Raw genomic sequence first — 60,489 nt, 5'->3', positions numbered from 1 at the left:
CCACCATGATCAAGGGGCTTCATCCCTGGGATGCAAGGCTGGTCTAACATTCGCAAATCAATAAACATAATCCAGCATATAAACAGAACTAAAAGACAAGAACCACATGATTATCTCAATAGATGCAGAAAGGCTTTTGACAAAATTCAACAGCCCTTCATGCTAAAAAAACGCCAATAAATTGCATTGATGGAACGACTTCAAAATAATGAGCTTATTTATGACAAACCCACAGCCAATATCATACTGAATGGGCAAAATCCAAAACTTTGAAAAACTGGCATAAGACAGGGATGCCCTCTCACCACTCCCACAAACATAGTGTTAAAGCCTGGCTAGGCAATTAGGCAAGAGAAAGAAATCAGGGTATTCAAGGGTTAAAGAAGTTGGAATTGTCCCTATTTGCAGATGACACATTGTATATTTAGAAAACCCCACACTGCTCTCCAAAATCTCCTTTAAGCTGATAAGCACCAGCAAAGTCTCAGGATAGCTAAAATTAATGTGCAAAAATCATGGCCTCATACACCAATAAATACAAACACAGAGCCAAATCATGAATGAATCCCATTCACAATTAAGCTTCAAAGAGAATCAAATACCTAGGAACTAACTTGATGTAAAGGACCTCTTCAAGGAGAACTACAAACCACTGCTCAGTGAAATAAAAGAGGATACAAACAAATGGAAGAACATACCATGCTCATGGATAGGAAGAATCAATATCGAAAAATGGCCATAGCTCTCGCCGCTCCAAGGTAATTTATAGATTCAATGCCATCCCCATCAAGCTACCAACAGCTTCTTCGCCAGGAACGGGCACCGCCAAGTCCATGTCCCAAAAAGAGCCCTGCATCCAAGACAATCCTAAGTCAAAAGAACAAAGCTGGAGGCATCACGTCTGACTTCAAACTTACAATTACAAGGCCACAGTAACTCAAACAGCATGTGGTACTGGTACTCAAACAGAGATATAGATTCAATGGAACAGAACAGAGTCCTCAGAAATAATACCACACATCTACAGCCATCTGATCTTTGACAAAACCTGAGGAAAACAAGAAATGGGGAAAAGGATTCCCATTTAATAAATGGGGCTAAACATAGCCATCAGCAGAAAGCTGAAACTGGATCCTTTCCCTTACCCTTATACGAAAATTAATTCAAGATGGGATTAGATGATCAAATGCCAGACCTAATACTCATAAAATCCTAGAGGAAAACCTAGTAGTACCATTCAGGACATAGGCATGGGCAAAGACTTCGCGTCTAAAACACTAAAAGCCAAATGGCAGCAAAAGCTAAAATTCGACAAATGGGACCAATTGAACTAAAGAGCTTCTGCACAGCAAAAGAAACTACCATCAGAGTGAACAGGCAACCTACAGGAATGGGAGAAAATTTTGCAATCTACTCATCTGGACAAAGGGCTAATATCCAGAACTCCACAAAGAACTCCAACAAATTTACAAGAAAAACAAACAACCCCATCAAAAGTGGGCAAAAGGATATGAACACGACATTTCTCAAAAGAGGACATTCATACAGCCAACAGACATATGAAAAAAAAATGCTCATCATCACTGGCCACTCACAGGAGAAAATGCAGTAAATCAAAACTTCACAATGAGATACCATCTCACACCAGTTAGAATGGCGATCATTAAAGTTTGCACAGCGGCGGTGCTGGAGAGGATGTGAGAAATAGGAACACTTTTACATTGTTGGTGGACAAACAGTTCAACCATTATGGAAAACAGTATGGCGATTCCTGGATGATCTAGAACTAGATGTTCATATATGACCCAGCCATCCCATTACTGGGGATATACCCAAAGGATTGAGTAAATTATGCTGCTATAAAGACACATGCACACGTATGTTTATTGCAAGTTAATCATTCCACACAGCTAAAGACTTGGAATCAACCCAAATGTCCATCAGTGACAGATTGGATTAAGAAAATGTGGCACATATACACCATGGAATACTATGCAGCCATAAAAAGGATGAGTTTTATACCCTTTGTAGGGACATGGATGCAGCTGGAAACCATCATTCTAGCAAACTATCACAAGAACAGAAAACCAAACAATCGCATTCTCACCATAGGTAAACTGAACAACGAGATCACTTGACTCAGGAAGGGGAACATCACACACCAGCCTATCATGGAGGAGGGGAGGGACGCAATGGGAGTTATACCTGATGTAAATGACGAGCTGATGGGTGCAGCAGACTAACATGGCACAAGTATACATATAACAAACCTGCATGTTATGCACACAATTCTACAACTTAAAGTATAATAATAATAACAAATTTAAAAAAAAAAAAAAAAAAGAGAACAGCCTGGGCCACATGGCAAAACTCCATCTCTACCAAAAAAATTAGCCAGGCATGGTGGCACCCGCCTGTAGTCTAGCTACTTAGGAGTCTGGGGTGGAAGAATCACTTGAGCCTAGGAGGTCAAAGCTGTGTCGAGCTGATGTCATGCCACTGCACTCCAGCCTGGGTGACACAGTGATACCCTATCTAAATAAATAAATTTTTTTAAATGTAACTTTCTGGTTAATTACCTGATTTGCTTTACTTGAAGTCCCTCAGGTAGTAGTTGGGGAGCCCCTCTTGCACTCCAGTGCTGACTTCATATCGCACCCCGTTTCCCCTTCGCCGGGTTGGCTGAGGGGAATGAATGATGTTCAAGTTTATTGTATGCCTTTCTGTGGAATGTATGCTCCCTGGGGCAGGGTCCACATCTGTCTTGTTTATGATTGTAACGCAGCGCCCAGAACAATGCTGAGTACAACGTGTGTGCCTGATGTATACTTGTGTAATGAGCAAACGAACAAATGCCCTCTGCAGGTTGCGCCCGTGCTTCAGGAGTGTGACATCACATGGCACTTTGAGAAGTAGTGCGGAGGACCTACCCGAAGCACAAGGACACACGCCTCCGCAGGGAAAGAGATGGGGAGATGGTGAGCCGGTGAGTTTAGAGAATAGCAGCCCCAGGGCTAAGGCTCAGCTTGTCTGCCTAGGCACTGGATGGTGGCAAGGAGCAGTAGTGGAGGGAAGGAGCCAGGCCTGGCGGGGGGTGCTGTGAGGCTGGCAGGAGCTCAGGGAGAGGCGGGTTGCCGGGCTGGACCTGGGCAGAAACCCTGCAAAAGCACGGGACTCGGCAGGCTCGACATTGAAAGGCCAGGACAGGAGGAGAAGCCGGTCAGGCTAAGGGGCGAGCTCTGTGGCTGCCACTCGGCCGTGTCTGACCTACAGGAACGCTGTTCTTCTCATGCGTGCGTGCGGTTGCCGCCGAGGAGGAGCCGAGGACTGGCTGAGCCTGGCCCGCTTCTCTGCACAGCTCAGAGCCTAGAGGCGGTGAGCCGCGCGTGTTCTCCAACCAGGATGCCCACGTACCCTCTCTGAGCTTTCAACGGCTCACTTCTGCCTTCTGCTGGAATTAACCGGCTCCTCATTTCGCTCTGAGACCCTACTCCTCCAGGTCAGCTCCCCCAGCTCAGTCTCCTCCTGGTTCAACTTCACCTGCCAAGATGGAGCTTCGGGGTCACCTCCTCCGAGGAGCCTTCCTTGACCCTTTTCTCACATCTGATCTCTGGGCTGGGTGCCCTCCTGTGCTCACCCCCCAATCCCCAGCTCGGGAACTGGGTTTCACCATCAAATGCCTGGAACAGAACTAAATGAACTTACCCTCACCCAAACACTCTGTACCTTTCTGTAGCTTTGCATTTTTTATACTTATGTATGTCTTCATTTTCTTGTTTTAAACATTGATATACTGTGAAGTGTTTGTCACTTTATTTTTTTACATATTTATTATAAAAATATTTAATGTGTATTTTATTTTCAATTTCAGTATCTTTATGATAAATATTTTTATTTAAAATTATTTTATTATGAAACGTTTTATTACAAAATAATGTTTTTAGTTACAAAAGTGCTAAATGTTAACGCCTCAGTCCCACTTGTCCAGAGATAATCAGTTAAGTTTCTTTTGTGTCTTTTCTGAAGTTTTGACAATATTTCTATTACAAAATTTATTTTTATTACATAATTTTTGAAGTTTTCACAGCATCCCCACACACGCATGTAGGGCATACATGTATGTACATAACTGCACATGCATCTTCTGGACACGTGACATTCCCCATGTGCCTAGGAGCTTCCTGGGACCACTGGCCAGTGTGCAAACCAATCACCTCCAACCTGCATCTCCAACCTCCCAGGCGAGTGTAAGCTAGTCACATGGTGCCCCCCCTCCTTTTGCATGGTCAGATGGACAAAACACCCAAGTTCCTGCTCAAACTCTCCTTGCTGGGAATCTGAAATTGGACTGAGACTTCAGTTCAGCCTGGGACAGTTTCCCGAAACTCAGGAGTAGAGAACCCTGGCACTGCTGAGAGATGCAGCCAGAGAGGAGAGGCAGAGAGAACTCCAGTGCCCATGTACTCCCATGCTCCAGTCCTTCTTCAGATCCAGCTGCAGGACCAGGCCTCATCCGAGGCATGCACCATTTCTTGTTGGGCTTTAGACAAAGTCTACTTTAGGACAGCCTAGGGGGTATTCGGGGGCAGCAACAGGGCATGCTATTCCGTGCCTAAGGCCCGACTCTTGCTCCTGTCTGGTCTCTGAAGCCAGTGACTGTGTGACTGCTGCCCCCTGGCCTCTTGCTCAGTAGGTGACCCGCCTTGCCCTCCCTTCCACAGTCATCACTGAGTCACACTTGGGGTTCCCAGAGCATTTAGTGCTTCTAGCCTTGTCTACTTCTCTTGCCCTTTGACCTTGCTGCAACCTCCACCACAGCTGGCCCCAGGACCAATCGTGGCCTGAGATGAAGAGGCCTGAGACACTCACTGTAGCCCAGTGGGGCTCAACCTGAGCCAGTCAACTCCTATCCACCCCCTGCCGGGACTCCTCACTTGGGGATACAGCCCACTTTGCTCTGCGGTTTCCTCCCGAGCCCAGGCCCATGGCCCTGCTCCCGGCCTGCCTTCATTCATACTGCTCACAGCACCTGGCTCCACTGTCTGTAAAAGCCCCTTTGCCCCATGTTGGGTACACTGCCTGATGTCCACCAGCCCCCCAGCCTGATGCTTAGGAGACAGACAACGCTGAAGAGGACACCTCAACTATTACAAGTTCCAGCCCTGGGTGAGCCTGGCTCCTTTCCTAGAGGTTCCTAGGCTAGCCCCAGCCTAACGCTGTTCAAAAGGGCCCCTCAGAGACTGTGTCTGGGCAGCCCTCAGAGTCTCCCTGACTGTATCTTAAACCTTCTTCTCCAACCACACGGGCCCAGCCTAGGGCCTCTGCACCTCCCACCCCTCCCATTTTGCTTTCTGTCTGGGACTCCCAGTCTCACTAGCCATAGTCCCCAGGTCTGCATCAGGCTGTCCCAAGCCTTCCAGAAGAACGGAGGCTGAGAGGACGCTTCTGTAGGGTCCCTATAGCCATGGAGGAGGAGACCAAATCCAAGGGCCCTGGGTGCAGAGGCACAGCTGGGGAGCCCCAAGCCCCAGACCAGAAGCTGGAGCAATCCCCAGCACAGCAGCCTCTCCCACTGTCCCAGAGATGGTGGCCCCCATCAGCATTCCCTGGCAAGCTTTTCCCGTGCTCTGGTTTTCGGTGGGTGGCCACAGATGCCAAAGTAGCTCCCATTACCTTGGAGCACAGAGCTTTTTTTTTTTTTTTTTTTTTTTTTTTTTTTTTTTTTTTTTGACACAGGGTCTCATTCTGTCATCCAGGCTGCAGTGCAGTGGCGCCATCATTGCTCACCGCAGCCTCAACCTCCCAGGCTCAACCCATCCTCTTGCCTCAGCCTCCTGAATAGCTGGGACTAAGAGCACATACCACTATGCCCACCTAATTTATTTTTTCTAAAGCTGGGGTCTCACTATGTTGCCCAGATTGGAAAAGGTTGTCTTGAGAATGTGTTTGATGAACCCCACCTACCCATGGGGCCTGTGCTGCCCTTACCCGGTAGAACTGGGGGGCCCAGAACATTCCTGATCTGATTCTCCAAGATAAGGCAGCCCTCCTTGCATCAAATCATGTACTCTGGACTCTCTAGAATCAAAAATAAAAGTCTCAGCAATACTTATGCCTGCCTTATGGGTCTCTCCATTTCATTATAAAAATGGCGTCTCCCCACCCCTGCAGCAGCCCAGCGGTCCTGCTGTGTGGGCAGCCTCGTCGGAGGGCTCAGCATCTCCCCACAGCTGATCGCCTCCTGGGTATGGGGTTAAGTGTTCAGGTCTTGGCTTCATCACCTCCCAACTATGTCACATGGAGAAATTACTTAGCCTTTCTAAGACCCAGTTTCCTGGTCTGTAAAATGAGGGTAATGTCTGGTCTGGAAGGGTTTTGTGGAGATAACTAAGACAATGATGAAGTCTAAGGCCCTGACCACAAAGCTCAGCCCAAAGCCCCACGAAGGACAGCTGCCTGCTATTCACAGAGACCTTCCAGTGCCCCAGGGCATCAGCTGCATTCCTGTCCCTATCACTTCCTATGGATGGCTCTGTTGCCTCCTGTACTGGGTAAAGGTTGATGCGCTCTCTGCTCCCCTGTTTCATCTTTACACACCTTGTCTTCACCCTCCCTCCACTCCAAAGAAGGTATCTGGGGTTCTCAGTCCATTTCCTTATCCACAGAACATAGATGACCCTACTCATAGGGCTGCTGGAAAGAGCAAATGAAGAAATGTTCCTCCTCCACTCCTGAACTGGCAGGAGCAGTGGCCGCCCCATGACTCCCGCACTGCAGGGCAGTCCCAGTGCGCTCCACGTTGGCCCAGCCTAATAAGGTCTCAGCCTGCAGTTTTGCATGCTTCTGAGGAGTATGGTTTATACACACGGGCAAGCAGAGGACAGAGTGAACCCGGGTGGACTCAGGCAGGAAGAGACACTGTAGGAGAAGAGATGGATGTCTGGAAGACAGAGGGACCTTGTTTGGACGTTTTGATGCATGAGTCTAAGAGCTTGAGGGGAGGAGCAACCTGAGCACCTGTGAGCAAGGACAGGGAGCAATGGGGTCCATTGATTGGAACACAGATGTCCCCTGGGCACGGGTGACATGGCTCAGTACAATAATCAGCCATGCAGGACAGAGGAAACCCTACTGAAACACACATTTCATTAAAAATTAAGTCAGGCCAGGCACGGTGACTCACACCTGTAATCCCAACACTTTGAGAGGCCAAAGCAGGAGGATCACTTGAGGCCAGGAGTTGCCCAGCCTGGGCAACCTAGTGAGACCCTGTCTCTATAAAACAAAATAATAAAACAAAAAATAAAAATAAAAAATTGTCAGAGTTCATTTGGGAGGCCGCAAATCACATGGGCATGGTCATGTGCACCTGTAGTCCCAGCTATTTGGGAGGCTGATCTAAGGGGATTGATTGAGCCCAGGTGGTTGAGGCTGCAGTGCACCATGATTGGGCCGCTGTACTCCAGCCTGGGTGACAGAGTAAGACTCAAGTCATAATTCAAACTTGAAATCCCAAAAGCATGAGTAGGAAGGAGATTCTGCAAATAACTCTGGTTGTTAAGTGAAGAACTAGTGTGCTCAGCCATCCCTTCTTAGCAGTGATAAATGTCCCTTTTACTGAAATGGATTTATGGAGGGCTTTCTAGAAGTGTATATACCAATGACAGGCAGTGGGGAGCCTTTTCCACTCCTGGTAAGATGTGCCCACTGAGAGCCATGTTTGAGGAACATATGCTACTTGAAAGTTTACTTGAAGACTAGAAGCAGGAGGCAGGAATGTTTCAGCCTACAGAATAAAGGCAAGACAGTGGCAGCATGACTGGACAGGGAGACCAGAGGAGGAGCAGGAGGCTAGGGGGACAGAGAGAGGGCAGAGGGAGGGGGCAGGCAGAGTTATCAAAGCACTAATAATCCACAGTAAACCCAACCTAGCCAGAGCCATTTTTTGGAGGAGTGGGTACGTGTGGAGCCACACCAGGCAGCAATGAGTGAGGAGGAACAGGTGTTCCAGATCCAAGTTAGGGTGGCCACAGGCAGCCCTTGGGACCTCCTGACTTCCCTCACAGCCTTGCAGCCCTAGGTGTTTTCCAGTTGACATTCTCAGACATCGGGGTGCAGAGAGAAAGAAGACACACTCCCTGTCTAAAAGTTCTCAGTCCATTTCCTCATCTGCAGAACGTAGATGACCCTGCTCATAGGGCTGCTAGAAAGAGCAAATGAAGAAATGCTCCTCCTCCACGCCCGGCCTACATGTCTATTTTCTTACATCCCCTTCTTTCCTACCTGAAGGATAACATTTTATGGATACTTGTTTGTGTTTTGCCTTTTTCACTTAAAGTATGTCTTAGAAATACCCTTACCTCAGTTGTGGAGCTCTTCCTCCTTTTTAACACCTAAAGAAATATGCTTCTAATAAACCATGAGCAAAAGAAGAAATAAAAATGGGAATGATAAAATATTTGAACTGAACAATAATGAAACTACTACATATTAAACGTGTAGAGTATGGGCCAGCGCAGTGGCTCATGCCTATAATCCCAGCACTTTGGGAGGCCGAGGCGGGCAGATCACCTGAGGTCAGGAGTTCCAGACCAGCTTGGCCAACATGGTAAAACCCCGTATCTACAAAAGATACAAAAATTAACCGGGCATGGTGGCACATGCCTATAGTCCCAGCTACTCGAGAGGCTGAGGCAGGAGAATCACTTGAACCCAGGAAGTGGAGGTTGCAGTGAGCCGAGATGGTGCCATTGCACTCCAGTCTGAGTGACAAGAGCAAAAATGTCTCAAAAAGAGATAAGAAAATAGACATGTATGTGCTCATTTGTGCCAGTGAAAAATAGAAAAGGATAAATGAGGAGCTAAAGAAATTGGTCACCTAAGAGAAGGGTGGAAAAGGGGTACCCAGGGGGATGAGAACAAAGTGATTGGATGGGGAGGGGTACACTCTGCATCTCTAGCCTTTTGTGTGACTCTTAGAATTAAAGTAGAGTTCACACACTCAAAAAACAAGCAAAACCCAAAATGGAATGCAGACAGTAGCACCTGAGTTTAACAGCACTGCAAATGAAGAGCACAGCTGCACTGAAGGGAGCAGGGAGGAAAAGAGCTCACCTAAGTCATTGTGAAAACAAAAGAACCGCACAGAAATGCTGCGATGAGCCAGGTGCAGTGGCTCACGCCTATAATCTCAGCACTTTGGAAGGCCAACACAGATGGATCGCCTGAGGCCAGGAGTTCGAGACAAGCCTGACCAACATGGTGAAACCCTGTCTCCTCTAAAAATCAAAAATTAGCTGGGCATGTTAGCATGGGTCTGTAATCCCAGCTATTCAGAAGGTGGAGGCAGGAGAATCACTTGAACCAGGGAGGCGGAGGTTGTAGTGAGCCGAGATCGTGCCACTGCACTCCAGCCTGGGCGACAGAGCGAGACTATGTCTCAAAAAAAAAAAAAAGAAAAGAAAAGAAAAAAAAAAGGAAATGCTGTAACGTAGTCAGTAAATGTGTTTCCTCCAAGGGCGTGGCAAGCAATTCTGAAACTACTTTAGGCTTGGACTAGAACTGAAAAAATTAGTAAGAATATCATAATAATGACAGCTGGGTTTCTCACTGTTGGAAAAAGAAGTACAAGTGAGGAAAGGCTAAAATGAGTCCCATTGTGTTGGTTTGGAATCAAAGGTATCAGTATAAACTCAGGACTTTAATATGCATACAAACAGATAGACACAGAAATACACATGCATGTCCACACATGGGTCAGCAGACATGCGTGTATTTCCTAGCCTGTCTGCTGAGGAGACAGCCTCAACAAGGGACACCCCAGGAGCATGGACAGCTCTGCTCGGATCTTGGCTTCTAAGCACCATTCTCCAGTAAAAAGGCACCAGGATCATTGGAAAAATGTCTCATTCCCGAGTTGAGGCAGGGAGGCTACAAGACGAGTTTGGAGCATCTTCTCATGCCAGAAAGTGAGAAAGTGCTCAAAAAAACAGCAATTGTCAAAAGAACATGGGAGCCAATCTCAAGGCGCTCCCAATGGCCAAAGCTGGAACAAATTGCTAAATAATCTAATAAACGATGGGGCAAAGGGCAGCCCTTCCTTACAGAATAATTCCAGTTAATACATGTAGAAGAACGAGGACAAAGAAAACTACCATCCGGCAAACACTACAGTAATAAGTGGTACAGACAAGATCCACCAACGAATGTTAAAATTGGCGGGCACGAGTTTGAAAAGAACAAGTTATTAGTATAATCTCAAATTCACCCCACAGGATATGTATTAACTACAAAGAGAGAGATACGCAGAGTCACTTTTCAGTGTTAAGACCTCCAGGCGAAGGACACCAGGTTGAACAAGTTGGGTTTATTTCTTGCTGCAGTAACAAGGGAGAACACAGGCTTTGGAGAACCATAAGGCGGCGACTCAGGGAGCGGGTCTTATAAAGGCCTCATGAGATTGGGCCTTGACTCTGGGGGAGGGTTTAAGAAAACAGGGCTTTTTTCTGGATGGGAGGCTATCAGGCAGCAGGAGTAATTAATTCTGTGATGAAGTATCTTCAGCCAAAGCTATGGTTGGTAAAGAAGCAGCAATTGCTCACATAACCCAGGAGAGGGCGCTGTTGGACCATTTTGTAGTTAGTTGATGTTCTGAGTCACACTAGATTATGGAATTGGCTTCTCTGAGGTCGATGTTTTCAGTAATTGTTCATGTTCAGCAGGAGCACCCTAAGGCATGGTCCCTGGATTTCAGGGCTGCTTGTCTCTTTCTGAGCAGTGGAGACACTTGCCAAAAATTGATCAAGATCAATATCACCAATAAGAAGACATATTGCCAAAAGAAAACTGGCAGAGCTACATTAAAAATCGGGTGAAATTTCCTCTTACATCTTACTGGGTTTGGGGTCTAGCCCTCTAACCAGAAACGAAGCTTATCTTCAGGCTAATTCCCTGGAACTGGAAATGCCTCCAGAGCAAAAGCAGCTTGGAACGTCTAGGCTCACCCGCTGGGTTCTTGTCTTCTTCCGGATCTTGCTCGCTTAGTGATGCTTTCAGTAAGACTTTTGGGGGCTATTATTGTTCAGCTTCTTGAGTCATCCTCCTAGGGAAGGTTGATCTGGATTGCCTAGCTGCCAAAGGTCTTTCTTCTGATTCCTCAGGAGAAGCCAGGGAGAGACTAAATATCAAATGGGACAATGGCCAGGGCATACATACGAGTAGAACATAGTCTGCAGCAACCAGTCGGGATGCCAGCCTGCTATTCCTGTGCAGCCAAATGCATAGGAAGTCAGACCACTCTCTCTAGCAACGATCCTGGGAGGCCAAACAATAACCCTTCTAACAATTGGCCCCAAATGGCCCGGACTTGATTAATAACTGGCAGCTTCCCTAATTTTTGTCCCTGCTTCCAACTTAGGACCTGCCAGAAAAAAATATATATATATATGCTCTCCTAACCAAACACATAGGCAGCCCCCTTTCTAGTGAGCTGCCCCTGCTTCCCCAGGCCGGCTGCCTCCATCAGGGCTCACCTGAGCCTCCCTTTTCCACTGTGAAGCTTTCGCTCCCTTTCCCTCTGCCTGCCTGCGAGTCTTGGCCAAATGCAGTGATGGCGTCCAGCCCCCTTGCTAGAGCAGCTCTAGATAAAAAGGTTCTGCCTGTTCTCATGTGGGTGGTCTTTCTGTATTTCCACATCAGAAAGCTAGCTTTTAATAGAAAGTCTTCTAATGTTAGCAAAGAAAATAAAATTGTAAAATGTCAGGGGGGTAAGTAGGCTGAAAGACCGCCATGTCTGCTGAGTATAGTGGGAGCCATTGAAATCTTTCTAGTAGGTCAAAGCACCCCAGCTCTGCCTCCGCTAGAGAAAGGACGTCCAAGGGGGCTTCTCCCAGACACCTCATCTCAGAACCAGGCCTCCGTAGGGCCTCAGACGGCTGTGGGTCTCTGACCCTGTACGACATCAGTAGTGTGGTACAGCAGTCTGGGCCACTTTTCTAAGAAGACAGAGTAGGGTGGTGCTCTGACCCCCAGCCTGGCCCTGGGGCTCCAAAGGCTGAGGGTAGTCCTAGGGCCAGTCCTCAATCCCAGTGTGATACTGGCAAGTCCCTGACCAAGCTGGGCTTCAAGGTCCCCAGCTATAAAGGAAGGGGCCCCTCGGCTGGAACGGTGAAAAGCCATTCCATTCGGAGCTCATTACCTCCTCATTCTCTACCCAAGGCATTGACCTGAGCCTCAGAATCCCCCCAGGGGGCAATGTTTCGGCAGAGTAGGGACATCAGTTTATGGAGAATCAAGAGTTTATGGAGATGTAGAGGCCAGGCCTGCTGCCCTCCCTTCTACAACCCCGTCCCTACTGGACTTTCCCTTCTCAGCCCAGAAGACCCAGGCCCCAGTCCCACATACCTTCCTCCCAGTCCCAGTGCCTACCATTGTCCAGGCCCTCCCTCTCCTCTCCTCCCACCTCCCTGTCAGCTGGCAGAGGACTTTTCTAAAACGCATCTGATCCTGCCTTGCCACCCTGACCCCTGGCCTGGCCCCCATGGCTCTCCACTGTCCAGCCCTGCCAGCCTCCGTAGCCCTCTCCCACCTCAGTGTCGGGGAAATTGACTCCCCCTAAAGACCCTGTTTCTCTGCACCTGCCAGGCTGCATGTCTCAGCCTAGGACCATCCATGCTCCTTGTGTCCTTGTGCAGCGCTAGACTCTTCTGAAAGCTCGGGGGCGACTCGCTGTCAGAAGCCTCGCAGCTGAGGAGGAGCCTCTGTGGGTGCACACCTGGGGTCTGCATTTCATGCACCTGTGACCCTGGCCACACACAAGCATTAGCAAATGGACCACAAGTGAAGAAGCTGGACAGAGATGACACCATGAGGCCTTAGCCACCAGGGCTGCGCCCAGCAGCCTCTGCAGCCCTGCTCTACCTGCTGTGGCCCAGGGCAGAAACAGAGCCTGCGGGACATCCAACCCACCTGCCAATGACCGCCGGCCCATGAGGCCCACGGTTCTGCTGGGTACAGGAAAAGAGGCAGAGGGCCCACGGCAGCCTCACAGCCTTGCAGCCCTGGAGTAGGAGGTGGCAGTAGAGCTTTGAAAGATGGGAAGACAGAACTTTCTAGGTAGGAGCTAGAGGCAGGAGGTGCAGCCACTGTATGCAGAGACACGACTTGGTGAGACAGGAGATGTGGGAAGGGTGTCAGAGCAGACAGACCATGATGAGGGATGAGGGCAGAGGGCTGAGGGCAGGACCTGTACCCAGGGTCGCGACCCCAGTGACAAGGGTTGACCTACACCCAGGGTCATGACCCCTATGATGAGAGTGAGACCTTCACCAAGGGGTCATGACCCCAATGACAAGGACAGGACATTCATCCAGGAGTCCTGACTCTGATGACAAGGGCTGAGGACCTGCACCAGGGTTGTGATCCTGATGACAAGCGTGAGACCTTCACCCAGAGGCCGTGACCCTGATTGCAAGGGCTGAAGGCAGGTCATGTACCCAGGGCCTGTGGCAGTCACCACAAGACCAGGACACACCTGTGGAATAGCATGGCCTCCTCCATCCCTGTCTCTACTCAGAGTTTTGGAGAAAACCCTGACCCAGCTGGCCCCATAGGACCAGGAGTAGGGACAGTGTGCTCCAGATGACCACAACCCGGGGCCTCAGTTCCCCATCTATCCTGGGCACACAGGAGCTGCTGGGGAGTGAAAGAACCTGTGCATCTTGGAAGACAATGGGCTGGAGCCAGGTAAGCCAGGGGCCAACAACCTTCCCCTGGGCGCAAGAACAACCCTACGTGTGGTGAGCCTGGAGGAACAGCATTCCTGGAACCACCCCCCCCCCCCCCCCGGCTTCTCCATTTGGCCCTCAGGGCTCTAAGGGCAGCTGTGCACCTACCCCGAACTGCTTGTCCAGCCAACACCTCTCACTCCTCCCCACTGCCCCCCCACCAGCCACACAGAACATGTGTTCCTTCCCGGGCCCCTGGGCCCCAACTCCCTCTGGTAGTTGAAATAGGTCTCATTATTACCCCATTTTACAGATAAGGAAGGAGTAAGCTGCTCAAGGTCATGCATTAGATTAGACCCACCCAGCCAAGATTAGACTCACACAGGCATGCACTCAAACACTTCCTCTAGGCCACTTCATTCAAGGTCATGAATCGCATGAATGCCACACCCCTGCAGTTGGACTTCACCCCCCAGGTAATGGGAAACCACCAAAGAGTTTCAGATGGGGTTGTGATTGGATCACTCCCAGGCAGAAAGGCCATGCTGGGACAGAGCATGACAACTAACTGGAAAGTGGGGAGGCCTGATATAGTCTTCCCTCCCTCCATCCCTGCCTCCTTCCCTCCTTCCTTCCCTCCCTCTCCCGCTTCCTCCCTCCCTCCTCCCTTCTCTGCTTCCCTCCCTCCCTCCCTCTCCCTCTTCCTCCCTCCCTTCCTCCTTTCTTCCCTCCCTTCCTTCCCATTAAAGGCTAATGCCCCAGATGCTGGGAATGTGCTGCTAAGCAAGAAGATGAGAGGGGTCCTGTGCTCTGGAGGACAGTAAACAGGACATCTCATGAACAAACCAGATCGTCTGTAGGCAGATGTTATGCCCAGACCGTTTATTCCCCGAAGAAGACCACCAGAGTCCAGAGTCAAAGCTAAGCAGCAAGGATCTTTATTACAGGTTCGAACCTGGAACTCTCCCTCGCTCGCGAAACGAGACAGGCAGGAGAGCTCCCCCACTGAGCTCCGAGCAGTGTTATATAGTCTAAGAAAAGTGGGCATAGAGTTATTATACAAATCAGATATATGATTGGCTAGTGTTTGAACAAGGCGATTTGGCTAACTATGATTGGTTCCCGCCATTTCTGATATTTCGGTTCAACCTTTGAGGCGGGAGAGCAGGTTTATGGCAGCAAGAGTTTATCTTACTTAAACACGTCTTGTGACCTTGCCTCAGAACTTACAAAATCTCTGGTACGTGCAGAAAAACAGGTACTCACAGAACTTACGAAATCTCTGGTATGTGCAAAGATTAGAGAGCAGAACAAAGGGTGTAGTGGGGCGGGGCGGGTACACATCTATCTTTGTGTCCTTTCACAGACAAGTGTGTTAAGGCGGTTGTTGCAGTGGCCGACGCCACGACAGCCCATCCCATCCCAGGGCAGCAGCCCAGAAGAACCAACAGGAACAAACTCAAGAGGGTTTCGGAGGGGCATCCACCAATGGCCCAACCTCTTGGTGACTGATTGGATGGAGAGGCACAAAAGGGAGGCCGTCCAGGTCTCTGGCTTGTGGAGAACCATTCCCAGGAAAAGGAGATTTGGGAGGAGGCCAAGCTCTGCATTGGCAACAGTGGGCAGATGTGGGTCCAAGGCCTCTGAAGGCTGAACAAATGGGCGTGCGCGGGACCAGGCCGGGCCCTGGGTGTGCCTGGGAGCTGCTGCTGGGGGTGCAGGGGTGGGGGCCAGGGCAGCGGGTTCAGGGGATGTGGGTGGATGCTTCCCATAGGAAGAGGGGTGGAGAGAGCAGAGAAAGGGGACAGGGCAGTGCCATAGACATTCCCTGAGGAGTGAGGACTATAGAGGGAGGCCGGGGGAGCTGGGATGCGGGAGCAGTTTGAAGGAGGACTGCAGAGGCCGGACGCCACTGAGAAGGAAAGACCCAGCCAACCTGAGCTCACGGAACTAGCAGTTACTTTACATGTGGAATAATTTTATCTGTAGGAAAACAGGCCTGGGATTTCCAACTTCATATGGAAGTAGTAGGGCATTGGCCGGGTGTGATGGCTCACGCCTGTAATCCCAGCACTTTGGGAGGCCAAGGCGAGTGGATCACCTGAGGTCAGGAGTTCAAGACCAGCCTGGCCAACATGGCGAAACCCCATCTGTACTAAAAAATACAAAAATTAGCTGGGTGTGGTGGCAGGAGCCTGTAATCCCAGCTACTCGGGAGTCTAAGGCAGGGAGAATTGCTTGAACCCAGGAGGCAGAGGTTTCAATGATCTGAGATTGCACCACTGCACTCCAAACTGGGTAACAGTGAGACTCTGTCCCAAAAAAAAGAAAGTAGTGGGGGTTGAAACTACATGTTTCAGATTTAAACTCCAACAACAACACAAACAATAGTAACATGAGTCTGACAATTGTTGACAAGGTTAATCTAGACCATCGGTCTATAAGTACTTATTGAACTATTCTTTTTACTTTGCTGTATGTTTAAAATTATCATAATAAAAAGTGAAAATGAAAGCCTCCACCATTAGCCATCGACCTATCTACCCAGTGGGCAGGATGAGGATGTCTTCTCATGAGGTGTCGGGGGCCAGCTCCGCATACCCAGGTGTGCCAGCAGGGACTGGGAATCGGGCCAGATGCTTGGAGGACACTTAGGCGGGGCCTCCCATGTGAGCGAAACATGGACCCTTTGGCCCAGCATCCCCGCCTCTACACTGGTACCCTGCAGAGCTCCCTGCCCGCATGCCCAAAGCCAGGGTCTTCTGTGGTAGCAAAGAATCAGAAACAACCTAAATGTCCATCAGTAGGAGACTAGCATATATGTGGACACATCCAAACCGAGGGGACTCAGCCGCCATTCAGAAGACGTGTGTCATTAAAATCCAGCCAAACTCAGCTCACGGAACTAGCTCAGTTTGGCTGAGCTAAATGGAAATGGGAAAAAAAAAAAAAAAAGGAGGGGGGAGACAGTGTGCACATAAGTCGCATTTCTAAGGAGAACGGACCTGCACATCCACACTTGAACAGGCTTGATCATCTCTGAAGAAAGCAGGAAATCAACCTCCAGAAATGAGAACGGGGATCAGGGCCGAGCAGGAACGCCACTGCCCCTTGCCCTGCACTGTGTGTGTTGTCATCCTTGCATGCCTGTGGCCTTTCTTCCAGAAATAATAGTAATGAAGAGAATAAAGGAGCGCAGAAAGGGGGATGGAGCTGGGCCTGGCGTGACTGGGGTTGCTGGTGGTGTTGGAAGCAGCCTCGAACTGGCCACCTGGCCCAGGCAGGAGAAAGGTCATCCCCTGAACCCAGAGGGCTGAGGAACCCCAAGTCTTCTGATGCCAGAGGGTGGGCACAGCCTTGCTGACAGCCTCGCCCTCCTCTCTGAAGTTGAAGCAGGCCATTTGCTGCTGGGAGTGGGAGGTGGGGACTCCAGGGCCCTGAGAGCAGGCAAAGGTCTTGGAAGGGCCCCCGGGGAAAGTGGGGAGGTGTTGGTGGGTGTGTAATGGGAGTCGTGCCCCGGAGCCCAGGCAGACTCTGAACACAACAACCTGGGGGCTCCACAGAGTGAACTCATCAGAAGGCAGCCACTGGCCAGGCAGGGGGTGGCTGGGGAGAAAAGGGGAGGGCGAGACCCTGGAACCCCAAAAGTTATGAGGGCAGAGGTGTGAATCAGGAAGGGCCAAGCCCGCTGGGAGGGGGTCAGGCTGTGGCAGGGCGTAGCCTCTGTGGGACTGGAGACATCAGAGTTAGAGCAGAGCTGGGGAGGAGAGGCCAGGGACAGAGGGGCTCTGGGGTCCCTGGGAGCAGCCAAGAGAGCAGGAAAACCAGGGGTTCCAGGTGTGTGCCACTTCATGCCAGCAGCCCACACAACCATGTGTCCCTAAGCTTGGTTCAACATTCTGCTCTTACGCCTTGAAATCCTTAATTTCACCTTTGAACATGTGCTAGTAAGTGAAGTCTGGTGGGACAATGGAACAAACACACACGTGACACGCATGTGCAGCAGGCCTGGCCATCCCATGTACACAGGTCGCAGCAAGGCACAGACCAAGTGGGGTCCTGGCTTCCCAACAGGCTGGAGCCACAGAAGGATGTGACGGGCCTCTGAGAAACTCTAGCAGCACAGGAGCCCTGTCGACCCTTTCCTGCCCACCTTATTCCCTGTAGGAGCCAGCCAGTGACCCTGAAAAGGACAGCACAGCAGGAAAGGGGAAGACAGCAGCCAAGTGCCTTCCTTGCTTATCCAGTAGCCAGAGAAGGAGAGCTTTGGCAGGGCGTATGCATGTCAACAGGTGAAATCACCGGTGCTCACAGTGGTACTCCTCATGGGGGCCAAAAGCTGGAGACAGCCCAATGTCCATCAACAGATGACTGGACCAACAGAGTGTGTGCATGCACACCAAGGAATATTATGGTACATAAACAGGGTGAAACACCGACACGTGCTACAACATGATGAACCTCAGCAGCCATGCTCCGTGAGAGAAGTCAGGCACAGCAGGCCACACATTCTATGATTTCGTCTCCATGAAATGTCCAGAATAGGCAAATCCACAGAGACAGAAAGTTGATTGGTGGTTGCCAGAGGCTGGGGATGGAGGGAAATAGAAAGTAACTGCTAGTGGGTACTAGGTTTCTTTTTAGGGTGATGGAATGTTCTGGAATTAGAGGTGGAGGTTGTATGACCTTTTGGATGTACTAAAAAACACTCAGTTGTACACTTTACAATTGGGGGTGAATCTTATGGCATGTGAATTACATCTCAATAAAAAATTAAAATAAGGCTGGGTGTGGTGGCTCATGCCTGTAATCCCAGCACTTTGGGAGGCCGTGGTGGGCAGATCACTTGAGGTCAGGAGTTCGAGACCAGCCTGGCCAACATGGTGAAACCCCATCTCTACTACAAATACAAAAAAAAATCAGCTGGGCTTGGTGGCGAGCACCTGTAGTCCCAGCTACTCAGGAGGCTGAAGCATGAAAATCGCTTGAACCCAGGAGGCCGAAGTTGCAGTGAGCTGAGATCATGCCACTGCACTCCAGCCTGGGTGACAGAGCGAGACTCTGTCTCAAAAAAAAAAAAAAAAAAAAAAATTAAATTAAATTAAAATAAGGTAAAAATAAAGAATGCAACTTTTTATCCTCATTAATATGCAAGTTCATATAGATATGAATGGCCATAAGAAGCAAAGCAGACCTGAAGTGCTAACGGTGTCTGGCCACAACATGGGTTACAGCAGTTTTGATGTAATAGAGGGAAAGTTTACTCTGACACGTTCAGTCGACCAGTTCCTTGTGTCAGAAGAGTAAAACTGCTTAAGAGGAAGCTGCTTCCTCAGAGCAAGAAATGGATCCAAAAATATTAAATAAGAAGAAATAAGAGAAAAAAATAAGTGGAACAAAACCAGTTGAGTTAGCCTTGTGCAGCATTTGCACTGTTGTATACGTGTGCCCATGTGAGCTACAAGGTAAGAATTGTGCGACTGGGTGATTCTGCCTCAGAACTCAATGCTCTTGTGTTTGCCTTTGAATTGGCATTGCACAACATAAAAATGACTGGTGATACTCATGTTCATAATAAGAAATTTTTATTTTTATTTACTTAAATTAACACATTGTGAAAAGCATCATGACAAGTACAGAGAGACTGTAGAAGAGAAAAATACTTTTTTATTTTAGTACCTTTACCAGTACTTTTTTCCCATTTGTTGAGCAAGGTGCCCTGAAAACGGCATAGCTAGCTCTGGGGGCACCCTGTGGGGATGGGAGATGCAGTGAAGGAAGTGCCCCTCTGTGCTGTCAAGGAAGACGGGATTAGCTGGGCCGGCAGGTGGGGAGGGTGCTCCCAGTGTGAGTCTGTGGCCAGGGATCTGAGTTCTTGGGATGGACACGTCAGCTCTCACCTCAGACCCAGCATCAGCAAGAGAAGGACTCAGATCTTCTAGCCAAATCCACTCATGAGGTAGGTAGGAAGGGACAGAGACAGAGAAAAGGGCCACCAGAGCCTGCCACTGAGCAATGGTGGCCTTGCCACCTTTACTTCCCCAAGCCCTGGTCTCCACTAAGTCTCTGGTCTGTGCATAGCTCCCTTCCCAGGAAGGTGGAATAGCCTACGTGAGCCTTGGGTAAACTTCGAGCCATGGAGAGGCACAAGAGGTGGCGAGTCACCATGGCCGGTGTGTCCACGCTGGCCATCCCAGGAGGGGCCTGGGTTGAGGCCCATTGCTCTGCAGAGGGGCTGTAAGAGCCATGATGGAGCCATGTTATGCCATGGGCACACAGAGGAGACACATCACAGCTCCGTTGAAGTAGCAGGACATTCTGGGCTGGAACATCCCGATGTTCAGTATCAGAGGGTCCCAGAGGAAGCTTTAAGGGACTCTGTGTCCAAAGTCTAGAGGCCACAGGCCCGCAATGAGGGTCCCCAGCTGGACAGGAGTGCAGCCTGGACCTGGGACTAAGCACCAGCTGTCAATCAGCACACAGTCACCCCAGAGTCTTCAAGGCAGATGTCCAGGTTCCACAGTCCCCAGGGCCCCTTCCTTGTCCAAGCCCTCAAGGCAAGAGGATCAAGGAAATGCCCCAGAGCAGAGGGGGCACAGTCGCTGGCAGCACCCGCCCCTGCTCCATGGCACCCGCTCACTTGGCACAAGAGGGTTCCTTCTGGCAAGATGCCTTCCTGGTATTTGCCCCGCACGGGTAGCCCCTAACATAGAGCCCGGCTCGTCCCTCATCCAGCGTCCGACATTCTCCACAGGGAGCTTGCAGCTCAAAAGCAGAAGGCAGCTCCTTCTTGTCGAAAGCCCAGAAAACTACAAAAAGAAAAAAAAAAAAGCAAAACACCCTCTGAGAGAGCCCCTGCGCCTGCTATCTCCCTCCAGTTTTGTTTCCTAGGTGATGTACGACTTTGGGACACAGCATTTCTTTTGTCCCTGAGGGGCCCCTATGCAACCATTTTAAAATAGCTGCCATAGCACGTGTTTGGGATAGGTCCTATTTCTTCCTTCCCCTGTCTTTAATTTTATCAGTTCTTATAATAAACACGCATTACTTTCAAAATGGGTAAAAACTGGTCAACCTAGGGGCTTTTTTTTTTTTTTTTTTTTTTTTAAACATAACCAGGCCGGGCGCAGTGGCTCACGCCTGTAATCCCAGCACTTTGGGAGGCTGAGGTGGGCAGATCACGAGGTCAGGAGATCGAGACCATCCTGGCTAACATAGTGAAACCCCATCTCTACTAAAAATACAAAAAATTAGCCGGGCATGGTGGCGGGCGCCTGTGGTCCCAGCTACTCGGGAGGCTGAGGCAGGAGAATGGCGTGAACCCAGGAGGCAGAGCTTGCAGTGAGCCGAGATTGTGCCACTGTGCTCCAGCCTGGGTGAGAGCGAGACTCCATCTCAAAAAAAAAAACAAAACAACAAAAAAAAAAAAACATAACCCTGATTATAGCAGTGGCCCCAGGCCTCTCAGCCATTTCCCCAGGACTGGGCCTGGCCTCTCCAGGCATCCAAGGAGGACGTGCCTCAGTCCACTTGGGGTCATGCCAGCCTGCCCCCTGCCCCCCACCCCGAGGACCTCCTCCCACCCCGGTCCTTTAAATGTACCCCATGTCCTCAGGCCACCATCTGCCACCTGCCTGCCACCCGCCACCATGCGCTGTCTCTTCAACCTGGCGCTGGCCCTGCTTGCCCTGGAAGTGACCCTCACTGTAGCCCCAGCCTTCATCTTGCTGGGTAACCTCTCTAGGGGACACTCCCAGGAGGGTCCTCCTGCCTGATCTCTGCTTCCGGTGGGACCCAAGGCACGGCAGGTCCTGGTGGTTTGGTGACAGGAATGGGGAAGGGAGAAATGGAGGAGACTCACTCCTGGGGGTGGGTGGTGGGAAGTCCAGGGATGGCAGAAAAGCAGGGCTGTATATCCACGCGGAGGCAGCTGTCCCCAGATGAGAAGCGCCTGGGTATGAGAGTGAGCAGTGCAGCCAGGAGATGGGGAAGCGGCAGTGGAGGATGGGGGCTGTCCTCAGGTCCTAGCCATGTCTGGTGAGGGTCTTAACCTCCCGCCACCTGCAGTGAGCCTGTGGCCTTGCTTCCTAATTTTCTGAGCTGACTTCCCATGCTTTCGTCAGGCCTGTCACATTTCTGTAGATTTGTTAGGCCTTCTAAGAAACAGCGTGTTGAGCTGTTGAGGGCTGTGTTCCTCATTGCCCCAACCTTGCTTTCCCTTGAGGAGCCTGGGGAATGGGCCTGGACCCCCACCCACCTGCCCCACCTTGTGTGCAGAGCAGGCCATGTGCCCCAAGGCCAGCTCCTCCAAGGAGGTGCCCTGCATCAAAACCTGCCTCACCGACAACAACTGTCTTGGCAACAGCAAGTGCTGCCCCAGCACCTGCAGCCGCTCCTGCAAAACCCCTACCATTGGTGGCACTCCACCTGGCCCTGTGCCCCATGGTGGCAGCCTGGCTCCCATCTGTCGGGGGAGGGAGGAACCACCTTTCTCAAGGATCTTCCTGAGCTGGACACTTGGGACAACCCTCTTAGTTCCCACGCAACTGCCCCACACACTCAGCCCTACATGTGAGCCCCCTTCATTTCCCAGAACCTGCCTAAGGCTGGCCCACGCTCACCCACCTCTGTCCTGTGGTCCAGGCCTCCAAGGACGGTGTGGAGGTTCCTGCCGTGAGATCAGCAGAAAGGAGGCCCCAGGGACACATCTGACCCCAGAGCAGAACAGAGGCTCAACTTCCGCATTTTTTTATATATTATTTTTATTTTTATTTATTTTTTTGAGACCGAGTCTCGCTGTGCCGCCTAGGCTGGAGTGCAGCGGAGTGATCTCAGCTCACTGCAACCTCTGCCATCCGGGTTCAAGTGATGCTTGTGCCTCAGCCTCCCGAGTAGCTGGGACTACAGGCTCAGGCTGCCACACCTGGCTAATTTTTGTTTTTTTGTTTTTTTGGTTTTTTTTAGTAGAGACAGGGTTTTACCATGTTAGCCAGGCTGGTCTCGAACTCCAGATCTCATGATCTGCCTACTTTGGCTTCCCAAGTGCTGGGATTACAAGCGTGAGCCACGGCACCCGGCCCAACTTCTTCACTTATAAAATGGGTATTTTTGGCATCGGGGCCCAGGGAGGTGGGCCCAGCAAGGCTAGGAAGCATAAAAGGGCTTTGGGTGATGAAGGGCTGGCCCATCTCTCCCCTAGTATCAGCCCCAAAGATTGGCAACTGCCCCTGGGTGCAGCCCCCAGTGAGCCCAGAGCTCTGCGAGGAGCAGAATGAGTGCTCCACGGAAGGCAAGTGCTGGGGAGATAAGAAGTGCTGCTTCAGCCGCTGCTCCATGAAGCGTCTGGCCCCTGTCCTAGGTATGTGTTTCCTTTCTCCCTGAGCTTCCCCTGGCCAGCTTGGGCCTTCAGTGGGGCCTTGAAGGTGGGACAGTCCATGAGCAAGCCCTGGGGGCAGATGGGGCTCTGCACACCAACCCAGACTATGCCAGCTGCAGGCCCCCAGGCACTCAAGGAAGCCACTCAGGCTGGGAGTGAGTGTCAGTGAGTGAAAGTGGCCCAGAAAGACAAATGACTGGCAGGCCCGGTGCTGCTCGACCTGTGTGCAAAGCCTGTGCCTCTCCCACTTCACTGCAGAGAGCAGCTTGCCTCCCAAATATTAGGAGAGCTCTAGGTCAGGCATCCTGAACATGGGTTCTGGGCTAACCATCCAAGCCCACCTATGACCTGGACTCCCCTTCTGGCAGATGAGGGTGGTCTCACCCACCTGTCTGCAGGCGAGGTGAGGGCTGGAGGAAAGCCAGTGGGGTGCAGGGTTCTACTTGCTCCCCTGCACAACAGGAAAGGGGCCAGCAGCTCAGGTCCCTGGGCCTGTGGGTGTGAACACGTTAGCATATGAACAATGGACAGCGGGTGACCTCCCTCCTCCCCCCCCCCCCCCCCGGCCGGGCTCTGTACTGCATCTGAGTTGCCCGTGCCCCCCTGCAGAGAACACCCCTCAGCGAGAGACCTTCCCGTGGGAGCCCCTGCTGCCAGGAGTGACCGACCCAAGTCTGCTTGGCAGAAACCACCTCTCTTGGATCCAGACAGTGCATGATGCCTTCTACGGCTGCTAATTTTAAAATCCACTCAGCTTCATGTGTCTGTCTTTCTGCGTATCTGTCCTGGGCTCCTGCAGGAGGAACGAAGCAAATGCAGGCCTCATCCCTGGGTGCTCCAGGCAGACAGGGTAGCTGCCCGGGAACAGGGAACCCCCTGTGGCGATAAGCATGCCCAGGTGGGTGGGGAAGTCCAGCCAGGTGCACTCAACAGGGGGCTGACGTATGGTGAGAATACACAGCCAGGGTGGCATCTCTGGGCCAGGAAAGGCCTCTCCACTAGGTTCTGGGGACACTGGCCAGATCTCCTGGCGCTTCAGAGGTGGTGCTAGCCCTGCTCATGGGGACAAGATCAGGAACTGAGCCTATGGGGATCTGGTAGCTCAGAGGTTGCCTAGGCCTGGGCCAGTTTCGGTGGCATGGCAAGGGCAAAAGTGTGGTTACAGGAAGCGCAAAGGGAGTGAGAGGAAGAGGTGGGGAGAGTGTGGATGCTGCTCTAGGTCAGGGGTGTTTAGAATATTATGTCCCTGGAAGACAGTCACCACCCCACAGGGGCACTGAGCTCTGTGTTCACACACAGCTGCCACATACAACAGCACATGCAGCTCTGCTGGTCATTTCAGCATCCACAATGTTGCCCATCAGGCACCCAAGAAGATGGCTGTGTGGGAACTCACATACCTGGCCAAGTCCCTGCAGCCCCAGGGAACTGCACTTGGCTTGTGCAGTGACACAGGCCTGTTGAGCGGCTGGGAGGAGAGCCAATGGCCAGTGCCGGTTGGCACCCAGCTCCTACCCCTCTGTCGCACACAGGATGCACCCTTTCTCTCACACAGAGGAAACAGTTCTGTCTCCATTCATATAGCGGTTTCATCGTCCTAACCTGTACCTGTGTCTGCTCTTTGGTTTGAGCCTGATCCCTCTCGAGTTAAGTTAAATCTCTTATCCCTTGTTCACTTTGTATCTGTTGTAGAGAAGAGTCATGATTTTTCCCTTTTTTGAAAATTATCTTTTAGCAACAAAAAAGCTGAACGTGATACACAAGGCAACTTGAAAGGGGTTTTTATTCTCCTCGACTCTAGGATGCTTTTTCACATGTTTGAGAACATTTGTCTAAAACACCTCTAGTGGGATTTTCTTTCTCCAAACATTTTCTACACCCTGGCTGTGTTCCTGGCTTGGGAGTTGAGAGGAATCCAGTTAGCCCACCAGGGGCCAAGGGTCTCAGCAGAAAGAAGAAAATCAAATGATTGAGCTTAAGCAGCAAGAAGAAAAGAGCTGTACTCAAAAAAACCACCAGCCTCCCAGTGTTCTGTGGCTGCATTTGAGAAGTGGCTGGAATTGGATCAAGTCCAGATGAGAGCCTCGAAAATACGAGGTAACAGCCTTGGGAGAGTCCATGATAAAGCAGAGACGTTTTGAATGGGGGTCCTCTCTGTGTGTGCTCTGGCAGGACATAGGAGGCAGGCTGGGCCCTGGTCAAGCCAGAGGGCGGGGTCCACTACCTCACCTGCCTGGCTTTCTGCAGGAGCCCAGGGGCCCCATGCCCAGGCCTGACCTGAGGTCAGCCCCATTTGGCTCACTGACCCAGCACATAAGATCAAGGAGGCAACCCATGCCATCAGGCTGGTTGAGATGAAGGTGGGTCCTAGAGATATTGCTTAGCTCCCTCCATCCCTGCCTCCTCAGAGCTTGCAAGGGTGAACAATAGGGCCAGCCCAAGCAAGCCACACTCACAGTGAGCCTCAATTCTCTGAGAGCCCACACTCATGAGGAGCCCACATCCACAAGAGCCACACTTACTGGTTATGTGACCCGGTAAGGTCACTTCCCTACAGCTTCAGTGCCCACAGAGACCTCTCCATCATCATGCTCTGTCAATGAATGGAAGAGGAAGGCAGTACTGACTTTTAACCCATAAGTGCCAGGCCTTCCTGGGTGTTGCACGCGGAGGGGCCAGGCTGTCCTGACTAAGCTGCTGCCCTTGGGGAGCACGGGGGCCTCCCAGAAGAAAGAGCCTGCTCACTGCTGGTGTGTGCAGGAGGAGAAGAAGGGCCCCCAAAAAGAGTCCCCCAGAGCCATGTGCAGAAGGACAAGAAGGGCCCCCCTAAAACAGAGCACCCAGAGCTGCCATGAAGGCAGGGCCCAACCAGTGAAGTGGGAAGTCTGGGGCACAAGGGGCTATCTCAGGGACCAGGGACCAGGAGTGCAAGGACTGTTTGAGATGCTAGTCCTCTGCATCATATTCAACTTTGCTGTCTCCATCATTTTCTCTCTGCGTTCACTCAATAACGCATTACATCTTTGAGTTCACATGACGTGTCAGGGGCTTGGGAGATGGGATGAACCATCCCACACATAAAGGGGTTCAACTAGTGCCTGGATTTTGTTCATGAACAAACATCCACTGAAAGGCAGCAGGATTCCTTGGAGAAATAGATGGGCAAAGAAGGCACAAGGGGAGTGCTGGCATCCGCCTGACCAATGATAATCTGCTGGAGGGACACGGGAGCCTGCCACACATGAGCGCCATGAGGGTATGACGAGGACAGAGTACAGCATGCTGAATTTCTAAAAACCCTGGAGTTGACAGTGATATTGAGACATGGAAGAAAGGTAGTGCAGGAAGGCTTACATGTGAAAAAAATTAAAAATAGGCCAGACATGCTGGCTCACACCTGTAATCCTAGCACTTTGGGAGGCTGAGGCAGGGCTTGAGCTCAGGAGTTTGAGACCAGTCTTGGCAACATGGCAAAACCCATCTCTATCAAAAATATTAAAATTAGCCATGTGTGGTGGTGCATGCCTATGGACCCAGCTACCTGAGGGGGCTGAAGTGGGAGGATAACTTGAGCCCAGGAGGTCAAGGCTGCAGTGAACTGTGTTTGCACCACTGCACTCAGCCTGGGCTACCAAGCGAGACCCTGTCTCAGAAACAAATAACAACAATCAAAAAAAAAAAAGTGATGTTAGACAAAAAGAAGGAAGAGTCACAGAGATTAAGGAGACAAAGGTCAACTGGGGACATTCGAATATAGACCTGAATTAGATGGCCTTATTGGATCAGTGTTAACCTCCTTAGTAGGATAATTATGTCAGAGTCACATGGACAATGTTTGCTGCTAAAGTGCTTAAGGGAGAAGTTTGTGATGCCTACAGTTCACTTTCTTTTTTTTTTCTTTTTCTTTTTCTCCCTCTGTCGCCCAGGCTGCAGCACAGTGGCACGATCTCAGCTCACTGCAACCTCCGCCTCTTGGGTTCAAGCGATTCTCCTGCCTCAGCCTCCTGAGTAACTGGGACTACAGGCATGCACCACCATGCCCAGCTAATTTTGTGTGTGTGTGTGTAATTTTAGTAGAGATGGGGTTTCACCATGTTAGCCAGGATGGTCTCAATCTTCTGACTACATGATCCGCCTGCCTTAGCCTCCCAAAGTGCTGGGATTACAGGCATGAGCCACTGTGCCCAGCCAGCCTACAGCTCACTTTCAAAGGATTCAGCAAGCAAGCAAAGCAAGAAAATTTTTGAATTGTATATATACAGTACACACACACACACACGTATGCATGCCTATATTCATATGTTTATACACAAATATAAACACTTACATTGCATGGTCTGAATGTTCATCCTTCCTCTTCCAAAATTCATGTTGAAATCTTCACCACTTAGCTGCAGATTTCACCCCTGAGGTGAAGGTATAACATTCAGAGGTGGAGCCTTTGGGGGATAATTAGATCATGAGAGTGGAGCCCTCACAAGTGGAAAGGGACCGCAGAGAGTGCTCTCTCTGCTCTTGGCGAGAATACAATAAGAAGATGGCCAATGCACACCAGGAAGACAGCCCAGACAGCTCCTACCAGATACCATATCTACTGCCATCTTGATCTTGGATTTCCAGCCTCTAGGAATGTAAGAAATAAATTTCTATCATTTAAGCCATGCAGTCTATAATATTCTGTCATAGCAGCCTGAGCAGACTATGATATACATACACACACACATACATGCACATATATACACATACACACATATACCCACACATGTACACACATGTCTAGTACATACACATGTATGCACAACACACATATATACATGCATGCGCACATACACACAAATACATACACACATTGTAGCAGGACAAGTTGCAGATAAAACCCTTCAGACACTGAGTTAAAGGGCTTTATTCGGCCAGGAGCTTTGGCAAGACTCACGTCTCCAATAACCAATCTCTCCAAGTGAGCAATTCCTGTCCCTTTTAAGGGCTCACAACTCTAAGGGGGTCTACATGAGAGGGTCATGATCGATTAAGCAAGCAGGGGGTACATGACTGGGGGCTGCATGCACCAGCAATCAGAACAGAACAGAACAGGACAGGGATTTTTACAATGCTTTTCCATACAATGTCTGGAATCTATAGATAACATAACTGGTTAGGTCAGGGATCGATCTTTAACCAGGCCCAGGGTGCGGCACCGGGCTGTCTGCCTGTGGATTTCATTTCTGCCTTTTAGTTTTCACTTCTTCTTTCTTTGGAGGCAGAAATTGGGCATAAGACAATATGAGGGGTGGTCTCCTGCCTTATTCCCCCCCTTTGAGAACTTCACTCATTAGTGGGAGTTCTCACTTTTATTTTTACTACCCATGTCTTCTTGAAGACAGATCGATAGTGATTCATATAGTATACTTGTGCTGAAGCATTTTGGTGAACTAAGGTAGCAATGAAGCTTTTTATCATTTGAAGAGGTACAGGTAGCAAACAAGGGAAAGCAAAGCAGGTTTCTATTACTATTATAACTTTTATTATAAGAGTTTTACATTTTTTTAGTGCTGGGAACCATTTTTCAAACATGGCCTCATGATCAAATTCATGCCACACTTGCACAGGCACATGTACCAGTTTTGTCACATTTTTAACTATGTCTTTAACTATTTGCCCTTGATCATCTATACATAGACAGCAATTAGTAAGGTTAAATTTTCTACAGACCCCTCTTTCAGCTGCTAGCAAGTAGTTGAAAGCCAATCTATTATGACAGACAGTATTTTTCATCTGAGTTTCTTGCTGGGCCAGAATAGTCAAGGCTCTGCCCATCTTATTAGTGATTTTTTTTTTTTTTTTTTTTTTTTTTGAAACGGAGTCTTGCTCTGTCGCCCAGGCTGGAGTGCAGTGGCCGGATCTTGGCTCACTGCAAGCTCCGCCTCCCGGGTTTACGCCATTCTCCTGCCTCAGCCTCCCGAGTAGCTGGGACTACAGACGCCCGCCACCTCGCCCGGCTATTTTTTTGTATTTTTTACTAGAGACGGGGTTTCACCGGGTTAGCCAGGATGGTCTTGATCTCCTGACCTCGTGATCCGCCCGTCTCGGCCTCCCAAAGTGCTGGGATTACAGGCTCGAGCCACCGCGCCCGGCCATTAGTGATTATTTTTAAGACAGCTTGTAACCGTATGATTCAGTTGAGCATGTAAATGGGGGTCTGGTATCCCCACGAGCCATCTTATGCCCAAGTACCAGGCCCATAATATTGTATGATTTTCTCAGGGAGCCAGTTATTATTTCTTAAATTTTTTTGTAGCTATGCTTTTCTTTTTGTGGGAAGCATAGACAGGGAAGCCCAGGAGTTTGCCTGTCTTTATGGGCAGTAGGAAGAAAGATGGTTTAATAGTGCCAATAACACAACTACCTGCCCACTGGTTGGGTAATTTGGTGTAAACTGTATGCCCACAAATACAGTATAATCCCGTGGGGGCTGTCCAGTCCCAGTGGGACTCTGGGTGGGTTCACACAGTTTGCAACTTTGAGAATTTGCTAAATGGATTTTTCTTTTCTTTTTTTTTTTTTTTTTTGGAGACGGAGTCTTGCTCTGTCGCCCAAGCTAGAGTGCAGTGGCGCGATCCTGGCTCACTGCAAGCTCCGCCTCCCGGGTTCACGCCATTCTCCTGCCCCAGCCTCCCGAGTAGCTGGGACTACAGGCGCCGGCCACCTCGCCCGGCTCATTTTTTGTATTTTTAGTAGAGACAGGGTTTCACCGTGGTCTCGATCTCCTGACCTTGTGATTCACCCGCCTCGGCCTCCCAAAGTGCTGGGATTACAGGCGTGAGCCACCGCGCCCGGCCTACTAAATGGATTTTTCTTAGTGTGGTTTGAACTGCACTAGGTGGCTCTTTTTGTACTACTATTATACAGTTTTTGCCCAAGGCAGCTGAGTCTTCCCACAGGAAGGGTGAAGTCCTTCCCCACTCTTGCTACACAGTATTGTCTAATGATTGAGGCTTTTAGGACCCAGAAGTTATCAGGGTGATTCTTTTGAGCTGGGAATTCATCAGGAACTGGGTCTGTACTAAGTCTCGGGCTTCCCATGGCCATTTGTCTCCCATTACAGTTCCTCCACATACGTAACATGAAGTGACATTGAGAGACTGGGCTACATGCTCGGCTAATTGCAATAACAAATTTGTTTTTCCTGGAATTTGGCACATTGCTGGTACTGGCACATTCAGTTTATCATAGAAGTTTTGAAATACTAGCTCAGGAGAGCATTTATAAACTTCTCAAACCACGATGTTTACTCAAGGATCCAGTCCAGCCCCATCAATTCCTAGGGTTACACACTCCCCTTTTTTCCAGCGAGGATCAAAGGGGTTGGTTATTATTAGTTCGAAGGGGTTACACTGACCACTGGTACAGGAAGGGCCACTTTTCCCTTTTTGAAGGTGGACAGGATCCTTTTTATTTTTTATCCAAGTAGCCTAAATGACGCAAGACCAGTATCCACATTTATTTCCACACAGTCTTAATGTATGACAAATGTACTTATTTTTTGGCCGTATAGCCTTTTTCCTAATTAAGAGAACCACATTTTATTTTGAACTTATTATGATTAATGACAGCACAGGCATCAGATTTCGGCACCACTTTTTCTTTTGTTTTGGCTAACACTACTTGTATCATTTATGAGCCCCCACCAGTCCTCACTCCTTAATTTCATTTTAAAAACTGTGGTCATGGGAGGCTCAGATGGGTCATAACACACATCAGGTTGGTCATTTCCTGGGCTACATACCTTGCATAGAATAGCATTATACAAACAAGTTCTTTTTAGAGTCCCGGTGCACTTATAATCATCATAAAATAATAAGACTGTAGCAACTTTTTGTCCTACCTGAGTGACTTGATGTATACACTAGGAACAGTCCTCAGTCTGAGGAAGATCAGTTGAAATCCTTACTGTACAAGTCCAAATTTAAGGAAAATTAGTCCGATGAGTTTTCTCATGCTTCAGCTGTGTGTGGACCAGTCAGTTTCTGGGTGTGACTGGAGCAGGGCTTGTCGTCTTCCTCAGAGTCACTTTGCAGGCGTTGGCGAAGCTGCTCCCACCCACATACAGCTCACAGTCTACTGATGTTTAAGGATGGTCTCAGAGGTTGGGTCCACTAGAATAAACTGAGTCCAATACCTTTACACAGTTATGTTCAACTGGGCTCTCTGATACCAGGAGTAAGGTGGCAGGGTTTAGGGTGTTGCAAACTTCAATGGTTATGCAGGGATTTTTCACATAGCAAGCTTTGGTACTTGGTTAATCTAGCATTTGTTAGCCAATGATGTCCTTTGGTATTCATCAAAGTTACCACAGCGTGGGGGGCCTTTATATTCAGGTTTTCCCCAAGGGTTAGTTTACCTGCTTCTTACGCTAACAGGGCCGTTACTGCCAGGGCCCTTAGACATGGGGGCCAGCCTTTGGAAATCCCGTCTAGTTGTTTTGAGAGATAGGCCACTGGCCTTGGCCAAGGCCCCACAGTCTGGGTTAAACTCCAACTGTCATTTTTTTTTCTTTTTGACACATAGAGTGTGAAGGGTTTTGTCAGGTCAGGTAGCCCCAGGGCTGGGGCCGACATGAGTTTTTCTTTTAAGTCATGAAAAGTTCGTTGTTGCTGGCTATAATAGATGTAGTTTATCCAATTTATATTTTTATTAACTATCACCCACTAAAATATTGACTCAAATCCTGCAGCTCTTCTCAAATCCTGAAGCTATTTGATGTCAAGCTTTAAATTGATCTGGTATTCCCTGTGGGACTCTAATTGTGTCTAAATAGACATGAGAGTCGAAAGACCCATAAAGGGCTTCTCGCTTTATGATGTCTTATTTTTCCTCCCTCCAGTTGATGAAATGCCAGGGTGAAAGGGATAGCCAATTGGACTAAAGCACAAGTGCCACTCTAGTTATTCAGCAGAGTGCCCAGTAAAGGTCCACCACAATACCACTGCACATCTGCTCAGAGATGAACAAGGGCTGACTGATTGACAAGCTCTTGAAAATTCTTAAGCTCACTGCATCCCTTCAGGTCTCCAAGGAATGCTAAGCCTCCTCCCTGCCACGAAAGACACGAAGTGAACTTAGTGTTGGGAGATGGAGGTTGGATGGCCCTCGGTGGCTGACCTGCAGGGTGCCGGACTTTAGGATATAACAGACAGCGTTTGGCATGACTTATTACTCCAGGCTGTAGAATCCTGGAAAAGAGCTACCATGCAGCCCACACCTGGTCAACTGGAGGACCACCTTAGTGGAAAGGGGAAAATCTGGGCCTCTGGCCTGCCATGTGCACAAGCATAACAATTGCTTTTGTTTAACGTGTGGAAGGAATATTTGATCCATTCCAACCAGGCATTTGCATCTTGGTATCCTGTCTTAATTGCAAAAGTTTGTTTTAAGTCTTCAACTTCTATGATCCTCTAGTAAAATGAATGTATGATTTTAGGAAATTATAAAAACCGGTTGGGGCAGTCCATCCTTGCTCTTTAGTGGTCCACAGAATGTTGGACCAATTACGGCATAAAAGGTTTACATTGGGGAGCAACATTCCTGGTTGACATTGGAGTCTTTATTGAAATTTCCCTGGATTAAATGGTCCTAATTTACTAATGCCGAGTCTGAAGAGAGTCAGGAGGGACAGAGGTACTTTTCTGAAGTAGAGAGCTGTCTTTGATTTGGCAAGTCCCCACAAGGTATAACAAGACAAGCATTAAATGCAACAGTTTGAGGTGAAATTGACTTGGTTATGTTAATAACTAGATGGTCAGCAATAGAGCAGGAAAGAAGAAAGAGTAATAGAATAGATGAAAGAGTTAAATTTTTCTTAGCTTTAGTTTGGTAGGGTTTTCCCCTGGGACTACGGCCCACGACTCTGGAGGGGGTGGCACTTTCTTGACTCCTTTCTTTCGCTATACAAACAGCAGTCTCGGTGGTTAGCAGCACAAGGTAGGGTCCTTCCTAGGCTGGCTGAAGTTTCCTTTCTTTTCACCCTTTGGTGAGACCATGATCTTCAGGCTGGTGCTGGTTTACTGGAAATTCTAGGGGTGGTATCTGTGCTAAAAGACTTTTAGTTTTGAGGGAAAGGAAAGTGGAAGATAAACTAAGTATATAATTTCTAAGAAATTGAACTTTTGTTTTAAACGTGGGGACATCAGCAGTGGACTTTATAGCCCTTGGTGCCTTTCTACTGAGAAATTTCCTTTAGTACCTATTTTTATAAGCTTTTGGACCAAGGAAACCAAACACCATTTTATATTTGACAATGCTTCCTGTATGACTTTTACACCAGATAAGCTAAATTTCACCTTTATATTAGTGTGCTATTAATGTTAAACTTACTTTTAATAAAACTTTGTATACATATTTATTTAATTTTTAATGTCAGACCATAAGGTAAGATTTTTATAGACTCTTTTTAACCTTTTATAATCTTTGTGAAAGAGCAGGTTAGTGCTTTAAGAAAAACCCGTTGTGTTTTTACTTTAATGACCAGTTCACAGAAAAACTAAATGATACCTCTTTAACTTTAGCTAATATGTTTTACATTCTTATGCCTCCTTATAATCCTTTTACCAAAGGTATATTTTACTTTCCTTGTACACCTTGCACATAAACTGTTTTTTTCCCAATAGTTTTACATTCAAGAGGCCTAGTTACTTTTAAATTATATAACATTTCTTGCATAAATTCTTTTTTTATAACATTTTTCTCTTTCAAGACTTTTGCAGACAATTTTTCAACATGCCTCAACTTTCTGACTTATTACGAACATTTCTTTCTTTAAACAACCAGTTAATTTATTTCAGGACAAGAATTTACCATATAACACTGTTTTTACATAAATTCTGCCCCCCCTTTTTTTCCCTTTTTTTTTTTTTGAAGATAACCATTCTTTTCCAAACTTGTCTGTGGACTAGACTGTCTAAGGCCTCAAGATTAGAAGTTACTGTCATGCGCGTCCGTGTGAAGAGACCACCAAACAACATCAGTTAAGGCGGGGCAGGGCCTTTTCACTTCTTTTGTGATTCTTCAGTTACTTCAGGTCATCTGGGCGTATACGTGCAAGTCACAGAGGATGCGATGGCGTGGCTTGGGCTCAGAGGCCTGACAGTTACTATAATACATGTTACACTGTTAACTTTTAGCAAACTTTACTTTTGTTAAACACCTTGTAAGTTTGGGATTTCAATTATCCTTTGCTATTCATAAGACCTTGTTTAGTCCAAATTAACTTAGAATTGGTCTAGATGGCTTTTTCCCCACCTCCAATTACCAGGGAAGAACAATCTACCGTCCTGTACTGAAGGAAGTTCCTCCTAGGTCTGGTCAGACCTTTGCATGGTAATTAAGAATTACATCCCCTGTTAGGAAACCTGCTGGGTTAAGGGAATTTTCAGTGGTTAATGTTAAATCCTATATATATTTTTCCTTAGGATACTTCTGAACTGGTGAGGTATGCTTACAATGAAGTTTCTTCTGAAAGTTATTTTTTACTTTCTTCTGTTATCAAAGCAGTTGCCACTACAGATGGAATGCATCTGGGCCATCCGCAGGTTATTGGGTTAAGGATTTTTGATAGGAAGATTACGGGTTATCAGTGGCCTCAGTGCTTCCAGGATATGCCCTTGTTTACACTGACAACGAAGTGGTATTGGAGTGTTAATACCTTCAATTATCAATTATAGGTTTTTTGTTTTGTTTTGTATTTTTATTGAGACAGAGTTTTGCTCTGTCCCCAGGCCGGAGTGCAGTGGCAGGATCTCGGCTCACTGCAAGCTCCGCTTCCTAGGTTCACGCCATTCTCCTGCTCAGCCTCCTGAGTAGCTGAGACTACAGGCGTCCGCCACCATGCCCAGCTAATTTTTTGTATTTTTAGTAGAGATGGGGTTTCACTGTGTTAGCCAGGATGGTCTCGACCTCCTAACCTTGTGATCCACCCACCTCAGCCTCCCAAAGTGCTGGGATTACAGGTGTGAGCCACCGTGCCCGGCCTATCAATTATACGTTTTAAATTTACCCTGGCTTTTAAAGGAATAGGGTACACTGTTTTTTTGTTTTTGTTTTTTTTCTTCTTAACTACTTATATATCTCTCCCTTTCTTTTTTTCTTTCTTTCTTTTTTCTTCCTTTTTCTCTTTGATTTTCTCTTTTTCTCCTTGACTTTCCTTTTGCCTCTGTGTCTTTGTCTCTCTCTGCCTCTCTCTTTCTCTCTCTTTCTCTCTCTCTTTCCTTGACTCCCTCTTTATCTCTCTGTCTCTTCCTCTTTCTCTCTCTGCTGGTCTTTCCTTGCCTCTGCCAGCCACTTATGCTGCTGTTCTCTCAACCACTGTGGGGGTGCCTATACCAGCTGTAACCAAGTGTCTATGTATGGGAACTGGTCTGGGTGCCCTGGCCTACAGGTTACCTTGTGCCATACCTTTGAAACAAGCGACCTGTCCAGGCTTCCTTCTGATGGTCAACCCACCTCTAATGTTGGCCAGTCTATTTCACACAAAGTTCTAAGTTGTCATGGTGTCATAGTAACACTGTAATCTCCCTTAAATCCTTTCTTGAAATTTTTCAACATAGTACCTAGTGGGGTGGGCTTACTTCGTGCCTGACCCATGCTTCTTTGAGACAAAACACCATGCTCACACCACATGCACACCACAAAACAAACAACGGGTAAAAAGGGCACACACACACTTTTACAGTTTACACCAAACCAGAATCAAAACCAAAATCAGAGTATCCAGAAATCCAAGCCAGATGAAAACCAAAACCAAAGTATCAAGCAATCCAAGTCAAGTCAAAAACAAAAATGAAAGTGCTGGTACAGGCACACCATGGGTGGTCAGGCCACACTTCCACTCAAATGGAGTGGGCAAGTTCCAAAGGCTAGTCTTACCAAGTTTCAAATTCCGGACTCCAAGTACCAGTTCCTTCCCAGTGTTCAGCCACTGTGTTGATCCTCCATGGGGGCGTGCCACATGCTGCTCTGGCAAGGTTTGTTCCATCGAAGCAACTGCCTAGCTGGGAGCACTCTCAGGATCCGTGTCGCACAAGCTGGCTGCAGTCCCCCACAGGGATGCTCCACAGGGCAGGCCTAAGCCGCCTAAGGGGCTGCCTTGACCATCTGTCCGTTAATCACCTCGATTCCTGGTCAGGGAACCAAGAAATGTAGCAGGACAAGCCACAGATAAAACCCCTCAGACACCGAGTTAAGGAAGTAAGGGTTTTTTCCGGCCAGAAGCTTCGGTAAGACTCACGTCTCCAATAACCAAGCTCTTTGAGTGAGCAATTCTTGTCCCTTTTAAGTGCTCACAATTCTCAGGGGGTCACATTAGAGGGTCATGATTGATTGAGCAAGTAGAGGGTACATGACTGGGGGCTCCATGTACCAGCAATCAGAATGGAACAGAATAGGACAGGGATTTTTACAAAGCTTTTCCATACAATCTCTGGAATCTATAGATAACATAACTGGTTAGGTCAGGGGTCAATCTTCAACCAGGCCCAGGGTGCAGTGCCAGGCTGTCGGCCTGTGGACTTCATTTCTGCCTTTTAGTTTTTACTTCTTCTTTCTTTGGAGGCAGAAACTGGGCATAAGACAATATGAGGGGTGGTCTCCTCCCTTAACATATGTACAGTGAGAACAAGCAGGGGTGAGGCAGGGGAGGGGATAAAAAAGAAGACGGAAGAGTGGCCAAATTCTTGCTGAATCTAGGTAATGGGTTTATGGATAGTCACTGTACTGTGCTCTTAGTTTTTCAAAAAAATTATCAAATTCTCTAAAAAAAAAGAGAGGAAACAGAAAGGGCCTGTGGGCTGGCCCTCCAGGCCAGAGAGTGTTTGGGGTCCAGGATTGGTGGAAGACAGGCAGGCCCTGGATTTGGTAAAGCACAAGGTGAGAATGTAGCACAGAAGGGACCTTCTCATCAGAAGAAGGGCTCAAGTGGGCCGAGGGGGCCCCACAAGGAGGCCAGGTCTATGTGGACGGAGGACCAGCAGGTAACATGGTCACCTTGTGGCACCTGGCCCGGCAGCCTGAGACACAGGTGTGGGAAAAGTGAGTCAACAGGTCCCGTGGAGGCCCTGTCAACAATGCACTGTGTTGGCAGGAAGCCAGCAGCCTGCTCTCCCAGGCCAGGGCCCCTGCATGCTGCTGCACCAGGCCTACCCCTCCCCATCTCAAGGAGGAACTACCAGAAGGTCCTACAGGCCAGCGGGCATATCCTTTCCCCATCCGCCTGTCTTTCCCTGCCCACCAAGGCCCAGCCCTCAGCCTCCCATGCTGATCAGGTGTTGGGGAGAGGCAGGGCTGAAATGGAACTGCACCACCTCCATGCACTGCTGCTCATGCTGGGGCTCTAAGGCTAGCCTGGGCAGCTGGAACCACCCAGCCTTGTCTAGCCTGCAGCTCAGAGTAAGGCTGCAGGAGACGCATCCATCTGCTGATGCTGGGGGCTCCTCCCCTACAGAGAAGTCCCGCCCTGCCCTGTTCCCTGTATTGACTATGTTTCCAGCTTCTGCAAACAATGCTTTAACACTTGCCTCTTATGTATATGCTGGACATACTTGGTTCTGCACCCTGATGATGGGCCTGAGTCACCTTGCCTTGGCCTTCTGCCTCCCTCATCAGCCCCTCACCCCTCAGGAAGAGTCCTCTTCCTGGGCAGGGGGCACTTTTCAAATACAAACCAACCAATCCAATGCTCACACCCTCAACCACCTCCTCTATGGGGCTCTCACACTCTGGCCACTATGGACTTGTCCTAATCACTCCACGGCCAGGCATCAGACAATGAGGGACAGCCCCCCTGCCCCAGGCTCTGAAATTATTCAAATCACCCAATCCTAAACCTGCTCGACCTGCCTTACCTGTCCTTTCCCACAGAAACCCCAGTAAAAACTCTTGCTCACCACTCCCTGCCCCATTCTTCTGCCTCAGGGCCAACCCCAGTGTTTTTCTGTGTGGCCCCTGTGGTGTGGCATGTGCACTTCTCTCCAGAACTGAGAATAATAAACTAGCTTCTCGATGGCAATCATCTCCTGATCTATCGGCCTTTATGAACCTCAAATTTGCTACTAACACATGATATTTTAAAATAGTCCCGGCCAGGCATGGTGGCTCACGCCTGTAATCCCAACAAATTGGGCAGCTGAGGCAGGTGGATCACCTGAGGTCAGGAGTTTGAGACCAGCCTGGCCAACATGGCGAAACCCTGTCTCCACTAAAACTACAAAAAATTAGCCAGGCATGGTGGCATGCACCTGTAATACCAGCTACTTGGGAGGCTGAGGCAGGAGAATTGCTTGAACCTGGGAGGCGGAAGTTGCAGTGAGCTGAGATTGCACCACTGCATTCCAGCCTGGGCGACAGAGTGAGACTCTCACAAAAAAAAAATTCCCTTTCATATTTTTCCATATAAAACACTGCTTTAAGTTTTAATGTTTTTTTACCCCAAGACAGCCCAGTCTGTACCCTACTTGGGCAGATTTTACAAGCTAGTAAAACAGCCCCCTTTAGAGGCTGAGCATCCATGCCAGAGAGATCCATGGGGCCACTCCTCCATCTCCCACTGCATTCTCATGGCAGCTGCCACCAGAACTTCCAGGATCCTGATAAGGGGGACCACCTTGGCCCCTTCCCAGCTCCATCACCCTGACCCCCAGAGGCCTTCTCACCTGCACATTTGTTAGCACAGGTACTCAATGTCAATGTCCAAAGCAGGAGCCCAGGTTGACTGAAAGCCAGGAACGGCTATGAGCTGGGCCCCACTGGTGTAGGACAGGGCTGGGTCCACTGGGCTGTGGCTGTCATGATTCACTCTGTACACTGTACCACACCTCTCACCACACTGCATGAGGAGGGTGCTGTGGCCTTCTTGGTGGATGAGAAGGAAGGATGGATGAGATGTTCTGTGGATTGCTGGAAGGGCTGGCAGAGGTCAGGACTGTTGGCCCTGCTGAGGGTTTCCTGCTGGGGGTGCAAAAGACCCACCACTCTGAGTCTAGCTGGGACAGAGCCCCTGGGAGGCACAGAAGCAGGGGGAGGCCTGCGGCTGGTTGCAGAAGACCTGGACACTCACTCCATGTGTCCTTGGGCATGTCCTGCCCTCCCTGGGCCTCAGTTTGCCACATACATAGCAGGGTAGGACAGGTTATGTACTGCCAGAGCAGGGAGCCAAGCTGACTTTAGACTAGCCTTTGGGTCTGATTCCTCCTCTTATTCAGGAATCTGAAGAGACATCAATTCTGTCAGGCCCTGAAGAAGGGCCCTTCTCTGAGAAAGTCCCTCAACAGGTTTGTCACAGGTCCCCAAGACCACCCCAAGTTTCTGTGACTCTCTAGAGGAACTCACAGGACTCAGTACATAGTCATACCCATGGCTGAGACTTATTATAAGAAAAGGATACAGAGCAAAATCTGCAAAGGGAAAAGGCACACAAGATGAAGTTGGAAGAAACCAGGCATGAGCTTCCAAGAGTCCTCTCCCAACAGAGACAAGCAGAAGTCACTGGATTCCCTCAACAATGAGTTGTGATGACACGTGTAGAATGCTATCTACCAGGGAAGATCATAGAGACTTGGTGCCCAGGGTTCTTATCAGGGGCTGGTCTCTGCCTGGCACACACCAAAATTCCAAACTCCCAGAAGAAAGGCAGGTGCTTAGCATTAGCCATGTTGTTGTACAAACAGTTTAAGTGCAGGGAGGATCCCTACCTTTTATATTAAGTTATTATCTGTATAAGAAACTGTCAGTCAAGTTCCCAGATGCCAGTCAGAAGCCAGCCTCAGGTGCTGTATCAGCTTCTGCACTGCAGAGCTCACAGCAATTGTGGTTTGATTCCAACTGGAGGGAAGGTGAATAGCCAGGACAGGACAGAAACAGGGTGGTCAAGCATTCCAATTTGCCTGGGACTTGGGTCGGGGAAGGGTCAGGGAGCTTCCCAGGACATGAGACTTTCTATGCTAAAACCAGGATGGCAAGTGGATAAGTTTCAACATGTGTTTTGGAGGGGTCAAGTACTCAAACCACAACAGACACTAACTACTTAGAGTTAGCATAGACCTCACAGATTAAGGGCTCAGTCCCACAAGACTACCCGCACTTCAGGTACCAGTCACAAGTAGTGGGTCCCACACTATCCACACTTCTGTTTGACTTGGCTGCAAAGCAAGGGTTCCCATGACCTCCTCTTCAGGTTTAGTAATTTGCTATAACAGCTCACAGAAGTCAGAGAAACACTTTATGGCCTTATTCCATCTGGGCTGCTGGAACAAAATACCATAGACTGAGTAATTTATAAACCACAGAAATATATTGTTCACAGTTCTGGAGATTGGGAAGTCCAAGATCAAAACACCAGCAGCTTCAGTGTCTCGTAAGGGCTCTCTCCTTCATAGAAGGTAACTTCTTACTGTGTCCTCACATGGCAGAAGGAGGAAGGGACAACCATGCTTCCTCAGGCCTCTTCTATAAGGGCACTAATTCCATTCACCAGGGCTCCATCCTCATGACCTAATTACCTCCCAAAGGCCCCACCTCTTAATATCAACACTTTGGGGATTAGATTTGAACATGCAAATTTTGGAGGGACAAAATCAGATCATAGCATCTAGGTTTACCAGTTTATTACAAAGTATATTTTAAAGGATTTAGATGAACATCTAGATTAAAAGGGTCTTAGGGGCCCGGCACGGTGGCTCACGCCTGTAATCCCAGCACTTTGGGAGGCCAAGGGAGGCAGATCACGAGGTCAGGAGATACAGACCATCCTGGCAAACACAGTGAAACCCCATCTCTCCTAAAAATACAAAAAATTAGCCAGGCATGGCAGCATGCACCTGTAGTGCCAGCTACTTGGGAAGCTGAGGCAAGAGAATGACGTGAACCCAGGAGGCAGAGCTTGCAGTGAGCTGAGATCGCACCACTGCACTCCAGCCTGGGCGACAGAGGCAGACTCCATCTCAAAATAAAAATAAAAATAATAAATAAATAAATAAATAGAGTCTTATGGCCAGGTCCCAAAGGAAACTGTTCCTCTAATCACAACACTTCTGGAAGAATCTCAAGCCTCAGAGTTTCTGTTCCCATGGAGTTTGGGAGGTGACACCTTCCCAGCATCTGGATGCATTCACCAACTTGGAAGCTCTCTGAACCCCATTGTTTAAGTTTTTATGAAGTTTAATTACCTAGGTATAATTTATAAAATCATTGGCTATTAGTAATGACAATCAAAAGAGGTGTTTTTATATGAGGAATACGAGCTTCATCTAAATTATCGGGCCCAAAAAAGGCATGAGAAAGAGACAGCAGTCACATCCCACTTCCTCCCTCTTGCTAAATAATCATCTTCAAGCTGCTTACTATGTGGACTCTAGACTGACTGAACCCCAAGTAGCTATAAATTAACCTAACAATACTGCATGCTGCACAACATAACTCATACCCTATCATTCAACAATGTATAGCCATCACTAATCAATGTTATTTCTGTAAACCAATGAGGATTCCTGACAAACAACTTTTTATTGGCCCCATGCGTAGTCCCCTTTTTTGCCTTTAAAAACCTGCTTGTAACAAAGGCTGAATGAAGCTCATATCCACGGTTACTTGTGTGTGAGTCTTCTGGGCAGCTGTCTTCATTTTGGTTCAAATGTAAACTCTCCACCTTTATTAATTTTGCCTCAGTTTCTTCTTTTAGATCAACTGTAATCAAATCAATCTCCAGCCTCTCTCCTCTCTCTAGAGGTTGAGAGGTGGGGCTAAAAGTTTCAGCCCTCTAATCACATGGTTGGTTTCTCTGACAACCAGCTCCCATCTTCCAAAAGCCACTTCATTAGTGGCATAAACTCAGGTATGGTTAAAAGGGGCTCATGATGAATAACAAAAGATGTCACTATCACTCAAGAAGTTACAAGGGTTTTACAAATGCCCATTAATGATAGCCTGGATAAAGAAAATGTGGTACATATACACCATGGACTACTATGCAGCCATAAAAAGGAACGAGATCATGTCCTTTGCAGGAACACGGATGGAGCTGGAAGCCATTATCCTCAGCAAACTGACACAAGAACAGAAAACCAAACACTGCATGTTCTCACTTATAAGTGGGAGCTGAACAATGAGAACACATGGACACAGGGAGGGGTACAACACACACTGGGTCCTGTCCATGGGGCGGGGAGAAGGGAGAGCATCAGGATAAATAACCAATGCATGCAGGTCTTAATACCTAGGTGATGAGTTGATAGGTGCAACAAACCACCACGGCACATGTTTACCTATGTAACAAACCTGCACGTCCTGCACATGTATCCTGGAACTTTACATTAAATTAAAAAACAAATGAAAAACATCAGGATAGCAATTCGCTGGGGTGGAGGGATAAGAAAGAAGAGGAAACTCTCAGAAAATTGCAACAATATTGGTAATATTCTATTTCTTAAGTGGAGTAATGGGTTCACGGGTTTCTTTTTATAATTCTGCTTTGTAACTTTAGCATATATAAATTTATATATACACTATATATAATGTATATGTAGCATTTTATGAAAACAAATGACGTCGTCTTTATAACATGCCTTAATGAAAACCTAAAAAAAAAAAAGTTACAAGGGTTTTAGAAGCTCTATGCAGAGACCACATATATATTTCTTATGTCACAGGTGGCTTTTAGTGTATTCAGCGTTGTGCAACCATCCTTATTATCTAATTCCAGGACACTTTTACCATCCCAAGAAGAAACCTCAAACCTCACTCCCTATTCTCCCCATCTCAAGATCACATAGGTGACTCTTATCAATTCACCTATTCTGGATATTTCAAATATAAATGGAACTATACAATATGTGGCCTCATGTGTCTAGCGTCTTTCCCTTAGCATGTTTTCAAGGTTCCTTCCTCAACAAAACTCCACTAATTTGTCTAAAGCTTTTAACAGATCTATAAATCTGTTGTAATATTGTCTTTTGACAGAAAACTTGTGAAGGATTTGGAGTAGAATTTGTGATAAATACATGGAATCTTAATTAACTGTTAACAGAAAAATCAAACTCGGTAAATTTCTTAAAGAGGTTTATTCAGAGCCAATGAGTGACCACAGCCCCAGGAAAATACAAACCCAAAAAGCCTTAAGTGGTCCCAAGGCAGTCAGATTATAGTTTGGTTTTATACATTTCAGCGAGCCAGGGGTTACAGGCAAAGACATAAATCAATGTGTGGAAGGTATACACTGGTTTGGCTCCAAAAGGCAAGATGTCTTGGTGTGGGGGGTTTACAAGTTATAGGTGGACTCAAATACATAGATATATACACGTTAGATGATAGATAAGATAGACAAGTTATAGGTGGACTCAAATACATAGATATATACACGATATATGACAGATAAGATAGATAGATCTTTTAGTAGGGATAGATAGGGTCTCCCTATGTTGCCCAGGCTAGTCTTTAACTCGTTGCCTCAAGTGATCCTCCCACCTCAGCCAGCTTGACTAAGAGATTCTTTAATTTGCAATTGGTTAAAAGAGTGAGGCTCTGTGTAAAACTTGGAGTCAGCAGAAAAGAATGTTTAAGATAGGATGCCAGAATCAGCCACAATATACTGGGTCAAAAAAGACCTCTTCAGCAAGATTGATGGTCTGCAAACTTGACTTAACCCTTGCCTTGCATGGCCATAGGTCTTATTTATAATTTGGTATCTTACTACCACAGTCTGTTAGTCTTATGATCTCTACTTTAACATTAATGTTGGTCAGTTGTCTAAATGCCAAAAGGGGCTATAACAAGGGGTGTTCAACCTCCCTTTCCAGAATGGCTGGGAACTCAGTTTTTAAGGTTTCTCTGGGGTCTCCTTGGCCAAGAGGAGGTCCGTTCAGTGGTTGGGGGGCTTACAATTTTATTTTTAGTTTACGAACACAAACCAAAGTAATTATTTATTTTTATTTTATATTTTTTGTTTTGTTTTTGGAGACAGGGTCTTGCTCTGTCAACCAGGCCGGAGGGCAGTGGCAAGATCTCTGCTCACTGCAACCTCCACCTCCTGGATTCAAGCGATTCTCATGCCTCAGCCTCCCTAGTAGCTGGGACTACAGGCGCGCGCCACCACTCCTAATTTTTTTTTATTTTTAGTAGAGACGGGATTTCGCCATGCTGGCCAGGCTGGTCTCCTGACCTCAAGTGATCCACCCATGGAGGCCTGGGATTACAGGCGTGAGCCACCTTGCCCAGCCAAAGTAATTATTAACTCCACAGAAAATAAAAGGCTGTGCAGGAAGTAAAATTAATCAAGTCCATATACAGACCTCGGATACATTTTGTTTGGGCTATCCCGCACTTTATTTTGTAATTAAACACCACTATTTAAAAATCAGGAAAATTGCACATAAAAATCCAGAATTTTAGACGTAAAAAAAAAATTGCTAGGTCTAGATAAACTGTCTGCATTTACTCAAGAACAGCTTCAAGTGCAGCTGCAAGTGGGCGCTCTGGAGTTCCCCAGTCTCCACTCACTCGCCCTCCCACACCCCACATGCCTCAGCATTGCCTATCCCACTCCACCAGCCCAGTCTTTCACCGCCCTAGGAGCTCTCCTACGCCTACGCAAGCTGGGAAGGATCGCGGGACAGCATGGACAACAAAGGGTCGTCTCCCGCACTCCGTATGAGGATTAGGTACTGGTCGCGGGGCAACCGAAGCCTTTCTTCCTATCACCTAACGCTCCACTTGAGCCCTCAGCAAAGACTGTACCCGCCGAAAAGGTGTGGCCGGAAGCTGGAGACGTGGCTTCCGGACGGGCGGTGCGAGGCTCGCCTCGTTTCCGCCGGCGCTCCGAGTGACGTAGGAAGCGCGCCGCGCACCTCATGGTTCCGGGGACAGTTAGGGCGGCGGATGGAGGTCAGCGGTGGTTCTGGCGGCGTAGGTCTTGTGGCACGGGGAGAAGGGGCGGCTGGGCGTGGGTTTCGAGGCGTGGCTGGGAAGGTGTCAGGGGTCCTGGGATGCGGTGGGATGCGGTGTGCCTGGCCGTCCGCTCGTTCCGTGCTGGCTTGCCAGTGCGCACGCTTCCTCTCTCATCTAGCTCGCGCGGCCTGGCCTGGAAGACGCCGCCCCTGTTGACCGTCCATGACCCCAGCGAGCCAGTTTTCGTGACTTAGTGCAAGTTGTTTTCTCTCTGCATTTTAGAGCTAAAGTTTTGGATTTTTGTTTGCCTAAACCCAAGTCCGGTTCCTGGGCTTCCGTTTACTCCGCTAAACTGCTCTTAGGGCTCTTAAAAAATCGGAAAGGAGGCTGGGCGCGGTGGATCACTTGAGGTCATGGTGAAACCCCGTCTCTACTGAAAATACAAAAATTAGCCAGGTGTGGTGGCGCAGGCCTGTAATCCCAGCTACTTGGGAGGCTGAGGCAGGAGAATCGCTTGAATCCGGGAGGGGGAGGTTGTAGTGAGCCGAGGTCGCGCCATTGCACTCCAGCCTGGGCGACAGAGCCAGCCTGGGTGATAGGAGCGAGACTCCTGCGTCTCGAAAAAAATAAAATAAGTCGGAAAGATTTCTCCACTGTACTGAGGCTCAGAAAGTGGTAGATGTTGCGTTTGGGCAAATACTCCGACTGAGATCGCTCTCTCTCTCTTTTTTTTGAGACGGAGTCTCGCCTGTCGCCCAGGCTGGAGTGCAGTGGCGCGATCTCGGCCTCCATTGCAAGCTCCACCTCCCGGGTTCACGCCATTCTCCTCTGGCCTCCCAGCCTCCGAGAAGCTGACTCATGGCGCCCGCCACTCACGCCCGGCTATTTTTGTATTTCTCTCTTTTTAGTAGAGATTTGGCTCTCACCTCCCATGTTAGCCAGGATGGTCCTCTGATCCCCCTGAATCTTTGTGGGATCCACTCCACCCTGGCCTCCCAAGTGGCTGGGATTTGGAGGTTTGAGCTTACTGCGCCTGGCCTTTAAGTGGAGTTAGACTAAGCTTTTTACAGCTGCAGTAATCCCCTCATGTAAAAATAAATGTGCTGGCCATATACCAAGTTCCAGGAAGTGCAGAAAGTTCAAACGTACATTCTGCTTTGGCAGAAATGAGGCCCAGGTGAACGTTTTAGCTTGCCCTTGTCATGTGTCTTCCCTGGGTCATTTAATCGCTGTAGGGAGCTAGAATAGCTAATAGATTTTTTTTTTTTTTTTTTTTTTTTTTTGAGACTGAGTCTCGCTCTGTCGCCCAGTCTGCAGTGCAGTGGCGCGATCTGGGCTTACTGTAAGCTCTGCTTTCTGGGTTCACGCCATTCTCCTGCCTCAGCCTCTCGAGTAGCTGGGAGTACAGGTGCCCGCCAGCATGCCCGGCTAATTTTTTTGCATTTGTAGTAGAGACGGGGTTTCACCGTGTTAGCCAGGATGGCCTCGATCTCCTGACCTCATGATCTGCCCGCCTCAGCCTCCCAAAGTGCTGCGATTAGTGATAACAGGCGTGAGCCACCGCCCCCGGCCGATAGAATTGTTAAAAGCACATTGCTGGAGATGGCAACATTGAGTTTGGCCTTGGAAGGATGAGATGTGTTTTAAAGGGCCTGATTGGGGGAGGAGGAGACCCGGGTAACAAGTCCTGTAAGGTGGGGTGGAAGTGCAAGGCCTGTTTAAAATGGGGCCTTGTGTTGTTGAGAGGCAGAAAAAGGGCTAAGACTGAAAAAAATCATTCTGGGCCATGTTATGAAGTGCTTCTTCTTATTGGTTCAGAGTTTTTGCTGTTAGAAATTTGGTAGGGGGGAGTTTAGTAGGCTAGTGATGTAATCTACCTTGGTTTCGAGAGGCTCACACCTATGTCTGCAGTGTTAAAATATATCCACAGAGGCTTTGGGAATGTGAATTCTTCCTTTTTTTTTTTTTTTTTTTTTTTTTTGAGATGGAGTCTCACTCTGTCACCCAGGCTGTAGTGCAGTGGTGCGATTTCGGCTCACTGCAACCTCCATCTCTGAGGTTCAAGCAATTCTTGTGCCTTAGCCTCCCAGGTAGCTGGGATTACAGGCATGCACCATGATGCCCAGCTAATTTTTGTATTTTTAGTAGAGGTGGAGTTTCACCATGTTGGCCAGGCTGGTCTCAAACTCCTGACCTCAAGTGATCCACCCACCTAGGCCTCCCAAAGTGCTGGGATTACAGGCATGAGCCACCATGCCTGACCAAGTCCGTAATTCTTTTTTGAGACGGAGTCTTGCTCTGTCGCCCAGGCTGGAGTGCAGTGGCCAGATCTCAGCTCACTACAAGCTCCGCCTCCCGGGTTTAAGCCGTTCTCCTGCCTCAGCCTCCCAAGTAGCTGGGACTACAGGCACCCGCCACCTTGCCCGGCTAGTTTTTTGTATTTTTTAGTAGAGACACGGTTTCACCGTGTTCACCAGGATGGTCTCGATCTCCCAAAGTGCTGGGATTACAGGCTTGAGCCACTGCGCCCGGCCCAAGTCCGTAATTCTTAATCCTAGTTACCCTTGAAATTTAAAAAAAAAAAAAAAATGCTGTCTGGGTCCTGTCTGCAGAGATGCCATCATTTAGGAGACCTTGGGCAGGACCTGGGAATCTGAATTGTTGAACCACATCCTAGGTGATTTCAAATTACAAGCAGGATGAAAACCTTCCCACCCAGGCTGTAATGCTCCTGAGTTTTGATATTTGATGGCATTCTGTACTGAAACAAAAATCCTGTGAGATTTTTGCTTCAGAAAATACTATTACATGCCTATGGATTGTCAAGAAAGACTTAGTCTGATTTTACAGATAGGGTGGCTTTGACTCTATTTCATTTGTCAAATTTGTGAGTCAGGAACTGCCCCTGTAGTAGCCCCTTCTCTCTCCTTTTTCTCTCCAGGGTTTGGAATCAGTTGCTAGGAGTCTTGTCTCTCTGCCACCCAGGACGTTATGGCAGCTCACCTGGTAAAGCGATGCACGTGCCTCCTGAGAGAAGCTGCTCGTCAGGCCCCTGCCATGGCTCCAGTTGGCCGACTGAGACTTGCCAGGGTAGCCCATAAGACTCTGACTTCCTCAGCCACCTCACCCATTTCCCACTTCCCAGGTTCCTTGGTGGAGCTGGTGGAGAAGGAACAAGCGTTTACTCCCTATGTAGAGAACAAGGTGGACGGTCTCATCAAGAAGGCCGCAAGGCCAGAGGAGCTCCTGGAGCTCCTTGGTGGCAGTCACCACTTGGACAACAATCATGCGGCCCTAATACTTATCCGGCTCTCTCACTTGCTGTCTGAGAAGCCAGAAGACAAAGCCTTGCTTATACAGGATGCCCGCTTTCAGCAACTTCTCTGTCTGCTCAACAGTCAGGTGGGTGCCGGAGTGTTGTCTGAGAGCGTGGACAAGAGGAAAACAGCCAGAAATGCTGGGGTCCACAGCAGCCAGTGCTTACCAAACATAGACAGGGGCCCTGCATGTCTTGTGGTATTTTTCATTTTTTTATAAATTTCAAAGTGTTTTATTGTGCTTTCTCTTTGTTTATCCTTACGAGAGCCCTGTTAGGTAAATATTGCTATGCTTGTCTTACAGACAGACAGCCGAGACGTTTAGTAATAGAAGCATGGGAAGCGAGCCTGGTTCTCAGTTCTTTGGGTGCTTTCCCCCTCACCGTATAGTCTGGACTTGTATTGCTCTCTGCCAGTGTCTGACTGATGGCAGAGTCTGACTGTTCTTGAAGCCAAAGGAGATGCAGCATAACCGATGGAAGGTCCTTGAAACTTGAGACAGACGTGGGCATGATCTAGCCATGTTCAGACCCTCCCTCCGAGGATGATCATGGAGAGAGGCAACAAGACCCATTTGTGTAGCACTGAGCAGGGCAGATTTCAGTCTGCTCACTGTGAGGGACTCCCTTCTTAGAGAGTCTTCCCCGGGGCTCCATGTACAAAAACAGGAGTACAGACTCCTGCTGTGGCTAAGCTGGCCCTAACTCCCTGGTCTGCTTTGGAAGGGAGGTGCTGGGGCACTGAAACCATGTTTGCGGTTGTCAGGTGTAATGAAGAGAAAGGCACTATCCAAGGAAGGAGTTAAGTATGTATATATTTGCATGTGTCGTGTGGACTGGGGTTACAGTACATACTTACTTCTTGCTGGGGATATAATTCATAAAATGAACTTAGTTAGGCCCCGTTGTTATTTGGCTATAATTCTAATTGCTGTTTATTGACTTTTTACTCACATGTGATTTAAGTCTTATGATGCAAGACTGAACATTGTAACAAAATTATAAGGCAAGTATCTGTAATGTAATAACAGCTTTCTTTTCAAAGATTTTCCTGCTGTCCATGAAACCAGAAGGTAGACACCCAGATCTTCTGTAAGATTAGAATTTACTCCAGTACTTTTTCCCTCCTCCCCAGCCCTTCAGACAGCGGCTTCTCTGTTCCCAGGTCACCACCTTGAAAGTGTGGTTTCTGCTTTCATTCATAAGTGAAGAGACTGAACCTGAGGGTTCAGTGTTGAGAGACTTGGCCCAGGAAAGGACGGAGCCACACTTGTTTTACCATCTGCTCTCTTCTGCGAGGATGGAGTCAGGGCCAAAGGGCTCTAGAGCCACCCATGTTGACAGTCTGGGCCCTGTGGAAACAGTACCTGAATAGCAGTCACCCTCTTCAGAAACAAAGCAGGCTCCAGCAGAGAGGGTGGGCCGTGGTGCAGGTTCGGATCCAGAACTATATAGAAATAAGTTCACCTTTGTTTACCTGTGCAGCGGGGCTGATGGTTCTCATGGGATATTGGTGTCTCATAGGGGTACACAAAGAGAATGATGCCCGGCATTTAGTAAGAACCTGTTCAGAGGTGCTGCTGGTAGCAGCAGCAGCTTGGTCATCCCCAGGAGGCCTCTGCATTTGGGTGCTTAGTGATACCAGGGGTCTTTTTACCCATATGTCAAAGGCTCTCCTGCAAACCTTTGTGCCCAGGGTGCTCCTCCTTTTGCAGGCAGTTGAGAGTCTGGTGTGCTTGGGTGCCACATCCCTGGAGGATAAAGATGGTGGTTCACTGCCTAATGCTCTGCAGGGATTCCTGCTTATTGCAGCAGTTGCTTTCCTAAGAAACTTCACATTGCCAGAAACTGTGAGGTTAGTTTGTTAGAGAACAGTTTAGGGATTGGAGCTTCTCTGACTCAAAACCAAATTATTTTACTGGAGAAAAACCAGTGTTTTTTGTTTCTTTATTTTTGTTTTGTTTTGTTTGAGACGGAGTCTCACTCTGTCACCCAGGCTGGAGTGCAGTGGCACAGTCTCAGCTCACTACAGCCTCCATCTTCCAGGTTCAAGTGTCCTTCCCACCTCAGCCTCCTGAGTAGCTGGGACTACAGGCGTGTGCCACCACACTTGGTTAATTTTTGTATTTTTAGTAGGCACATGGTTTCACCATGTTGACTAGGCTGATCTCAAATTCCTGACCTCAGGTGATCTGCCTGGCCCAAGTTTTTAATACCTAAAACTTTTCATGTCATTGCAAGTAAAAGTCATGAATGATAACAAAACTGATCTTAGCAAGCTTAAGTGCCACCTTCTCTACCATCAGGTCACATCCATCAGGCTCAACTTTTTCTCTGACCTCTTGTATTGACTTGACAGCTTTACTTGCAGCTCAAGTCTGTGTGCCCACCACCCAGAGCTGTAGCCAGGACCATGTAAAAGAGTGTGGTCTCTCTTTAATCAACTACATTATGTCAAAGCTTCATTGGGGAAACTTGGAGAATTTCCCTTGCCACTCATAGTTCTTGCTTGCAAGCAATTGCAAATGACCTCAGCCACCTTGAGCAGAAATGTGCTATTTATTGTAACCTAGAGGATCAGGCTCAGAGGTGTACCCTTGGATCTGGCCGGTGCCTGAGGGGAGCTCCTGCTCTGCTGATACTTGGCAGCCATGTCAAATTCAGTGCCTGCCCTGCCCATGGTAGCCACTGGCCCAGAAGGCTGCCACAGAAACACTGTGACTCATGGGCCCTGTTCCTGTGTCCCAGGCTCAGGGATAAATTTGGTTACAGACACCAGGCGTCTAGGCCTCGAGGCTGAGCAAGGCTGCGAGGAGCAGCAAGGCACCCTGGCCCTGTTACAACAGAGTAGGGAACTGATACTGTCTTCTCCGAAGAGTTGTAGTAAATGCACGTGAAACAAGGTTCAGAGAGGGGGCCTCCAGCTCACACACAGGACTGACAGTGCCACATTACTTCTCCTGTGTCCTTTCTCTGCCTAGATAAACTTGGTCTGGCATGGTACCCTCTCGAGGTTGCTGCGGAGCCTCTATGCTCTGGGCCTCCCCAGGACCTCCAAGGAGCTGCAGTCAGTGGAGCAGGAGATCCGCTGGCGCATGCGGAAGCTCAAGTACAAGCACCTGGCCTTCCTGGCAGACTCCTGTGCCACCCTCTCACAGGAACAGCACTCCCAGGAGCTGCTGACTGAGCTTCTCATGCACCTGGAAAGGCGCTGGACAGAAATTGAAGATGGCCGCACATTAGTGACCGTCATGATGAAAGTGGGACACCTCTCAGAGCCACTGATGAACCGCCTGGAAGACAAGGTACTGGGCCTGAAAGCAGGTGGCACCCAGCCTGCCTCCCCTCGGCTTTGGACTTGTTCTTTGGGTGACAGTTGTCTGCAGAGGGGTGCATTGTGTGCACTGGGATCAGAGCCCCGGGAGCTTCTGTCTGGAGCCTCAGGCATCACATGGGGTAGGACCGGAGGGCTCGGAGCTGCAACAGGTGATTGCCCTGTGGCTGCATTCATCAAGCACCACTTGCTCCTCCCAACACAGGCACTTCCCTGATTGCACCTTTATCTTTCCCCCAAACCCCGTCACAGCACAGTCTTGAGAAGAGGGCATGTCAGGCAGCTCCTAAAGTAACACAGGTACTGCCCAGGCCTGGCTTCTGGCTAGAATTCTCCTGGAGATGTGGTAACCCCTATCAGCTGTAGCCCTGCAGTCAAGTCAAATTCAGTGCCCGTTCCTGTCATAGCGGGGGCTGGCCCAGATGGCTGCCACAGCAAGCTCGACAGCTCATGGGCCCTGGGTCGCCTATCCTGGGACCTGGGGATAGTTTGGCTGTGGACACTACTCCAGGTCCAGGGGTTCCCTGGGGTGGATGAGGAGGCAGGCCCTGCACAGTGGTCCTGTGTTTAGTCAGCTCAGGCCCAGTTGCTGTCTCACAGGGGCTGCACTGGATGGGACCATGGGACCCCTGCCCCCAGCTCGTCCCTGCCACCCCAGGCCATTGAGCTGACCTCTGCACGGCTGTGGTTGACAGTGCCTGGAGTTGGTGGAGCAGTTTGGCCCCGATGAGCTGCGGAAGGTGCTGGTGACACTGGCAGCTCGGAGCCGGCGGTCCGTGCCCTTGCTGCGGGCCATCTCCTACCACCTGGTGCAGAAGCCGTTCTCTCTGACGAAAAGTGTGCTCTTGGACCTGGCCTACGCCTATGGTGAGCCCTTTGGACTGAACAGTGGAGAGAGGGGAGCTCTGGCCCTGCAGATACCTGCAGCCATGTCAAATTCAGTGCCTGTCCTATGCATGGTAGGCACTGGCCCAGAAGGCTGCCACAGAAACACTGTGACTCATGGGCCCTGTTCCTGGGTCCCAGGCTCAGGGATAAATTTGGTTACAGACATCAAGCAGCGAGACCTCGAGGCTGAGGTGGGGTGAGGCTGGTGGGATTGCTGACCCTCCCCAGCTAAACCCTGTGATCTGCTCTGTCCCAAAGGCAAACTTGGCTTTCACCAGACCCAGGTGTCCCAGCGCCTGGCTGCCGACCTGCTGTCCCTCATGCCCAGCCTGACTTCTGGTGAGGTGGCCCGCTGTGCCAAGTCCTTCGCCTTACTCAAGTGGCTCAACCTGCCACTGTATGAGGCCTTTGCCCAGGTGAGCCAGGGCCTGGCCCCAACTCAGAGAAGCTGGCTTCCTGGCCATCTGCTGGGAACCATTGCCTTAGTCGGGAAAGCAAAGCCAGTCTGAAAATGCCCACTTGTGGGGGCAAATACATACTTCTTGCATTTTGGCTTATATTGAAAGGGCTGCTATTCGGTTCTCAAAAAAGTGTTTGAGAACTGTTTCCTCTGTTCTTTCACTGACCATCATAAGTGCTTCCATCCATTTTGGGGTAGCTGTAGCAGGTAGCAGCATGGCTGGTGAGGCTGAGAATCCACTCAGAACTGTCTCCTGATCACTGACAACCCCCACCCCCACCCCCGCCGCCAAAGTGGAACTGTACAGAAAGATGACACCTGCATTTTCGTTTATGTGTGACCAGTCTAAACTAAGTTTACTGGTTGGAGAATATTTCTAAAGCCCTTACCGAAAAGAAGCAGTTTCTAAGTGTCCCAAGCCTCTGTGGGTAGTTGCTGCCAGGCGAAGGAGGATCTGGGCCTGTGTAAGTCCTTCTCTGTGCCCAGCAGAGCTCATGGGCCCCGGATGGAGGGTCCTCCCGTTGCTGCTGGCCATGCAGGCTCCCCTCAGACTCAGAGCTGGGCAGGAGGACAGCGTGCTGGGCAGAGAGCTTATTCTGTCCATCTGCTATTTCTGACCTATCTAGCACGTCCTGAACAGAGCGCAGGACATCACCGTGCCTCACCTGTGCAGCATACTTCTGGCTTTTGCGCGTCTGAACTTCCATCCAGACCAAGAGGATGAGTTTTTCAGCCTGGTATGGCCTCTGGGCTCCCACTGCTTGACGTTTACCCTCCCCTGCAGCTAATTGTTCATGAACTGTCCTCCCAAGATCAGCTCGGGCTGGGCGGAGGGGGAGGGGCCGCTATGTGTGGCATGAGGGGGCAGGGGGAGCTGGCTGGAGCCAGGCATCCTAGGGATCACTGAGAACAAACATGAAATCCTACTGTCTCGCTGACTGCCCTGCCAGGCAGCGCTGGGGGGTCCTGCCTCTGGTGCTCCTTTTAATGCCCTGTTGATGCTCAGAAGCTCCAGTGGGCCTTCATGCTATGTGCCCCAGCTCAGGGTAGGAGGGGGAGCCTTGTTTGTGAAGACTTCAGGACAGCCACAGAGGCCAGCAGGCCACATGTGACCCCAGGCTCCCTAGGATTCCATCAGGGGTTTGCCTGGTACAGTCCTGAGAACAACCAGCCAGGGGCTGGGAGCGCTTCACCTCTTGGATGTTCTCATCTCTCAGAGGACCAGAGATTCCTCCTCCCTTTTCCCAGGTACTCACTTGGAGACATTATGGGAGAAGGGATTTTGTTCCCTGCCAGTAGGTTGGTTGTAGTAAACCTAATCAAATGCCAGCATTCAGCAGCACTCTTCCTGCTGTCCAGAGTGATCTTGGGGCATGAGGAAGATTCCTCGTACCTTCAAGCCCAGGATTGCTCCAGACCTCACCAAGGGCCAGGGTTCTGCCTCTTGTTCCCCAGTAGCCTCCTCTGGCCTCATCCCAACCGGGCCAAGACCACATCTTGGACTGTGACTCACCCATGGCTATTTGCAGTCCCTTAGGAGAGCCTGCTTTCCCCACCACACCCTATCCTTAACCAGGTACATGAGAAGCTGGGGTCAGAGCTGCCAGGCCTGGAGCCAGCCCTGCAGGTGGACCTGGTGTGGGCCTTGTGTGTGCTGCAGCAGGCACGGGAAGCAGAGCTGCAAGCCGTCCTCCACCCTGAATTTCACGTCCAATTTCTAGGTGAGCCCCTTGCCCCTAGTACTACTGGAACTTGGGAACTGCCTGGTCCTGTCTGCCTAGTGCCATGTGAGGATTTGGGGCAGATGGAGGCCAGGGCTGTCACTCCCCCTTGCTCTCCATCCCCTCCCTGTGGGTGGCCAGCAGACTGTAACTCTGCTGCCTCCTGACCCAGAGAACTGGGCTGGGACTGGGTGTAGGGGTGCTACTGCCCTCTCATCCAGGGTCTCCCCATCTCTGGCCCCTAGACCCATCTCCCTTTTTCTCCTTGTTCCCTAGGGGGCAAGTCTCAGAAGGATCAGAACACCTTCCAGAAGCTGCTCCACATCAACGCCACTGCCATGCTAGAGCACCCCGAGTACTCAGGTCCCCTTCTGCCAGCCTCGGCTGTGGCCCCTAGGCCCTCAGCCCTTGACAGGAAGGTGACCCCCCTGCAAAAGGAGCTGCAGGAGACACTGAAGGGGCTGCTGGGGAGCGCCGACAGGGGCAGCCTCGAGGTGGCCACGCAGTATGGCTGGGTGCTGGGTGAGGGCTCCCCCTGGTTGGCACAGGGCCTGGCACTGCCTGAGTCTAACAGGACTCTTCTAACCCACCCCCTCTGCAGTAAGAACTGACCTAGGGAGCTGTAGGGTGTCAACCTGGGCTCCCCACAATCCCATCTTTGTTCATCCTTCCTGTGGGGGGGTTTCTGAGGGATGTCCCCCAACATGTTCTCATCTCACACTTCTGCCCCAGATGCTGAGGTGCTGCTGGACAGTGACGGCCAGTTTCTGCCCGTAAGGGACTTTGTGGCACCTCATCTTGCCCAGCCAACTGGGAGCCAGCCACCACCTGCAGGGGCTAAGAGGTAGGTGGCCAGGGACCTGTTGGCCATGGCCCCAGTAGAGGCCATGGGGGCACCATGGATGTTGGACTGCATGTTCTTTGCTTTCCCTCTTTGAGACTGGAAGCATGCCAGCTACCCCTTCTTCCTTCCAGGCTAGCTTTCCTGCGGTGGGAGTTCCCCAACTTCAACACCCGAAGTAAGGACTTGTTGGGTCGCTTTGTTCTGGCCCGGCGACACATACTGGCTGCAGGCTTCCTGATAGTGGACGTGAGTACCTCTTGGGCAGGTGGTCACTACACAGGGAGAATCCCCAACCCCCACTAGAGAGGGGATCAGGTGGAACTGAGCCAGTAGGTATAGACACATGCCCTGTCTGTGGCCCCAGGCCTCTCCCAGGAGCTCAGGGAAGGAGTTTACTGTGGATCCTAGGTGCTCCAGCCTCCCCTCTAACCTTCCTAGCATCTCACCCCGTGGGTGCACCCAAAAAGGCAACCAAGCCTGCTCATTCAGCTTAAGAGATGGGCAGGGTAGGGCCCATTCACAGATGAGCAGCTCGAAGCCCAGGAGGCTGCACAGCTGTTGGGGCTCTGAGTGCAGCGGCTCTGCCCCCTTGGTCAGAGCCTGTTGTCAGGAAAAGTAGGACCAGTGGGACTGGCAGGAGCAGAAAGATGCAGGTCCTGGGCCTGACTCTGGGTTCACGCCTGGGAGACCTTAGGTAAGATCAAAGGGGGCCACCTTCCCTGGAAAGCGCCAGTGAATGAATATGTGGCTTCATGAGCCACACAAGCATTCTGTTTTCTTCTTTGGGTTGTTGAGAGAATTTTAACTGTTTAAAATGTAGAAGCCCTTCTTGGGCCTCCGAGTAGTGTGCAGACCTCTCCAGCACTGACAGTGCTAGCGCCTCTGCCCGCCTGCACCACCTGCAGTTCATGGGCTCTGCCTTGAAGACTTGGAGGCCAAGGGGCAGGTGTGCAGAGCTATTGGTCACCAGAGGTGTTGGGTGAGGGGTCAGTGTGAGGACAACAGGCAAGCAGGCAGAGCCACTGGCTGGAAGGGATCTCCTTGCCCATGTGACCTGTCTCCCCTACCTCCTTCTAGGTCCCATTCTATGAGTGGCTGGAACTCAAGTCTGAATGGCAGAAAGGCGCCTACCTCAAGGACAAGATGCGCAAAGCAGTGGCTGAGGAGCTGGCCAAGTGACTTGTGCCAGCAGCATGGGCCGCATGCCTCTCTACTGGAGGTCTAGCCGTGGGTGGGCAAGAAGGGTCACCCTTGAGGACAAACCTCCGTGCAGGACCTTGGCCAGAGTGGGGAGGGTGGCCAGCTGCTCTGAGGGACAGAGCATCCTCTTGTGTGTAATAAATCTTTTAATTTTGGTGTTAGACCCCTGGGGCCTTCCCAGGCTTTGTCACCCTCTGCACTCTCAGCACTTGTCTGTCTGCTTTGGGGAGCAGGGCATGGTTCTCCAGAATCTGCCCTGTGCACTCCCCTGCCATGCCCAGCCCAAGAGGGCTGCTTTCAGGACAGACCTGGGTTGTCACCTGCCTGTTTCTCCCAGCTTCTTCCTTTCATGTGTGCATATTCACATGTGCCGGCCTCTTGCGTAGGGGTCTCTCTCAGCCCCAGAAGACAGGTGGAGGCCTAGAATTCTGAACCTCCAGGGCAGAGGAGCTTCCCTGGGAAGCTGATTGGAGGTTCAGTGCATGGCTGGGGGTTCTGATGGAGCTGTGGCTACTGAACCACAGCCATCCTGCGAGGCTTTCTCACATCAGTTGTCTCACACTTAGCTGAGTGAAAGGCACCCTGACAGCATGTGGTGACAGGCGCGATGTGAGGGTTGGGCGAGCACTTGGAAGGTGCTGGCTCTGGGAGAGAAGATCCCACTTGGCTGACACCATGGCACCAAGAGCCAGATTCCATCGTTGTCTTCACCACCCTGACCAGAGCCCTGTGCTGTCATCTAGGAACTGGCTGCCCAAACAGGGTCTTGGTGGCCTCCCTGCTGCTGCGGGGGTTACCAGATGCTGGGAGGCAACAAGCTTTCTACCTTCCAGCCTCTCTTCAGAGACACCCATTGGCAGAACCTAACTAAATAGCAGTCAGGGAACTGGGTTGCCTCCAGCCATACAGAATGGAGAGCGGGACAGTGGGGTGGAGCTGAGAGTGGAGAGGCCCACCGCCCCCAGCACTCCAGGCTCCCCACCCTAAGCTGTTTCCCCAAAAAGAACAAGTCTAGTCACTGCTCTGATGGTTGGCCACTCACCCAAGCATTGGGGTAGTTTCTGCTGGCTTTACTGGGCACCATCAGGCACAGGTGACCACGGTCCTTGTTTGCACGAGTTTTAGGGTTACCACGGGAGTGGTCCCTCACACAGTGGGAGGGGAAAGAGCTGCCAGAGATGATTTCTGAAGCAAGGAAGAGCATCTCAAAGTGGAAACAGCCAGGACAAATGCCCAGGGTGTGGCATCAACTTAGTTCTTAGAATGGGATGCACAGAGTCTGCAGGGCTGAGACCAAGGAGCTGAAGGAGCCAGTTCAGGAGGGCCTGGTGTGCATCTAACCAAGGAAATAAAAGCTCATCCTTGGAGCCCCTGACTTTCATTTTGAGATAATCACAGGTTCCTGTGCAGTTGTAAGAATCTGTGATTTGCTCAATGGCAGAGTAGGATGCAAGGTCACACCCCAATACTGACATGAGCACAGGTCAAGCAGAGAGCATCTCCTAAGGGCCCTCACATTGCGCTTTATACTCACCACCTCCTCGTCCTTCACCACCAGCAACCACAAGTCTTTGGTCATTCTAAGAGTGTCAGGGAATCACAGGATGTGACTTCTGGAATTGTATTTCTTGACTTGGCACAATTCTCTGAAAATTTGAAGTCTTAAATTGCATGTATCAGTAGTTTATGTCTTTTTCTTGCTGTTGCATCTGTTTTGTGCTTTATTCTGTGATGTGGCTGTAACAACCATTTGCTCCCTTAACCCTGGGGAGACATCCTGGTTGTTCCCGGGTTTGGGATATTACTGATAAAGTAACCAGAAAATCTATGTCTAGGTTTTTCTGTAAGTTTTCATTTCTCTGGGATAAAGATTCCCAGGAGTGTAACTGCCAGGTCAGATAAATGTGTGTGTTTCTCTAAAAAACTACCATCTTTTCATCTCTTTCTGATAAGTTGTTGATAAGTACACATTTATTTCCCATCTCTGGTGAAATGTCTTCTCGTGTCTTTTGCCTGTGTTGTACTTGCATTTGCTTTTTTATCAGTCTTGAGAGGACTTTGTAAGACTTACATTGAGATATTTTTGTTTGTTTTTGCCTCTAGATGTCAGTTTCTCCGGAACCATTTGTTGAAAGGCTATCCTCTCCTGTTGACTTTCGCATTTTTGTAAAGTTAGTTGGGCATATTTATGTGGGTCTGTTTCTGCATTTTCGGTTCTGTACTGTTAATCTATGTTATCTGTCTGCCAATATCGCATTCTTGATTACCGTAGCTGTAAAGCAGGCTTATTGGGTGGCGTGATGGGTTCTCCTACTTTATTTTTAAGAATTGTTTTAGCTATTCTAGTTCCTTTGCCAATCCATGTAAATTTCTGAAAAAGCTCGTCTATGTAAAAACAAAACACGAAAGTCTTACTGAGGGTTTGATAGGAATTATATTAAACCTGTAGATCAGTTTGGGGAGACATGACATCTTTACTGTGTGGAATCTTCCAGTTGAAACAATAGCCATCTCTATCCAAGGGTTCAACCAACCCCAGAGTGCAAAAGCAAAAAATAATACAAGAATACAAATTTAAATAACAGCATAGCTTTTATACCATGTTAGGTATTTTCAGTAGCCCAGAGATGGTTTAAAGTTCACAGGAGGATGTGCAGATTATATGGACATGCCCTGCTGTTTTCTATTAGGAACTGGAGCATGTGTGGATGGATACCAAGGGATGATTGGATATTTATTTAGGCCTTTGCTTTTATCAATGTTTTGTAGTTTGGGTTTTTTGTTTGTTTGTTTTGTTTTGAGACAGAGTTTGTTCCTGTTGCCCAGGCTGGAGTGCAATGGCGCAGTCTCGGATCACTGCAGCCTCCACCTCCTGGGTTCAAGTGATTGTCATGCCACAGCCTCCTGAGTAGCTGGGATTACAGGCACCTGCCACCATGCCTGGCTAATTTTTGTGTTTTTAGTAGAGATGGGGTTTCACCGTATTGGCCAGGCTGGTCTCGAACTCCTGCCCTCAGGTGATCTGCTCGCCTCAGCCTCCCCAAGTGCTGGGATTACAGGCGTGAGCCACCACACCCAGCCTGTAGTTTTTGTTTTGTATTACGTAAGTCGGCCATGTGTGGTGGGATCACGCCTGTAATCCCGGCACTTAGGGAAGCCAAGGTGGGCGAATCACCTGAGGCCAGGAGTTCAAGACCAACGTGGCCAACATTATGAAACCCCATCTCTACTCAAAATATAAAAATGAGCCAGGCGTGATGGCGGGCACCTGTAATCTCAGCTCTCAGGAGGCTGAGGCAGGAGAATCACTTGAACCCAGGAGGTGAAGGTTGCAGTGAGCCAAGATTGCACCACTGCACTCCAGCCTGGGTGACACAGCAAGACTCTATCTCAGAAAATAAATAAATGTGTGTGTGTGTGTGTATATATGTATGTATGTATGTGTATATATGTGTGTGTATATGTATGTATACACACACATACCCCTAAGTCATGATTTTGGAGCAATTGTAAGTGGTATAGTGTGCTTAATTTTGGCATTCACACGTTGATTGTTAGCATATAGAAATGGGATTGATTTTGTGTGATCTTGCTAAACTTTATGCATTTTTTAAATTCCTTTGGATTTCCTATGTAGATATTTATGTCCTGAAAACAGGAATTTTTTATCTCATCCTTTGAAATCAATATGCTTTTTATTTTGTT

At 49.1% G+C, this 60,489-nt stretch overlaps 1 protein-coding gene and 3 non-coding genes across 8 annotated transcripts; all 4 read left to right on the top strand.

Annotated features, from left to right (window-relative positions):
* The first annotated feature begins 44,671 nt into the window (after nucleotides 1-44,671).
* TBRG4 (transforming growth factor beta regulator 4) lies at nucleotides 44,672-56,989 on the top strand. 5 transcript variants are annotated; one of them, XM_009202990.3, is made up of 11 exons: nucleotides 44,672-45,018; nucleotides 47,963-48,423; nucleotides 51,319-51,642; nucleotides 52,367-52,538; nucleotides 52,818-52,975; nucleotides 53,646-53,756; nucleotides 54,596-54,740; nucleotides 55,017-55,262; nucleotides 55,473-55,584; nucleotides 55,716-55,830; nucleotides 56,662-56,989. In XM_009202990.3, the coding sequence occupies exons 2-11, from the start codon at nucleotides 48,013-48,015 to the stop codon at nucleotides 56,761-56,763; spliced, it is 1,896 nt and encodes a 631-aa protein (XP_009201254.1). In that variant the 5' UTR covers nucleotides 44,672-45,018; nucleotides 47,963-48,012; the 3' UTR covers nucleotides 56,764-56,989. The 5 variants fall into 5 exon arrangements, 4 of the variants coding, with proteins under 4 accessions (XP_009201254.1, XP_003896063.1, XP_021791490.1 ...); XR_002520942.1 differs by having other exon boundaries at nucleotides 44,920-45,039; nucleotides 55,017-55,234; XM_003896014.3 differs by having other exon boundaries at nucleotides 44,921-45,039.
* On the top strand, nucleotides 50,982-51,115 carry LOC116274769. The gene has a single exon (XR_004183544.1). It is a non-coding gene; the product is annotated as a small nucleolar RNA SNORA5 (small nucleolar RNA).
* Nucleotides 52,041-52,176, top strand: LOC116274770. Its single transcript, XR_004183545.1, has one exon. It is a non-coding gene; the product is annotated as a small nucleolar RNA SNORA5 (small nucleolar RNA).
* On the top strand, nucleotides 52,594-52,727 carry LOC116274768. The gene has a single exon (XR_004183543.1). It is a non-coding gene; the product is annotated as a small nucleolar RNA SNORA5 (small nucleolar RNA).
* Nucleotides 56,990-60,489: the final 3,500 nt, after the last annotated feature.

The sequence above is a fragment of the Papio anubis genome, chromosome 4, assembly GCF_008728515.1.
Source record: "Papio anubis isolate 15944 chromosome 4, Panubis1.0, whole genome shotgun sequence".
Lineage (NCBI taxonomy): Eukaryota > Metazoa > Chordata > Mammalia > Primates > Cercopithecidae > Papio > Papio anubis.
This window is presented reverse-complemented; position numbering and strand designations above follow the sequence as displayed.

Bases quoted from the DNA above. Each gene is read 5' to 3' on its own strand.
- TBRG4 (XM_009202990.3), top strand. From the start codon at position 48,013: ATGGCAGCTCACCTGGTAAAGCGATGCACGTGCCTCCTGAGAGAAGCT. The intron at 52,976-53,645 runs GTGAGCCAGGGC...TGACCTATCTAG, and splicing joins TGTATGAGGCCTTTGCCCAG to CACGTCCTGAACAGAGCGCA. The intron at 55,263-55,472 runs GTGAGGGCTCCC...CTTCTGCCCCAG, and splicing joins GCAGTATGGCTGGGTGCTGG to ATGCTGAGGTGCTGCTGGAC.